The following is a 72089-nucleotide window of genomic DNA, read 5'->3' as shown; positions in this document are numbered from 1 at the left end:
AAACTATTGTCTTCCTCATATTCTTCACTTTGTCAAAAAGGAAACATTTGTCTTGGCATGTTTTCCCTATTTCAATTAAAGAGCAAAAGGATAATAAAAGGACAGAGTTAATTCTTCAAACGTTTAGTTTGGGTCTTACAACCTTTTAAAGTCTTCTATATTCATTACCAAAGTAATTAAAACTATACACGCTTATTTAGTTAAAATAATTATACTTGTCAAAACAAAGCTAGAAAATTAACACAAAGCTTGAAAATATCTCTCCCTTTGATGACAAAAAAAATGTGATAGCAAAACCTCTGCCCAAGCCTGCACCATCTGTGGGCTGTTTAGGATTTGGTTCGAGCTCTAACACCATCTGTATGCAGGTCAAAGTGAGCAGTTGCAGTCCTCACCTCAGGACGGGGGAGATCTGGAGCGTGGTCCAGGCGGACAGCTGAGCTGACGTACTCGATGCGGTGTCGGGCAGTGGGCGTGAAGACGTCCTCGGCCCTCGCTATGTCCTCCAAACTCGGGTCGAAAATCCTCAGGTGAAGGTCGGGCCTCGGGTCCGATACAAGATGCCGCTCGAGTTCCTGTAGTGGGAACACCAGCTTCGTGAGCTGCCTCTTCGGCAGCCGTAGTACTTCAGAGAAGACCGGGGACGTGCTGTAAGTTCGGTTCACGCGCCCCATCACAGCCCCAATTTCTGAGGGCTTAGCCACTCCAAGCCGTAACCCCCATGCTGCCATTTTGTTCTCCTAAAAGCCCCCGCGCCGCCACCTAGTACCCGGGCGCTGCGCGTGCGTAAACCCGCTCCGCTGTGCCTGCTGGGTATTGTAGTCTCTATTGGCCTCGCTGGTTTCTAGCCTAAGCTGTTATCCTAAGGTGCTGGAGGCAGGTGTTACCTAGGCCTGCTGGGTTCCTGTAACACCTGAGGACTGTGCCTTTAACTTGTACGTCGTTCTGGGGAGGATATTTAACGGTTTCCAGAGGCGAAAAGAAATACCTGGTCGTGTGGCCCTTCAGGTTCAAGGGAAGGCGTTGTGAATTTTTTGTGGTTCCGGTGTGTTTTATCTTCAGTTTCTGTTTGTCTTATGGATCGATGTTTGTCGTAAGCAAACATCATTAGGAAAAACACTTTTGTAAAAAGTAAAGGACTGGTGAGAAATGTGGTTGAAACAGCTCCTCGTTTTCAGGGGAGGAACCGTTCCTTTTTCAGCCCTCTCTATGATTCCAGGAAATGCCATTAAACTTTTAATATTTCTTAGAAATTAAAAAAAGTTTTGCACTGGCGTTACGGAATTGTTTCATAGAAGTTCCGTAATAACATCTTATTTCAAAAGTTTCTTCTCAAAGCAATTCAAACTGATATTGGTGGAATGGGAGATACCCGCATTATATTATGAAATGAATAACTGGAGAATACTCCTTGTGTGAGACCTTAAGTCTTCTAAAATGTCAGCAGCAAACAGCGGAGTAATGTTAACTCATGGATTCTTAAGTGATTCCCTAGGTTTTTTAGTAACTAATTAGTACAATTATTGAATGATATGATACAAAATGAGCAGGACCAAGGACTTTGAACTAGACCTACTGTTGGCCAGCTTAATTTTTATTGATCTTTTGAGGCTCCCTTCCATCCCCCAGCCTCACTTCCTAGTAGTAAAACACTTTATTGTATACACCCCAAAATTTTGGATAGTATATTCCTGTGTATATATTCTAACACGAAATACTGTTTGATAGTCTAATTTTTTTTCTTTTGATATTTGGAAATCTTTATCAATACAGAGTGACTACATGATTGTTTTTGATGGAGGCATATTATTACATTTATCTTCCCATTCTCCTACTGGTCAGCATTTAGATTCTTTTTTTTTTTTTAACTTTTTATTTTTAAATAATTTCAAACTTACAGGATAGTTGAAAAAATAATACAAAACATACACAGAAAACTTCAACATCCATCCATGCAGATATTCAGATCCACCCAACTTTTAAATTTTGCCACACTTGCCATATCATTCTATGTGTATCTGTCTATTTTTTAAACATTTGAGAATAGGTTGTATATATTACACTCCATAAATGCTTAATATTTCCATTTCCATGCCTAGGAACAAGGATATTCCTTATGTAATCACCTCAAGTACAGTTCTCAGCTTCAAGAAATTTAACATTGATATGAAGCCTATAGTCTATATTCCTATTTTTTCTTATGTCCCATTATTAGATTCTATGCAGAATCATGTATTGCATTTAATTATCACTGTCTCTTTCTTTTTTTTTTTTAAATTGTGGAAATATATACAAGATCAACTTTCCCATCTCAGGCACTCCCACTCATACCATTCAGTGGGATTAATCACATTCACCATGTTGCTCTACCCTCACCACCATATATTATCAGAATTTTCCCATCACTCCAAACAGAAACCCTACACGCATTATGCAATAATTCCCTGTGATGGTTTGGAGCTGTGTACCCAGAAAAACATGTTGTTAAATGTAATCTGTTCGTGTGGGTGTGAATTCTTGTAAATAGGACCTTTTGATGAGGTTAGTTCAGTTAAGATGTGATCCAGCTGAATCAGGATGTATCTTAATCCTATTACTGAAAGCTTTATAGGAAACCTTACAGAGAGAGAAAACCAGAGGGAGCAGCCAGAAAAGAAGCTGAATGTTGATAGAACCTCAAAGAAAAGGAAGAAGCCAGGAGAGACTGCCATGTGACAGAAAAGCCAAGGACCAAGGATCACCAGCAGCCACTCCAGAATGCCATAGACTTCTGAAGAAAAGCATCATCTTGATGACGCCTTGATTTTGTACTGACCTCAAAGCTGTGAGTCAATAAAGTCCCATTGTTTAAGCCAACCTGTTGCATGGTATTTGCTTTGGCATCCAGGAAACTAAAACACTCCCCATTTCCTTCCCCCTCTGTAACCTGTACTCTGCTTTCTGTTTCTATAATATTGCATATTCTAGCTATTTCAAATAAGTGGAATCATGCAATATCCTTTTGTATCTGACTTGTTTCACACAACATGGTGTTTTCAAGGTTTGTCCATATAGTAGCGTATAACCAAATTTCATTCCTTGTTAAGGTTGAATAATATTCTATTTTATGTATGTCTTTTTATCTCTTCATCTGCTGATGGACATTTGGGTTGCTTCCAACTTTTGGCTATTGTGAATAATGCTGCTATGAACACTTGTGTAAAAATAAGTGACCTTGTCCCTGCTTTCCATTCTTTGGAGTACATACCTAGAAGTGGGATTGCCAGCTCATGTGGTAGTTCTATATTTAACTTTTTGAGGAACTACCAAACAGTTTTCCACAGTGGCTGTACCATTTTCATTCCTACCAACGATGTACTAAGATTCCTATTTCTCTGCATCCTTGTCAGCACTTGCTATTTTCTGTTTTTTTTTTTTTTAATGGTCGTTCTATTGGTTGTGAGATGGTATCTTATCATTGTTGTTTTTATTTGTATTTTCCTAATGGCTAATGATGGTAAGCATCTTTTCATGCACATATTGGCTACTTGTATATGTTCTTTAGAGAAATGTCTATTCAAGTCCTTTGCCTGTTTTTAATTTGTTGTTGTTGTTGCTGTTGTTCTTTGGTTGTAGGAGTTCTTTATATGTTCTGGATATTAAACACATCAGATATATGGTATGATGGTTAATTTCATGTGTCAACTTGGCTAGGTTATGGTGTTCGGTTGTTTGGTCAAGCAAGCACTAGCTTGATTGCTACTGTCAGGATATTTCATGAATTTAAATCATCAGTAATTTGATTGCATGTTGTCCCGGCCGGCGGGACGTTCAACGGAAGCTCCGAGTCCTGTGAGGGAGGAATGGTATGGGACAAGAGACACGAGGAATGACAGCAAGACAAGTTTCTGATCAAGCTGCAAAACTTTATTGAAGAGGCAGGGTATATATACCCTAAGGTAGAGGGAGTGGCTAGTACGAACGGGTGGCAGCCTAGGATTGGCTGCTGCTGTTGCTAGGGCGGATGGCAGATGTAAGGCTAGCACAGGATTGGTAGATGCTGTTGCCGGGTAGAAGGCAGGTAGTAAAGCTAGCACCCTAGATGTGAATCTTAGGCGCAAACGGCTATCACTTCCATAGAAGGCTGAGGGCAACTTAAACTGTTGTTACATTAGCCCCAGCTATTATGTTGCATATCTCCGGCATCGCTGAGGGTGGATTTCATACATGCTACCTTAATCGTCCCCAACATCTCCTCCCTTTGTTTTTCAAAAGGATGGAGGAAGAATGCTGATCGAGCACTCTTTTGGCATTAACCTGCTGGGGGAAATAGAGGCCTCATTCCCCAAGTTGTTTGTGGCTCTGTTTTTCTGGGGAGGGGAGTTTTTGGCAGAGCAAAACCCCTATGCAAATGAGGCATATTTCTCAAGGAGCTCGAAAATGGCCTTTAGTTGCTTTGGCCCTCCTTTGCAGTGCTTTGCCTCGCACCCAGCGGTACCAATCATAGCATACGCTAGAAGCATACTTTCGAGTTATATGCTGCTCCCGTAGGAGGGGGTTTCTTACCCGTAAGGGTGGGTAGCAGTCAGATGATCTGGATCCAAACCCTGGTCAGCGAGGTGAAGCCGGTGATAATGCACTTGAATAGGCTTGCTTAGGGCAGAGTCAATTTGATCCTTAACTAGCTGTATTATTCTTTTTATGGCCCAAGGAGCAAAAGATATTATAAGGATTATGGTTATTAAGGGGCCTAATATAGGGAGGAGGTAAGGGAGGATTCCATTAAGTCCCCAGGAGATACCTCCTTGGGTTTCTCGCTCACGTTTGCGATTTTCTATTCCTTCCCTAAGTTTGGTCATGGAATCCTTAACTATACCAGAATGGTCAGCGTAAAAGCAACATTCCTCGCCCAGCGCAGCACAAAGCCCTCCTTGCTTAAGGAAAAGCAGATCTAAGCCTCTCCTGTTTTGGAGAACAACCTCCGATAGGGACGTAAGGGATTTTTCAAGATGGGTAATGGAGATTTCAATGCGGGCTAAATCTTCGTCTATAGCAGCTCTTAGGTGGGAGAAGCCTTGGTTTTGGAGAACGATAGAGGCAATTCCGGTGCCTAGGCCAGTAATACCTAAAAGAGAAGCAATAGTAACAACCGTAACAAGTTCTCTTTTCTTTCTTAGCATGGCTGGAGACTGCGCAACCAAGTGGTGATAAAGGTCTTCCTCTGTATGAAAGAGGACATGGGGTAACACAGCCACTAAGAGGCACATTTCCCCTGTTTCAGTTAGGGCTTTTGCTGATACGCAAGGAGTAAGCCCCGTAGAAGAGCACAGCCATTTTGCCCCTGTTGGGGGGATATAGAATTTACCAGGCGATGGAGAGGACGACTGTGCACAGACTGTTTTTAAGGAGGCAGAAATATTACCAATACAATGCCCAGAGTGAAGAACGGATTGCATAGTGAGACCGATTTTTCTTGCATTCCAAGGGCATTGGGAAGGATTGTCTTCATTAGAAGTATTAAATGTAACATTAAGAGCTATAGCATCATAATAAGGAGGCTTGGCAGAGAAACACAGCCAACAACTACGAGTAAAATTAGGCTGGGAGGAGTTTAGAGAGAAAAAGGTAGCTTGGAGTAATGGCCAAAGCGGGCTGTCAAATGATATGGACGGGCTTGAGGACGACAATATTGGAATGCTAATAAAAGGGGGAGTAGTGGGGTGAATCTTGGAAAGATTTGTACTGGGCGTGCTCGGGATAGGAGGGGTAGCTGGAGGCGCGAGCACTATATTTGGTCCAATGGCAGAAGGTTTTTGCTGTACTGCTTCCTTCTTTATTAGAATAAGGCTTCCTGGGTCGGTTGATGAAAATAAGTAGATTCTAAAGCCCCATGTCCGACCGTTTAACCAAGAGTTATCAGTGGGGAGTTGTACGGTGAGATTTAATTTTTCACAATTTGAGTCACCAAATGTAGATAAGGTGGTGCGTTTACCGAGTGTGCAGCCAAGGGGGGACCATTTTAAAGTTAGGTAGTGATCAGGGGCGGAAGGTTTCCAATTAGTGGCTAATGTTTCACACCCCCAGTATGCACAATAGTACTGGTTGGGAGTATTGCAATATTGTTTTCTGGGGTTGGAGGCCGGGCACATGTAATATTGGGCTTTGTTAAGGCATGGTGTGCCGTCTGAACATTTAATTAGATCACTGGCATAAACAAGGAAGGAGGGGCGTCCTGCTGTAATTTGGGTTTGTATAACTGTGGAATCTTCCCATCGTGCTAAGGTCCATTTCCAAGGCTGATGGGGGTTGGAGTTGCCGAAGGTGGCATGCACACTTTGCAGGAGAAAATATAAGGCGGCAACTTTAAATGGCAGTAGGCATAAGAAAGCCATACTAATAGAGGCTATAGGTTCTTCCCTGTTAAGGGAGACAAGCTAGCAAAGTAATACACCCTACAATGCACAAATATGCTATAGCAAGCAGGGATCTTTCTAACGGATTCCAATCTTTTGGGGCAACAGTTGCTAATCCGGCTGCAAACAGCAAAGCCAGAAGACCAATTAAGAAAAGCCAATAGTAATTTAAGTGGTAATTCATGTGATTAGTGATGGAATAAACCTGTAAGCAGGACTTCTCTCCACTTCCAGTTGTGCGCGGGCTGGTCGTCTCCGGATGGGTTATAGCAGGAGTTATTGATGCACTGGAAGAGAAAAGAAAGACATTTTTCTCAGGGAGAGGCTTCTACCCTGGAAAGGTTATTATTAAGAGGAGGGGAAGGAAGTGTTTCAGGGGTTTGTTTCGGCAATGAAGAATTAATATGTTTTATCAGCCGTTCTGGAAGCCAGCGAGGACCTTCCCTCTTTTGATCATATATGCAAGCAGAGCCTCGTCCCCAAATAATCACGGGGTCAGGCCCATTCCATTCTGACGTTAAGGGGTCACGCCACATAACAGTGGCTTGTTGCGTTTGCGTTCTGGGATGCCAATGTCTGTCAGCTGCAGATTGTCCTTCATCATCCAGAGTTAGGAAGTTAAGAACAAAAAGAGCGTGATGTAAAAGGTCTCGAGGTCGTTGTTTGGTGAGATTGAGAGTACTTTCGGCTAAACGGCACAGGGCATTTTTTAAGGTGCGATGTGCTCGTTCTACCATTCCTTGCCCCTGGGGGTTATACGGTATTCCCGTGATATGCTTAATTTGTAATTGTTGACAGAAGGTTTGAAAATTTTTTCCAGTATATCCAGGCCCATTGTCTGTTTTAATGATTTTAGGTTGGCCTAAAGTAGCGAAGCAGTGTAGTAAATGAGAAATAACATGCTTCGAAGCTTCTCCTGTTTGCAAGCTAGCTTGAGAAATGGCCAGGTTGCTTACAATTATAGCATGTTGGAGGCTTTGCTTGTGCCGTAAAATTTTTATGCTGCGCTGCAAAATTTTGAAGAGCGGCGCCAATAGCTATTCCAAGGGTTTGAGTGGGCCCGATGCCAGAACAGAGCTTTATGTAATTATTAAGGCTAGTATTACGAAAGGGACGGATTGCTGCTTGGCAGGCAGCGTTAGCATTTTCATAGGCCAGGTGTTTAATAAAATCACTTTCATTTTCGCTAGCCCCAAATAAGCGCTCAGCCATGTTTTGCAGGCGGCTAAGGAAATCAGTATATGGCTCATCAGGCCCCTGTCTTAATTTAGCAAGAGAGGCAGTGGCGGCGCCCTTTTGCGGAAGTTTTTTCCATGCTCTAAGCGCGGCCGTTTGTATTTGTGCTAAGAGACCTGGGGGGAATTGAGCCTGCTTATCACTTTGATGGTAGGGACTTTGACCTAAAAATTTATTTAAGGTCCAAGTTTTAGAAGTGGCCTTACGGGCATTGCGGGTGGCATACTTTTTACAATGCTCCTCATAATCAGATTTCCATAACAGGAAATCACCGCCAGACAAGGCAGCTCTGGCTAGCTGGAACCAATCATTAGGAATAAGTTCCTTTTCACTAAGGCTTTCCAGCAGGGCGAGCGTGAAGGGAGCGGTAGCGCCATAATCACTCACTGCCTTTTTTAATTTCTCTAGATATGTTAGACTAAGATTTTTATATTTAGCAGTTGAGGTGGAACTAGCTTCCTCCTGCTCTCCTTCGCTAGAGTCGGGGGAATCTAATTTATTACTCTCTTCGCTATCGCTACCAGAATCGCCATTTTTGGAACCCGCGACACCATGTTGAGAACCGGCAGCGCCATTTTGGGAGCCGGCGACGCCATTTTGAGAATCTCGAGTCTGACTACGCGTAACCGGAAAAGCATAGGCGCGGCGAGTACAATGGAGGCGCGATGAGCGGGCATTTTCTGGAAGCGAAAGGGCTGCAATGCTTTGAGTTGCCGACCGGAGGTCGGCGAGCAGATCAGTGGTATGCTGCCGCTCCTGTTTAAAAGTTTCTCTAAAATTATCGGCGTGTAGCCGGAGATTTTCTGTGGCTTCTTCTAAAGCATGAAACTGAGATAAGGGCATGACTGGATAAAAATGAGAATATGGTTTGAAAAAATCGGGTGCATAAGGGGGTGGCCGAAACGGAGGGAGGGAGTTATTTTCTAAAGAGGGAGAAATTTTAACCTCCGGTTCCTCCAAAGTGGGAGAAATTTTAGCCTTTGGTTTGATTTCATACTGATCGGGCGACAAACTGACTTGACTGGTTGGGGTATTTGGCCTATCCCTGTTAGAATTTTCGTTTAAAGGATATTCAGGCATGTTAATAATTACTGAGCCGCATGCTGAAGCAGGGCGAGAGTGCTCTCTCAAAGCTTCCTCTCCTAATTTACAGAGGTTTTGAACGTCTGGAGCTGAAGAGTGAACTTTTAGAATTTCATTAATTAAGTTCCAATAAGAAAAGGCAGTAACCGGGACCTTTTCAGGACCAAAGGTTCGAAAATAATCTTTTAAACAATCTCCAACTCTTAGCCAGCACTGGTGATCTATAGTACCTTCTTGAGGGAACCAAGGGCAGATTTGTAACAGGAAATTAAAAAAGCGCGTGAGATCTTTTTTCTTAACTCATGTTCCTCGTGCCTTGAGTGATTGCTTAACTTGACTAACATATAATTCGTGTTGGGAAATTCCTTGTCCCATGATAAGGGTGGGGGGGGCTTACCTTTTGTTGCTTTCTTTTCTTCTTCTTCTTTCCTTTCGCCGGCACTGATCAACTGGTGAACGGATCTGTCTCGCGAGCGCGCTTCCCCGCGGTGATCCCTGGTGTGGTTTTCTTTCTTTCTTTGACTGCTGAACGGATCTGTCTCGCGACCGAGTTTATTCGCGGCGATCCCGGGTGCGGTGAGTGTGAGGTACCTCTCTCCTTGAGTGCGGCGTTCCGTCTCTCACAGAACTTCGAGCCCCACGTTGGGCGCCAGTTTGTCCCGGCCGGCGGGACGTTCAACGGAAGCTCCGAGTCCTGTGAGGGAGGAATGGTATGGGACAAGAGACACGAGGAATGACAGCAAGACAAGTTTCTGATCAAGCTGCAAAACTTTATTGAAGAGGCAGGGTATATATACCCTAAGGTAGAGGGAGTGGCTAGTACGAACGGGTGGCAGCCTAGGATTGGCTGCTGCTGTTGCTAGGGCGGATGGCAGATGTAAGGCTAGCACAGGATTGGTAGATGCTGTTGCCGGGTAGAAGGCAGGTAGTAAAGCTAGCACCCTAGATGTGAATCTTAGGCGCAAACGGCTATCACTTCCATAGAAGGCTGAGGGCAACTTAAACTGTTGTTACATTAGCCCCAGCTATTATGTTGCATATCTCCGGCATCGCTGAGGGTGGATTTCATACATGCTACCTTAATCGTCCCCAACAGCATGTAAGGCTGATTACATCTACAATCAACAAAGACAATTGCCTTTAGCAATGAGAGAAGTCTCATCCAATCAGTTGAAGGCCTTAAAGGGAGAACTGATGATTTCAGCAGTCAGAAGAAAGAATTCTCTACTTCAGCCAGTCAGAATCTCTTAGGGAATTCATCAAAAACGTTCATCAGAGTTCCCAGCTTGTAGTCTGGGAATTTGGACTTGCCTGTCTCCACAGTCACATGAGCCAAACTGTTGTGGACAGCATCTTGGGTCCAGATGGTCTGTCTGTGTGGTGTAGACCCCTACCCAATAGCTATAGATTAGAAATCAGTATATAGGCTCTGGGATAGTCAGGATGTCGGGGCTGAGAATCAGAATAGGGTTTCAGTCCTACTGGGAAAAGGGGTATGGATTAGAAAATCATGCAGATTATACAAACATAACCAGGGTGTGAAATAGGGCTTGAGTTTATCTAAGGGCATTTTAGGCATCTGGGATCTAAGGGCATCCCAGAAAAATATGGAAAATCCACCCTTGGTCTACTTCCATAAGACTGAAGTCAGGAATGTACTTTGCCAAGCTATGTTAGCCTGGAGTGGTTGATGCATGAGGGCTGTCTTCATGGACTGTACTGTTCTGTATTCTTCCCTGTATTATTCTGCAGTGTATATTATGCAACACAAAGATTGATAAGGTACCACTGGTCTAGATTCAGCCATTTATTCATTCTTCAAATATTTAATGGGTGCCTACCATATGCCAGGCACTGTGCTAAATGGTGGAGATATGTGAGCAAGTGAATGAAACAGACAGACATTTCTGTCCTTGTGTTATTGTCTCAGAAAATAGATAAGTAAAATACAGAGTATGTTTTATAATGATAAATGCTTAGAAAAACTAAAGCTGGGTAAAGAGATAGTATGTGTGTGTCTATGTGTGAGTGTGTTGGTGTGTAGGGGGTAAGGGTGTGGCAGTTTTAGAGTAGTTCTCACAGAGATGGTGACATTTGAGCACAGACTTAATGGAGTTGGAGGAATAAGACATTTGATTTTCTGGGGGAAGCATTCCAGTGAAGTGCAAAGGCAGGTGTGTGTATGGCTTGTTTGAAGAATAGTGTGACTGGAATGGAGTAAATAAGGAGAGAATGATAATAAATGAGGTCAGACAAGTGAGATTGGGAGGGAGGAAGAGGATGATCATATAGTGCCTTTTAGGTCAGTATAAGGACTTGCATTGAGACGGAAAGCTTTTGGAGGTTTTTGGCTTATATTTATCATGATCATGGTTTTTGCTGTATTAAGAATATACTGTCAAAGGCAAAGGGCAAAACTGGGTAACCAGTTTGGAGGCTATAGCAATAATCAAGGTGGGAGATAATGGTGCTTTGGATCAGGGTGGTAGCAGTGGATGTGTTAAGAAGTGTCAGATTCAGGATTTATTTTGAAGGTAAAGCCAAGAGGATTATTAACAGATTGGATGAAAGGTGTAAGAGAAAGGTGCCAAGTATTCCTCACAAGATTTTTGACTGGAGCAATTGGAAGAATGAAGCTATATTTTATTGAGATAGGAATGACTTCAATAAAGAAGAGATTATGAGAAAATACAGGAATTCTGTTTTCAACATGTTAAGTTGGAGATGTGTTAAACAGTCAAGGGGGGGAATGCTATATAAACTATTCAAGGAGTTCAGGGAAGAAGTCTGAGATACAAACCATCATCATCAGTCTATGTTGTTCTGGTGGGGCTCTCAATAACAAAACCCTGCTCTTCAGATCACAGGCCATTCATGGTATGTATTATGATAATAATAACCATTTGAGCAATATGCAAACAATCCCACCCAAACTAGTCATCTATGTTAGAGCTGGAAAGGCAGATGGCTGTGCCATGGAGGCTCATGTAATGATGCCGAAACATGAGTCCAACATTCACAATTTCCACACTTTCCTTGCCACGTGGAGAAAGTCTGAAGTGCCTTAGGAAAGAATAAGGCTAACACAAAGAAAAACAGTATTGAGAGGTAGAGGTGGTGCATGGGGTAAGGAGACTTCTGATGATATATTTTTAGTTCCAAATTCTCTGTTCCTCTGCTCTTAGACACAGACTTCAATATGCTGCTTTCCTCGTTTTTCCTAAAGCTAATTTGAATTGGATTTTCTGTTACCTGCAACTTGAAGAGTCCTGATTATACAACATTGTATGCTGCTATGTGATTCATGTGTAAGTCCAAATGAAGAGCCACCAGACTACCATGCAGGGTAATTGTAAAGTCCTATATAAGTTTCAGGCCTAGAGAGAGTAGCCATGCTAAAGCTTTAGGGAAGAGTGACTGTCTGTAGGTTAAGCAGGCCAAAATATCAATATCATCCTTTCTTAATGTACCAGTTAGAATTCAGGAAGCTCAGGAGTCTCCCCTTCACTCAGGATATTTCCTCATGGAATGAGTATTTATGATCTTTGGTTAAGGTCCGTGTTCTGATTACATTATGAGAATTAGCAGGGTTTAGGATGTGTTTATGGAAGTACTGAGACAAAGTACCTTCTGTTTTGACTATCTAGGAGATAGTTCAGCACAAAGGTAACAAGTTTTTATTATTAGATATGACTTGAACAGATATTACATACTTTAAGCACAATATACACATTCCACACAATCAGTTTTTATTGCTAAAATTTATCTGACCTAAATACAGTAGTTATACTCGGTCATGTTCAGCTAATGAGAATAGAAGGAAGATGGGCAGAACAGTGGTGAGGATCTTACCATTGGGCCAGGATCATCTCAATTTTCCTTGAGTGATCTGCCAATAGTGAATGGCTATTGGATCCAGAATGATCCCAACTTCTGTTCAAGTCCCATGGGTGTCAAGTTCAGGGAATCTTTCTAAGACATGAGGAAGGCAAATACTGTAGGCCTAGATATTAGGCAGAAACAAGGCATCAGAGAGTCAGCAAGCACCGCACATGCATGGATTCAACTCTTGTTTTAGGCTAGAAATGGTTTGAATGCCCTGGCAGAAGCAAGGACAGAGATGCAAAGAATAGTTACTTCTAGATGGAGAGAGATGTAGTGAGTTCATTCTCAGTATCTAATTTAAATAGGACCTTTTCCTCATTTTTACTTCTTCCCTTGTAATTAACATTTATTGAATGACTCTTATGCCAGGAATTGATCTGAGTACTAGAGATAAAATATGAGAAAGACCTGGTTACAATCTAACTGGGGCCTCAAATTCTTATATTAGGAAGAAATATTGGGGGAAAGGAAGGAAAAAGAGGTATTATATGAGTGAGCATAACATGGTAGAAACTTCCAGATATAACTTAAATTGTTTGACTTGTAGAATTATTATCTGAATGTATGTTTTCATTTAGAATGCTTTTAATCTTATTTTTCTCAAGTTTTCTGTGCAACAGCTCATTTTAAAAATTTACGTTAGATATCACCTATGACATTGAAACAAATTTATTGCACATACATGCAACATGATGTATGACTTGTCCCACAACTTCTTAATTAGGTATAGATTGTAGTTCTTGAAATTTATTATTATTATTATTTTTACCATCATTCAAGAAGCAACAAAGACAAATTTTCCATGATCCTCTTCTTTGGGTGCTCATCAAATCATTTAGTTATTTTATATCTTATTAATATACCTTTAGAGAATGTAACTTCAGAGAAGTTTTCTTCTTGGTTTAGATTTTGTTAGATTTCTTTTAAGGTTGTGCCTGCTGCACTAAGATGTCTCTAATAAGATCTGGAGATTAAAAATTAGACAGTGCTCATGTGTAGGAGGTGAGTTCTTAGAATGATTTGGGTTCTGGAGGAGGAGGAGTGTAAAGATTCACTTCCTCAAGGTTAATTTTCTCAATAGAGGAAAAAAATTGTTTTTAGTAGTCTTAATTATTCTCATTTATAATTGTGTATTTGACCTCCCTGTTATATTAGTGCCATATTCAACTTGTGTTTTTATATTAATCACAAACTCACATTTTTGTTGGAAAATGCATGGATTTTGCTGTTGTTCTCACTGATTAATTCATTAGCATTGTAATTCTTACTATCTATTAGGACAGGTTATTTTGGTGTGTGCCTCTAATTTATTTATTTCTTCACTGATTTATTGGAAGTGAATGGTATGTTCTCTGGCAACCTGAATAGGTGAGATGACCTTCTGCTGGCAGCTATGCTGAGATATATTCAAATTGTTTGACTCATTCACAGATAATGTCAGCATTCCCCAAGGCCACCCCCAACTTCGGAGATTCTTTAGAAGGACTCACAGGACTCAGCATATAGTCATACTCATAACTCTGATTTGTTACTGTGAATGGATTCAAAGCAAAATCAGCAAAGGGAAAAGGCCCATGTGAAGTGAAGGCCCATGTGAGGAGAGACAGGCACAAGCTTCTAAGAGTCATTTTCCAATAGAGTCCCACAGAACATGCTTAATTCAACCTGCAACAAGTTGTAACAAGGGTGAAATGCTGTCTACCAGTAAAGCTTGCCTAAACTTAGGAGTCCAGTTTTGTTTTTTTTCCCCTCTCCATCAATTTGACAAATATTTATTTATTTATTTATATTTTTACAAACACTTCACCTTCCTACCTCTCTCCACCCCTTTCTTCTCTGGTATTATATCATCTGCTTCCTATCTCTATTAATTTGCTATTTCTAGTCAACTCTTGTAAGTGATATCATACAATTTTTGAACCATGTGTCTTGCTTATTTCACTGAACATAATATTTTCAATATTTCTCCCATGTTGCATAACATTTTTTCTTATGGTTGAATAATACTCCATTGTGTATGTACCACATTATATTTATTCATTCATTTGTTCATAGACACGGGTTGTTTCCAACTTTTAGCTATTGTGACTAATACTGCTATAAACATTGGTGTACAAGTAACTGTTCGCAACCCAGTTTTCACTCTTTTTGGGTATGTACCTAAAAGTGGGATTGCCAGGTCAAATGGTAATTCTCTATTTAACTTTTGAGGAACTACCATTTTGCTTTCCATGGTGGCTGCACCATTTTACATTCGTACCAACAATGTGCTAGAGTTCCAGTTTCTCCACATCCTCTCTAACAGTTTTTATTTTCTGTTTTTTTTTTTTTTTTTTTTTTTTTAATAATAGCCATCCTTCTGGGTGTTAAGTGGTATCTCATGGTGGTTTTAATTTGCATTTTCCTAGTGGCTAATGATGTTGAACATCTTTTCATGTGTTTATAGACCATTTTCTTTGGAGAAATGTCTATCCAAGTTCTTTGCCCATTTTTAAATTGGGTTGTCTTTTTGTTGTTGCATTGTAAAAGATCTTTATATATTCTGGATATTAAACCCTTATCTGATATATAATTTGAAACTACTTTCTCCCATTCTGTAAGTTATCTTAATACTTTCTTGATAATTCCTTTGATGCACAAAAGTTTTAAATTTTGATGAAATCAAATTTATCTATTGTTTCTTTGGTTGCTTGTGCTTTTGGTGCCATGTCTAAGTCAAAGGTTTTGATCGGGAGTTGGTTATAACGGCAAATAGTGCCTACATAATTGATTATGCTCCCTGAAATTCCAGATCCCCAGAGGGAAAGCAGGTATTTAGCATAGACCACATTGTTTGTACAGACAGTTTAGGTATAGTGAGCCACTCTCATCATTTAGGAAAAGTTTTCTATCAGTGTAGGAAATTGTTTACCATGCAAGTTCCAAAATGCCAGTCAAGGACCAGCCTTGCAAACAGGTCTTTCTAAGGATAGTGGGTCTCAAGCCTGTTATGTTAGTAACTCTTTTCTGCACATGGATTAAAAGGTAAAATCTCAACAATGAGAAGTTTCTGATCTATACATATTATGAGATTGTGTACTGTGGGGAAGGCATATTCCAGGTTCTTCTCTAAATACAAATGATTTCTCTGAAGATTTCTGAGAAAAGTGGGAAAAACCAGTTCTAGTCATTTTAGTATATATGGAGAGCATGGCAAAATTAGAACTCTTCATGTTGAAGGGTATTATCATCAAAGCAGTGTATTCAGTTACCTGTAATGAAGTATGGGGCCTCTAGAGAGCAGTGCGATAAACATTTGTGATTGAAGTGGTATGAAGAGCAGCTCCTACATTGACTAGGTGAGTCCCTGAGGTATTTAATTCAAGTTGAGTGTAATTGGGTCCTGGAACATTCCCTCCAGCCTCCTTACATATCCTCCTCCAGAGGCTGGACAATCAATTATAAGATATTTTTTTGTGATTACTCTCTGGAAAGGAGTAATAACTGGGTAGCAGTACTGGATGGGTTAACTGGTAGGCAGATTAAGTTGAAGTATCTGCTGTAAGAATAAAAATAGGATGTAGATTTTTTTAAAACAGCATAAGAAAATCAAATTTATCTAATGGAGGTGTTAGGAAAAGATAAATTAATAAAAAGAGGGTATGGGAAATAGACAAGTGGAAATAAGATGACTAAAATAAGACCTAATATAAGCAACATAATAAATGTAAATAGATTAAACTAAAAAAAATGACAAGACTCTCATATTGGTACAAAACAAAAACAAATAAGACAACAAAAATACGAGGTTCAAATTGGTCAGATAATTCTATATGCTGTCTTTGGGACAAAGTTTAAAATAAAAGTATGTAAACTTTTAACTACTTCTTCCAAAATATTTACTGAAAGAAGTCAGATGGGGTGGGGCCAAGCCAAGAGGCAGTTAAGGGATTAATATTTAGAATATAAGACACTTTAGTATCATCAAGAAATATAGTTAACCAAAATAAAAAAAGAAAAGGCCAGGTAAAACATGTGAATAGTCAGTTCATTGAACGGGAAAACATAATTCTGTAGAAGCAAGAAAAAGATTTGTGGCATAAATATAGAATTACTTATGGATTATATATTAGTTTCATAATTCTTCCTAACATAGATGGCCCACCAAGAGAACATTCAGACATGCACCATAGTAATTAAATTCAGTCGTCTTTGATGTTTTGCCAACATTTGGTCTTAAACAAACCATAGGTTTACTTTTATATTTTTATTGTGTTCCAAAGTTATATTTGATAAGACAGGAGGATAGAACATGTTTTATTTAGTGATTTGTTACCTTGACTTATAAATTTTTTTTTAATCATCATTTTATTGAGATATATTCACATACCACGCAATCATACAAAACAAATTGTACTTTCGATTGTTTACAGTACCATTACATAGTTGTACATTCATCACCTAAATCAATCCCTGACACCTTCATTAGCACACACACAAAAATAACAAGAATAATAATTAGAGTGAAAAAGAGCAATTGAAGTAAAAAAGAACACTGGGTACCTTTGTCTGTTTGTTTCCTTCCCCTACTTTTCTACACATCCATCCATAAACTAGACAAAGTGGAGTTTGGTCCTTATGGCTTTCCCAATCCCATTGTCACCCCTCATAAGCTACATTTTTATACAACTGTCTTCGAGATTCATGGGTTCTGGGTTGTAGTTTGATAGTTTCAGGTATCCACCACCAGCTACCCCAATTCTTTAGAACCTAAAAAGGGTTGTCTAAAGTGTGCGTAAGAGTGCCCACCAGAGTGATCTCTCGGCTCGTTTTGGAATCTCTCTGCCACTGAAGCTTATTTCATTTCCTTTCACATCCCCCTTTTGGTCAAGAAGATGTTCTCCGTCCCACGATGCCGGGTCTACATTCCTCCCCGGGAGTCATATTCCACGTTGCCAGGGAGATTCACTCCCCTGGGTGTCTGATCCCACGTAGTGGGGAGGGCAGTGATTTCACCTTTCAAGTTGGCTTAGCCAGAGAGAGAGGGCCACATCTGAGCAACAAAGAGGCATTCAGGAGGAGACTCTTAGGCACAAATATAGGGAGGCCTAGCCTCTCCTTTGCAGCAACCGTCTTCCCAAGGGTAAAACTTATGGTAGAGGGCTCAACCCATCAAACCACCAGTCCCCTATGTCTGTGGTCATGTTAGCAACCATGGAGGTGGGGTAGGCGAATACCCCTGCATTCTCCACAGGCTCCTCAAGGGGGCACTACATCTTTTTTTTTTTTTCCTTGTTTTTCTATTTTTTTTTTTTAACTTTCCCATCTTTTTTAAATCAACTGTATGAAAAAAAAAAGTTAAAAAGAAAACAAACATACAATAAAAGAACATTTCAAAGAGACCATAACAAGGGGGTAAGAAAAAGACAACTAACCTAAGATAACTGCTTAACTTCCAACATGTTCCTACTTTACCCCAAGAAAGTTACCTAATATAGCAACATTTCTGTGAACTTGTTCCTACTATATCCATCAGAAATTAACAGACCATAGTCATTTCTGGGCATCCCCAGAACGTTAAATAGCTTATCTGTTCTTCTTGGATTATTGTTCCCCCTTCCTTAATTGCTCTCTACTGCTAGTTCCCCTATATTCTACATTATAAACCATTTGTTTTACATTTTTCAAAGTTCACATTAGTGGTAGCATATAATATTTCTCTTTTTGTGTCTGGCTTATTTCGCTCAGCATTATGTCTTCAAGGTTCATCCATGTTGTCATATGTTTCACGAGATCGTTCCTTCTTACTGCCGCGTAGTATTCCATCGTGTGTATATACCACATTTTATTTATCCACTCATCTGTTGAAGGACATTTGGGTTGTTTCCATCTCTTGGCAATTGTGAATAATGCTGTTATGAACATTGGCGTGCAGATATCTGTTCGTGTCACTGCTTTCCGATCTTCCGGGTATATACCGAGAAGTGCAATCGCTGGATCGAATGGTAGCTCTATATCTAGTTTTCTAAGGAACTGCCAGACTGACTTCCAGAGTGGCTGAACCATTATACAGTCCCACCAACAATGAATAAGAGTTCCAATTTCTCCACATCCCCTCCAGCATTTGTAGTTTCCTGTTTGTTTAATGGCAGCCATTCTAACCGGTGTTAGATGGTATCTCATTGTGGTCTTAATTTGCATCTCTCTAATAGCTAGTGAAGCTGAACATTTTTTCATGTGTTTCTTGGCCATTTGTATTTCCTCTTCAGAGAACTGTCTTTTCATATCTTTTGCCCATTTTATAATTGGGCTGTTTGTATTATTGTCATTGAGTTGTAGGATTTCTTTGTATATGCAAGATATCAGTCTTTTGTCAGATACATGGTTTCCAAAAATTTTTTCCCATTGAGTTGGCTGCCTCTTTACCTTTTTGAGAAATTCCTTTGAGGTGCAGAAACTTCTAAGCTTGAGGAGTTCCCATTTATCTATTTTCTCTTTTGTTGCTTGTGCTTTGGGTTTAAAGTCTAGGAAGTGGCCGCCTAATACAAGGTCTTGAAGATGTTTTCCTACATTATCTTCTAGGAGTTTTATGGTACTTTCTTTTATATTGAGATCTTTGGTCCATTTTGAGTTAATTTTTGTGTAGGGGGTGAGGTAGGGGTCCTCTTTCATTCTTTTGGATATGGATATCCAACTCTCCCAGCCCCATTTGTTGAAAAGACCATTATGGCTCAGTTCAGTGACTTTGGGGGCCTTATCAAAGATGAGTCGGCCATAGATCTGAGGGTCTATCTCTGAATTCTCAATTCGATTCCATTGATCTATATGTCTATCTTTGTGCCAGTACCATGCTGTTTTGGCAACTGTGGCTTTATAATAAGCTTCAAAGTCAGGGAGTGTAAGTCCTCCCACTTCGTTTTTCTTTTTTAGAGTGTCTTTAGCAATTCGAGGCATCTTCCCTTTCCAAATAAATTTGATAACTAGCTTTTCCAAGTCTGCAAAGTAGGTTGTTGGAATTTTGATTGGGATTGCATTGAATCTGTAGATGAGTTTGGGTAGAATTGACATCTTAATGACATTTAGCCTTCCTAACCATGAACATGGAATATTTTTCCATCTTTTAAGGTCCCCTTCTATTTCTTTTAGTAGAGTTATGTAGTTTTCTTTGTATAGGTCTTTTACATCTTTGGTTAAGTTTATTCCTAGGTACTTGATTTTTTTAGTTGCTATTGAAAATGGTATCTTTTTCTTGAGTGTCTCTTCAGTTTGTTCATTTATAGCATATAGAAACATTACTGACTTATGTGCATTAATCTTGTATCCCGCTACTTTGCTAAATTTGTTTATTAGCTCTAGTAGGTGTATCGTTGAGTTCTCAGGGTTTTCTAGATATAAGATCATATCATCTGCAAACAATGACAGTTTTACTTCTTCTTTTCCAATTTGGATGCCTTTTATTTCTTTGTCTTGCCGGATTGCCCTGGCTAGCACTTCTAGCACAATGTTGAATAACAGTGGTGACAGAGGGCAGACTTGTCTTGTTCCTGATCTTAGAGGGAAGGCTTTCAGTCTCTCACCATTGAGAACTATGCTGGCTGTGGGTTTTTCATATATGCTCTTTATCATGTTGAGGAAGTTTCCTTCAATTCCTACCTTTTGAAGTGTTTTTATCAAAAAGGGATGTTGGATTTTGTCAAATGCTTTTTCAGCATCTATTGAGATGATCAATTGATTTTTCCCTTTCGAGTTTTTAATGTGTTGTAATACATTGATTGTTTTTCTTATGTTGAACCATCCTTGCATGCCTGGAATGAACCCCACTTGGTCATGGTGTATGATTTTTTTAATGTGTCTTTGGATTCGATTTGCAAGTATTTTGTTGAGGATTTTTGCATCTATATTCATTAGGGAGATTGGCCGGTAGTTTTCCTTTTTTGTAGCATCTTTGCCTGGTTTTGGTATTAGATTGATGTTAGCTTCATAAAATGAGTTAGGTAGTGTTCCATTTTCTTCAATGTTTTGAAAGAGTTTGAGTAAGATTGGTGTCAGTTCTTTCTGGAAAGTTTGGTAGAATTCCCCTGTGAAGCCATCTGGCCCTGGGCATTTATTTGTGGGAAGATTTTTGATGACTGATTGGATCTCTTTGCTTGTGATGGGTTGGTTGAGGTCTTCTATTTCTTCTCTGGTCAGTCTAGGTTGTTCATATGTTTCCAGGAAATTGTCCATTTCTTCTACATTATCCAGTTTGTTGCCATACAGTTGTTCATAATATCCTCTTATAATTTTTTTAATTTCTTCAGGATCTGCAGTTATGTCACCTTTTTCATTCATTATTTTGTTTATATGGGTCTTCTCTCTTTTTGATTTTGTCAGTCTAGCTAGGGGCTTGTCAATCTTGTTGATCTTCTCAAAGAACCAACTTTTGGTGATATTTATCCTCTCTATTGTTTTTTTGTTCTCTATGTCATTTATTTCTGCTTTAATCCTTGTTATTTCTTTTCTTCTACTTGGTTTAGGATTGGTTTGCTGTTCATTTTCTAGCTTCTTCAGTTGATCCATTAGTTCTTTGATTTTGGCTCTTTCTTCCTTTTTAATATATGCGTTTAGTGCTATAAATTTCCCCCTTAGCACTGCTTTTGCTGCATCCCATAGGTTTTGGTATGTTGTGTTCTCATTTTCATTCGTCTCTATATATTTAGCAATTTCTCTTGCTATTTCTTCTTTAACCCACTGATTGTTTAGGAGTGTGTTGTTTAGCCTCCAGGTATTTGTGAATTTTCTAAGTCTCTGATGGTTATTGACTTCTAATTGTATTCCATTGTGGTCAGAGAATGTGCTTTGAATAATTTCAATCTTTTTAAATTTATTGAGGCTTGTTTTATGTCCCAGCATATGATCTATTCTGGAGAAAGTTCCGTGAGCACTAGAAAAGTATGTGTATCCTGGTGATTTGGGATGTAATGTCCTGTATATGTCTGTTAAATCTAATTCATTTATCAGATTGTTTAGATTTTCAATTTCCTTATTGGTCTTCTGTCTGGTTGATCTATCTATAGGAGAGAGTGATGTGTTGAAGTCTCCCACAATTATTGTGGAAACATCAATTGCTTCCTTTAGCTTTGCCAGTGTTTCTCTCATGTATTTTGTGGCACCTTGATTGGGTGCATAGACATTTACAATTGTTATTTCTTCTTGCTGAATTGCCCCTTTGATTAGTATGTAGTGGCCTTCTTTGTCTCTCAAAACATCCCTGCATTTGAAGTCTATTTTATCTGAGATTAATATTGCTACACCTGCTTTCTTTTGGCTGTAGCTTGCATGAAATATTTTTTTCCATCCTTTCACTTTCAGTTTCTTTGTGTCCCTGTGTCTAAGATGAGTCTCTTGTATGCAACATATTGATGGTTCATTTTTTTTATCCATTCTGCGAATCTATATCTTTTAATTGGGGATTTTAATCCATTTACATTCAACGTTAAAACCGTGAAGGCATTTCTTGAATCGGCCATCTTATCCTTTGGTTTATGTTTGCCATATTTTTCCCTCTCTCTATTAATATCCTTTATTGTACCCATACCGAATCTCTTTAGTACTGAACCTTTCTCCAAGTCTCTCTGTCCTGTCTTTGTTTCTCTGTCTGTAGGGCTCCCTTGAGTATCTCCAGTAGGGCAGGTCTCTTGTTAGGAAATTCTCTCAGCATTTGTTTGTCTGTGAAAAATTTAAGCTCTCCCTCAAATTTGAAGGAGAGCTTTGCTGGATAAAGTATTCTTGGCTGGAAATTTTTCTCACTCAGAATTTTAAATGTATCGTGCCACTTCCTTCTCGCCTCCATGGTGGCTGCTGAGTAGTCACTACTTAGTCTTATGCTGTTTCCTTTGTATGTGGTGAATTGCTTTTCTCTTGCTGCTTTCAGAACTTGCTCCTTCTCTTCTGTGTTTGACAGTGTGATCAGTATATGTCTCGGAGTGGGTTTATTTGGATTTATTCTATTTGGAGTTCGCTGAGCATTTATGATTTGTGTATTTATGTTGTTTTGAAGATTTGGGAAGTTTTCCCCAACAATTTCTTTGAATACTCTTCCTAGACCTTTACCCTTTTCTTCCCCTTCTGGGACACCAATGAGTCTTATATTTGGACGTTTCATATTATCTATCATATCCCTGAGGTCCATTTCGATTTTTTCAATTTTTTTCCCCATTCTTTCTTTTATGCTTTCATTTTCCATTCTGTCGTCTTCCAGATCACTGATTCGTTGTTCAACTTCCTCTAGTCTTGTACTATGAGTGTCCAGAATCTTTTTAATTTGGTCAACAGTTTCTTTAATTTCCATAAGATCATCCATTTTTTTATTTAGTCTTGCAATGTCTTCTTTATGCTCTTCTAGAGTCTTCTTGATTTCCTTCATATCCTGTACTATGGTCTCATTGTTCATCTTTAGTTCTTTGAGTAGCTGCTCTAGGTGCTGTGTCTCTTCTGGTCTTTTGATTTGGGTGCTTGGGCTTGGGTTAGCCATATCGTCTGGTTTTTTCATATGCTTTATAATTTTCTGTTGTTTTTGGCCTCGTGGCATTTGCTGAACTTGATAGGGTTCTTTTAGGGTTTGTAGACCTATTGAAGTCCTTTTCTCTAATTTATCAGATCTACAGCTTCGTGGAGTACACTTTCTCTAACTAACCAGCAGGTGGCGTCCACGAGCCACCTGTTCTCCACAAGCCAGTTCTCCCCTGCTTAGCCTTTTTGGTGAGTGGGGGAGTGAGTCTTGTGGGGCCCAATTGGTGTACCAAGCTTGCGTGTGTAGTTCGTGTTGCCTGCCCTGTATGTGGGGTGTGTTTCTGGGCAGTCGGGGAGGGGTGGTGGCCCTAACAATCAAATCTCCCTGATGATCCTAGAGTTTTAAAGCTGCTGCAATAGTCTAATCCTTCAGTTCAGTCCTGCCACAGTTTGTCTCTGCCACTGACCCACAAGTCTTTGGTATTGGCATATGGCTCCTGAGACTTGCAAGTGGGCCCCTCTTCCAGGCTGTGCACCCTGGGTTCTCTGTTGAGGGATGACTGTGCTATGTCACAGGTGAGTGCCGTCCCCCCAGGGCAGTTCTGGGCTGCTGGGCTGTGTATGGGGGCTCCCAGTCTGCTCAAATGATGGCTGAATGGGGCTTTGTTAATTCACACTGCTCCACCTTCCCAGCTCCGGGACAATCAGCTGAGGTTGCAGGGAAGGCTAATGTCCACGCCCAGTTTTGTGGTGTGTGCCTGTTATTTGAAGCACTTCCGTCACACTGGATTGTCTGGGGCAGCTCTGGGCTATGGGGCTGGCGATGGGCAGGAGTGTTTCCTGTCCACAGGATGGTGGCTGTGAGCGGACACCCCCCTTTTCTTGGGAAGTTGTGGTGTTTAGTGAATTTTCTCAGCCACTGGATTATTGCCTTTTGTCTCAGAGCTCTCTTAGTTCTGCTCTTCACTTGACCTGCCCAAATTGCAATTCTTTGAAGCTTTCTGTATTGGGCTTCTTAGAGTAATTGTTTTAGAAAAGGATAAAAGTATTAAAAAAAAAAAAAAAAAAAAAGGGCCCTCCTCAGAGATCTAATGGGTTATTGAAATGCTAATAGACAAAGCAACCAGGGCCATTAAGGAAAGGTCCACAGGGCAGAGAGATCAGCTTTTCTTTGGGATTTGCATATGCGCCTCAAGGCCTGAGCTCCGCCCTTCCCCTTTCTGTGTTCACCAGAACTCCAAAAATCCTCTGCTTTTATTTTGGAGTTTTTCGTGTTATTTTTTTTTTTCTATGCCTGTCTCCTCTCTGCTGGGCTGGCAGCTCTCAGATTCTCTGGTGTCTGGTCTCCGTCTATCTATGGTTGGAGTCTGGATCAGTAGAATGAGTTTCCGAGAAGGGCTACCACTGCAGTTCTCCCTTCTCCTTCCCGGAGCTGGCAGCCCCTCCTTCCATGGGACTGAGCCTGGCAGGGAGGGGCGCGGGTCCCCTGGCTGCAAAAACTTACAGATTTCGCTGATCTCAGCAGTTCGACATTTTCATGAGTGTTGTATGAAGTATGCCCAAAGACAGATTGCTCTGTGGTGTCCAGTCCACGCAGTTCCTGGCTTTTTACCTACTTTCCTGGAGGAGTAACTAAAACTTACAGCTCACCAGTCTGCCATCTTGCCCCGCCTCTTGACTTATAAATTTTAAATATTTTGACATATGATATGTAGGCCTCCATCTATATTCTCTCCTGGGCCCCACAAATATTAGGAGTGGGCCTGATAAGGAAGGAAAAATAATGAAAACTATAGCAGGCCTTTCTATATATTGTGGAAGACTATACAGGTAGAGTAGTGGTTAAGTGAAGCATTCATTTCCTATTGCTGCTGTAACAAATTACCATAAATTTAGTTGCTTACAACAACACAAATTTATTATCTTACAGTTCTGGAGGTCAGAGGTCTGAAATTGCATTCACTGGGCTAATATCAAGGTATTGGCAGGGATGGATTCCTTCTGGAAACTCTAGGCTGAATTCACTTCCTTGCCTTTTCCAGCTTCTAGAGGCCACCTGTATTCTTCATATCACAGCCCTTTTCTTCATCCTCAGCAGTTCAGCATCTTCAAATCCCATTCTTTGACTCTGACAGTCTTGACTCCCTCTTTCCTTTAAAAGGATTCTCTTGTGATTACATTGGGCTCACCCAGATAATGCAGGATAATCTCCCCATCAGCAACCTCATCTGCAGAGTACTTTCTGCCACACTAGACAACATGCTCACAGGTTCCAGGGGTTAAGACTTGGACATCTTAGAGGAGAAGGGGTGTCATTATCTTGTCTACCACAAGTGGATGGTGGGAATGGGAAGGCCAGTGGGGGTTAGGACCCTTTCCCTTTTTACTTTATATCCTTTTGTATTCTTTAAATTATTTTTTGGCAAACAGATATTACTTTTATCACAATAATAACTTTTTTTTGGATATTTTGATCCTGCAGCCTTTATTTGTTTCTTTTTGCAAAAAATAAATTTTATATCATGCATCTCTTTGTCTTGTGGAAGCATCTTTTTCAATACTTTTTAAAGTAACTAAGGCTCTTTGCCCTACCCCCCCCCCCAAAAAAAAAAGATTCTCAGGAAGTCTTTTTGCATGTCACTTCCCTCAAGCTAGTTCCAGTCTGTGTACTGAGTCTTATTCATTAATTACTGGTATCTTGTGAGCAAGGAGTTAAGTCGTTAACTTGCTTCCAAATGGGCTCAAAATAAATATTAAGTTAAATATCTGATGCCATATTCCTGGTAAATTTTATTTCTTTTAGCAGTAGTAATAGTTTATTTTCCTCTTTTTCTGATCCTCTCATATCAACAAACCAAATTTAAGCAATCATAAAACACATTATCTTAAAACAGAGACTTATTTAATACACGTATAGTGGACAAAGACAGAAGTAGCTTACCCTTCACATTGCTTCCCACATCCTTTCTCCCAAAAGTATCTCCCAAGATATTCTCATGGTCTCCCTTTGGATGGATGTGTCTAGTGACAGATGTTATGATAATGATTTCCTTTTGAAGAGTGAGGCTTAGCTGCTTGTGATCTCTCTGCTATTGGCTCTGGCATTCTCATTTTGAAGAATCAGAGTTCAAAGATCAACTTGTAGAGATAGCTTAGCCTTGGTTCTTTCTCCCCAAGGTTGCTACATCACCAGCAGAAACTTACCTCAAAATTGATTTATTCACTCTAAAGACAAATTCATTAGAAGCAGGGCGCTGCTTCTTAGAGGTTTAATTGCTTTGTCATGCTTAGCCAATTAAAATATAGAAACACTAAATTTTGAAAAAAGGATCTTATCTACTTCCTTTTCTCGATGCAAAGCATTCAACATCTAAACATTTTCAAGTTTCATGATCCTTACTTCTTCTTTTCCCAAGGAGAGATAATCATAACAATATTCTTTCAAAAATTCCCCTAGACACAATTTAAAATGATTTAAACAATCTAAAATTATTGGTAGCATTTTAAATAGGTAAAGAGAATTAAAGCATACAGGAAAGAAAGATCTTTGGTAGAAAAATAGCCACAGAAACATAAGTTAGATAGATGTTAAAGCAGCATAAATTATCTGAAGGAAAAAGTCTTAATGTAAAACTTCTGACTTTTAAAATTTTTTAATTTCATGCATGGAACTTCTGAGCTTTAAGTTAACATAATCAGTGCTACAAGTGACAAAAATAAACGAAGATTTAAAAAAAAAGATTAAAGGGAGTTGTGATAAAATGGCTACCCAGAAGTTAAAATGATATAGTGATTTATTTTTAAAAGGTATATTTTTAAATTTGTAACTTTTGTCCACTCCTTTTCTAATCCAACTCAGGGGAGATTGTGTGAAATGTTCAGTTTCAAGAAATTTTTAAAGGAGGAACCCAAAAGACTTACCGATGGATTGAAAGATGAAGAAAAGTAAAGATAAAAAAATGGGACTTCTACATTAGGTAATGGCATACTAGGAAATTTAGACTAATCTTTCCACTGAAGACAGCTAGAAAAGCTAAGCATGCTAGTAATAAAATATTTGCTTGAAGATGCCAGAGCATTAGCAACATAATGGTCAAAATCTAGAAAATAACAAAAAATAGATTGACAAGCCTGGCACATAGAAGAACTTTGGCCCTGGTGATATTTGCTGGTCTAGAAGAGCTGCCTGAAAGGCTAAGCAGTGCTTTTGACAACCTTTTGGGACAGGAAGGGTGGAAGGGAGGTAGTTGAAGTCCAGGACCTGTTAAGAGTATGAGAGTGGGAGTCCTGGCTGAAATCCTTTGAACTGTTGGATCCTAGTCATAAGAAAAATAAAACCACTCCTCACCTAGACTGAACTTAGCTTTGAGTCTAGATTTTGGGTGACCCAGAAAATCTCAATCCCTAAACTTGGATTAAGGTGATCCAAGATTGCTAATGTTTACAGATGCCTGGCAAGAGGATATGGAGATCTCTGGAGGAAGATAAAATCATTGAAGGTCTCAAATTATATTTGATTTCATAAACAAAACACAGTGCCTGACACTTGAAGAGCGCAAGAAACAGCAGAAATAATAGATAATGGAATGTACTCAAGTCGCTCAAAATGCTGGAACTATCAGATACAGATTTTAAACTATTTTTTTCATGTTCAGGAGATAAATGACAAAATAACAAGTTTTGGCATGGTTTTGGTTTGCTAGAGCTGCTGTAACACAGTACCACAAACTGGATGGCTTAGAAGAATAGAAAATGTATTGTCTCAGTTCTGGAGGTTGGAAATCTAAAATCAAGAAGTCGGCAAGGCCATGCTCCATCTAAAACCAGTAGGAGAGAATTCTTCCTTGCCTCTTCTAGCTTTTGGAGTTTGCAGCAATCCTTGCTATTTCTTGATTGTAGATGCATCACTGTCTGTCTCCACATGACCTTCTTTCTTGTCTCCATCTTCACATGGCGTCTCCCATGTCCTTGTCTTTGACTCTCCCCTTCTCAAAAGGACACCAGTCATATTGGATTTGGTCCACCCTGATCTAGTTTGGCATCATCTTAACTAATGACATCTTCAAAGACCTTATTTCCAAATAAGGTTACAGTCACAGGACTGGGGTTAGGATTTAACATGTCTTTTTGGGGGACACAATTCAGTCCATCCAAGGCAGAGAACTGAAACTATAAAAATGACATAGCAGATTTGAAAAAGTAGTCAAATAGATATTCTAGAACAGAAGAAAGTACAATAAACAAAAATTAAATGGCAGAACTGAAATTTGAGCCCAGGAAATTCTACTTTAGGGGCCATAGTCTTAACAGTTACTCTCAAAACCAGAAAAAATATAAAGTTATGACAGTCTTCAAAGCTGAATTTAGTTCATTAGAATTCACCAATCTGAACTACTTATTTATTAGAAATATTACATTATCTTGTAAAAGATAGACAGCTTGTCCAAAATCTGATTTTGGCACCAAATTTTTAAGCCACCGATGTAATAAAAACATGATGTTTCAATAGAGCATTTATCATTCTCCAGAGAAAGGTCCACTGAAATTTGAATAAAATTGCAGGTAGGTATCAGCTTCTATGACAACAATGATCTTCATGTTTCATATTCTTTTACTAAGAAGATATATAGAAATTTACTAAAAAGATATATAGAAATCATTAATTTATTAATTTAATTAATTTAATATCTGAGACATTTAAGATAATCCCATTTTGCTCAGGCTGGAATATTTCTTTTTTTAAATTGTCTGATCCTTCATGACTGTAGTAGAGTTTTTTTGGAGTTTACATGATACCTGTCTCTTATCAGATGTTTTGCCTTGATATTAATTTTTAGTGAAGGTGTATGACTGGACTTTTCACTCTTCTCAATTCATTTCTGCATTCTTATGGACTTCACATTTGTCAACTCATAGATGAAAATGAAATAATTATCTTAAGTAGGAAATATCTTAATGCAGAGATCTTCCACGTTTAAATTTTCAACAAGAGTTGTATCATCTAATTTGGTTTCTTGGGAATTAAAGACAAATGGTTGACTGGAATACTACTGTATTTGAGAAGAGATTAGAGTAAATCATTTTCCAATGTCTGTCCACTTGGCAGACATTGTGAGATTCTGCTTGATCCCCTTCAGAAAAGGAAGTGTTGCTGCAGTTTTTGAGAGTGTTTCAGCAATTCCATTGTCAGCTCCTTCATGGATTGCCTCACCCAAGGTCATACCCCTTCCTTGGGTAATGATGTGACCAATGAAGTCTAGTATTTATATTTAGCAAAATATAAGATGTGGTTACTAATTTTTCTGCTTTGGTTTTGCTCATTTTTTTGATACTGCACTTATATTTAATTTTCAAGCATCTATTTCTAAAATTTTCTTTTTGTGTAATCTGTAAATTATATTGAAAAATAATGAGTCACTCTGATGTGATATATGATATATATATCTTGTAACTTTTTAAGGAGAATTATTTAGATGACATAACATAAACTGTATATTGGAAATGAAAAATTTCATGATAAAATACAATATAATGGTAGGATGTAAAAAATAAATATTTACATTTTGGAGAATTTTTTAAGTTACAGATCAGTATGTTTAACCATTGTGTATAGGAGAAGACCCAGGATTGCAGATGATTCTTCAGAGCTTGGATCAAGGAAGAAAGTAGAAAGGTAAATTGGAAAATAGGGAAGATAAGATATGGCCATGAGAGCAGTCATTTTACGCAGTCATATTTTAAATTAGTGCCTCTGCTGTAAGACCCCTTAGATTCATTTCTCTCCATCACACATGCCATTGTATGATGGGGACAAGTATGGAGAAACATAAAGAGTGAATTGTTATAGATAAAGAGCGGACCACTGATTTACCTAAGCAGTGAAACTGGTTGCCGTGGAATCACAGTTCTTTAACATGAGAGAACACATATATTTCCCAGGAATGTAAACCCATTTAGTACTTTGAGTTCCTTGAAATTCTTCACAGTATTGCTCTTTTACCTCTGTGAAGTTGTCATATTAGTACTTGGTAGCAGTAAACAGGATAGATTGAGGGAAATGTGACTAAGTGCAGACTTGTGTGTGTGTGTGTGTGTGTGTGTGTGTGTGTGTGTGTGAGAGAGAGAGAAAGAGAGAGAGAGAGAGAGAGAGAGAGAGAGAGATAGAGAGAGAGAGAGAGAAATAAGCCTGATGTCTAAGCCAGAGAGGTCACCCCAAAGTTAAAATGGCAACACAAGTAACTAGTGGTCCATTTTCTGCAGGGATACACATCCAGAAATTCAGGGAAGTAGGAAGGGCAGGCAGGTACTAGAGTTCCATGCAGCTGAGACTCAAATCCAGGGAGTCAAAGAGTAGACAATGGTGCTGAGTAACAAAGGATCCAGGCAACACAGAACCAGGAATCAAAGGCCATGGAATCAGGGCAGTAAGTGTTCAAGATCCATGTACAGCTTCTAGGTAATGGGGAGTAGTCCCAAAGGCATGACAGGAAAATCTTCTCAACTGACTTCAGGGTGTGAGTAACTAAGACTGAATCTGACATCAGACACAAAGAAATAAACCTGACTGGAATAACTTTAGTTCAACAAGTATTTTAGGCAAATAAGTCAATTTTTGAATAAATTATGAGTTCGGGGGCTACTTAAATGTGGCTGAAAACAACTCTAATTTTCAGAAACTAAAACTTTTCTTTCTTTGCTACCACATTCATCAAGACAGCCTTGGTTTGTTCATTTGAAATTTCTTGAAAATTTAAATTGCTTGAAATTTCAAATCAGAGCAGTTGAGTAGAAAGAACACAGGGACACACAAACAAGAAACTTGAGTTTTACTCCCAGCTATATCCCCGTGTCACCAGGTTGTTTTGAAACCTTGGGCAGGCCATTTAATCCTTTTGTGTTTTAGATTGGCTTTTTTGTTGTTAGGCATTAAAAAATGATGTAAGAATATGCTTACATATAATAAAAATGAAAAAAAAAATCTGGTTAAAAATTTCATTAAAGAAGCTTGCCCAACATCATCAGGCCAGTCATTGCACAGTGGTGATTCAACCCCAGGCCTTAACCACTAGATACCTTAATATTTGTGTGATAGAAACCAGAATGTGTGATGGAAACCAGATTCCACTGTAAACCTGATTTATTTTCTCACTGGTATTTCCAACACCTAATATATTATTAACAGAAGAGATGTAGTTTTTGCTATAGTCCACCCATAGTTGCATAGCTTATGCTCTCAAATATTCCAAGTCCTTCAGGCCCTGATTTCGCTGTCTTAATCAAATAGACCCATTGGAAGGAAACTTGGGAAGAGGAAGAGTAAAAGTTTTTTTTTTGGTTTTTGTTTTTTTTTTTAAATGTTTGCTAAGAAGGAAGACAGAACTGCTAACTTATAAGAAAAAAATTGCATGTTTAATTTTGTTTCCGTTTGCTGTGTTTTCTTCCCCTTCCTGGTGGATTTTGTCTGGTGTAGAAAATTCTTAGTACATTGATTTTTTTTTTCCTCCCAATCATAATCTGATGCATATTATCTAGCAACATTAAGGTAGAGTTTTTTGGTAAATCTGGAGTCCATATGTGTGGCACCTAAAAGGAGAATGTTTTGCCTAACTCAGCAAAAGTAAAGATGAGTGGCAATAAGTACTGAATACTTATACTGATAGACAAATGATGGCCCTCCAAAATGTCCATTCCTAATTCCTGAAACTTGTGGATATGATACATGAGAAAAAAGGCTTTGCAGATATGAATAAGTTAAGGAATGTCAGATGAGGAGATTATCCTGGACTGTGTGGGTGGGGCCACTGTAATCAAAAATGCCCTTGTAAGAGGGACGCAGGAGGGTCAGAATCAGAGAAGGAGATGTGACAACAGAGCAGAAATTGGCATGATGCCGCCTCCAGAAGCTAGAAAGGGCAAAGTACAGATCCTCCTCCAGAGTCTCCAGAAGGAATGCAGCCCTACCTTGATTTATCCTAGTAATACCCGTTTCAGACTTCATACCTCCAGAACTGTAAGACAATAAGTTTGGTTTGTTCTAAACTACCATATTAGTGTTTGTTACAGAAACAATAGAAACTAATAAACTTAGGATGCTTCTAGAGGTGTGTGGTGACTCCCATTTAGACAGTAATTTCATCCAATAATTTTCTAAAGAAAACATTTTATTCTAAATTTTATTACTAAGACTGTACCTTTTCAACCTGGAGAAAGTTCTCATGACTGGGAAATGAAAAGCATAGGTTAGAAATAGGTAAATATCTTGTTTTACTTTTTAACCCAAGTTTAGGCAAATCTGTTTGTCTTGGGGACGTTCCATGCCTGTCAAGTTATCTCTGTGCAGCAGAAGTGAGAAGAGAACCAATGAGCTGAAAGATAACTCAATCAATCTGCTTCCTCCGTCTTTGCTTCAGAGCTTCGTACAGGAAATCTATTGCTGTGTCAAGTTCCAGAGAAGAATTTCTTCTGTTCCAAGTTACTAATCAGGCTGAAACACAGAGGTTTGAAGGAAGGCGCTAGGAGGAAAGGAGTGCCTCGCTGCTGATGGGCTAAGAGGATTCATTGGCGAGAAGTGGGAGTTGGCCAGAGACAGCCTCACCATGCCCACAGCTTCCACTGTACCTGTGTGGAGGGAGAGCACTGAGTGAACGGCAGGAAAAGAAACACAGAGATGGTCTACGCTTGGAGAGCTTCTGACCTCAGGCTCCTACCAATTTTGACAGTCTTCTTAGTGGCTGGTAAGTTTGAATTCGCTCTGGGAGCCTGACAGGAGAATGACTGGTGAGAAACTTGGTCTCAGCTATTTCTGCTTTTTCTGTCCCCTCTTATGGAGCAGTGCAAGTTCACTGTGATCACAGATATGGGGGAGGCAGGGGTCACTTAGATTTATTTTACTCTATTATCTTGATTTTATCCTTTTACTATTTCCTTATTTATTATACATTGTATCCTATTATAGTTCACCCGTCTGTTTCCTTTGGCTCACTACTCACTTCCTCATCTCCCTGCACCCCCTTTTTGAATGAGGCAGGATAAATGTGGTAAATACCAGTAGCAATCAAAGTTCTGGGTTGTATTTATCTCTTTCCTTGCTTTATTTTACCTAAGAATCCAAACCCATTTAGGGCCACGTTGCTAATTGTATGAATTATGAAAGTTTATTGCCTTTAATCACTTTCCATGACTAGGTGATTTTTTAATATGATATGCTTAAGTTATGATGGTGTGCCTATGATGTCGGTCTGTATCTTTAAGGTGCGTGGGCTGTAAGAGACTCTCTGGGTTAGAGGACATACTCTTCTCCGTCTAGGTTCCTGTGGGAGTTGTATAGAATTTAGGGTTGTTTGGGGGTGGGGGAATCCTGGTTTCACTATAGAAGGTTGGTGGGAGTTGAAATGAGAGGGAGTTTTCAGGTTTCACTTTTAGTAGATGGGAGCAGCTGCAAGGAAACTGTGGAGTTGGTTTTAAATTTTATGATATGATAATTGAAGGAAGACAATGTATTTTTTTCTTCATATGAACGACTGTTTAAAATACTGTCTGTTTTCAAAAAAAATATTATTTCCCCACATTAGTTTTACTGGTGAGCACACCTAAAGTAACCATATTCTACTACTGTACCTTTCCTTCAAGTGCTTTCACATGCTTTTTCTCCTTTGATCAGAATAGCAACCCAGTGAAGTGGGCATGGAAGATAGTTCTTCATTTTACCAAGGTAGAAACTGAGCCTTAGAGAGATAAAATGATTTGTCCAAGGTTATACTACTGGTAAATGCAGACTCACACCCAGTAATAATATGCACTAGTAAGTATTACTAAACATTTTAACAGACAGTTTTCCTCAATATTTAGCCATTATGCTTTTCACTAAAGAGCATGATTATTTGTGCCACTGCTGAAACAACGTTAAGCCATTACTTAGTTATGAGCTTAAAAGAAAAATTTTCTCACTTAAAAAAAATTAAGTGATCTGACTCTTCTAATAGTTGACATCTTGTAGAAAGCTCTTACAGAAATTAAGCAGGGTCCAACTTGGGAGGAGAAGCCAGCTGGAAAAGGAACAGTTATGTCAAATTTCACTATTACTTTTGGGTCAAGGGAAAAAAAAATTAAGATCAAAACATAATCTATACTTCCTGATTTGAAAACTTAATACAAAATTACAAAAATCAGAACAGTGTGGTGTGGCTTAATGATAGACATATAGAACAAAGGAATAGAGAGCCCAGAAATAAACCCTTGTATCTATGGTCAATTGATTTTCAACAAAGCGGTCTAGACCATTTAAAAGGGAAAGAGCAGCCTCTTCATCAAATGGTGCTGGGAAAGCTGGAATATTTACATGCAAAAGAATGGAGTTGGACCCTTACCTTGTGCTATATACAGAATTAACTCAAATGTGTCAAAGACCTAAATGTGAGAGCTAAAACTGTAAGACATAGACTGTAATTTTGAATTTTAAAGATTTGACTTTAAAAACTATTACTGCCCACCACTAGGAGATGCTATGTGTATCAAATCTCTGAAGTCTGTGCTAGTATCATTATAAAGTTTTCAAAATATTTAGGATTGAGATATAAGAAGATGATATGCAGTGACTTGCCATGATAAAGTCACCATGAGGTAATTCAGAATAATAAGAAACAAATCACTTGGACCAATGTTAAGAATGCTGCTTTATTATTAAACTGCCAACTTGAAATAACTCATTTGGTGCAAGATAAATTCACGAAAGATCAAGGGAGGTAATGACTTCAATGTAAAACAGCATCTTTTAAAAAAAATCTGTATTTTATTTACTTATTTACTTACAACTTCAAACAGCATGGTTATTAGACAACAGGTTTGTTATGAAAATACCTGAGGGGAAAATGAGAACAATGTAGACCATCTACCACAGAGTAAACTCCCCCAGTCCTGTGCCTGGTCCCTTTCCGTTGTACTCTTGCCCCCCCACACCCCTTTGTCCTCATTCTGTTACTTCTGCTGTTGTCTAGTATTTTTCTTGTGTGTTCAAATTGTATTCTGCTGTTCTAATTTAAATGATTCTATCCTTTAAGACAGTTACTTAAGAAACTGTTTTTGAAGTTATGGATTACTGAAAAAGGAACCCCTACATTTTTCTTCCTTGGGCTAATTTTACTTTGTTTATTTCTGCCTTCCACTAGGGGGCAGGTCATAACAAGAGGAAGAGACAGGCCTTTTTAAAATATTTTCAGTAGCTCTGCAAAAGATAGAGAAAAAGATTAAGAGCAATTGCAAAAAAGGAAGGGGTTTGTCCTCATTAATTACAGTCCTAGCTTCCTTTTCTAGTTTGTGATAGTTTCTGATTTACATATTATAATAATTTTTAGTTATGTTTTCCACTACACTTCTGTACTTAAGCACCTAATAAATTAATCAAAAGTACCTGTTGAGAGCACTAGTATGTGTGGAGGCTATGTAGGGGCTAGGGGGATAATGTATTAAAATTATTGATAGTCAAAATTAGGGAGATAAAGCTAAGATGAAACAATGAGAGAACATTTAAAATAAGTAAAGCTTATGAACTTAGTAAAAATTCAAAGATGGGGGAAATTACAGTGGATTGGAGTTGTTGAAGGCTTCATGGAAGAGATGGGCTTTGAGCTGGCCCTGGAGTGATAGGTTTGGTTAGATGGAGAAAGGCAGAGAAACTGCTTGGGGTATGGATGTGTAGTACAGATAAAGGTAAAGTGGTTCAGGGAGAGAAAGACTCCTGGGTCGATGGAACAGAGAATATATATTTGTGTGATAGTGGGAAATGAAGCTGGATTTCAAGGGTCGTTGAAAGATAGATAGAGGAAACTGAACCAAAGTACAGGAGTTAATGGAGAGCCATATTTTTGTTTTATGAACTGGAAAATAACATAATAAAACAGTATTTTAGGAGAGTAATTTGACAGTAGCATCCCATTGATTGGCAGTGACTCTTGATAAATGATTTATTTTGTTATTGAAGTTAGGAGTCAAGCGCTTCCATTTTAGGAAATCACATGGTGCTACTGAGAGACATATAGAAGAAGATGTCAAATTCACTAAAGAGAGGTAAGACACCTAGGTGGAAAATTCCTACAGACATTTGGAATTACAGCACACTCCAGGTTTTGTGAATCATTAGTAGAATGATGATCCCACAAGATTTTGGATTTGTGTCCTAGGAGTCATAGTTACCTCCTTCCTTTCTATAACAGAGGCCGCAATCTCAAATAGATGGTCAGGGAGGCAATCTGGGGTATAAATGGAATACTTGACTTTAAAGAGGAAGAGAGAAACTCTTGAAATTGAGGAGTTAGATAATAAATTAGATATAGGGATGCTAATAAGTTGAGGATGGCAATAAGATGGATGAGAACAAATCAGAGAGTTCACAGTAGACTAATGAATATTTCAGTTAATGGTGCTGGTTAAAAAAACAATTCACTTGTCATCTGGTTTTATGTGTATCTGAAAAATTTATCTGCACACAGTGATTAGAATGTACTATCCTTATACTTTTGCCTCCTCCCTCTTGTTATCACTGACACACATAAAGTGCTCCTGACTGGGATTAGGGAGCAGACCTGTGGTTATGAAATAGCTTTGGACCATGTGATGCTAATTGCCCTTAAGTATCAGATCTACAACCATGACTTTTCAATAGTTAATATATATAAAACAAAATTTATATAATAGTCACAATGAGCTCATTTTTTTCCTGAGGAAGAAACAACACTGTACATGCATTAACACTGAGCAAAGAATTTTTTCCTGGCTAGAATCAATATGCCTTATGTGTCCAGAGAGCCTAGAAAACATTCTAAGAACAAAATCCTATATTTAAGGAAATGAGTCCGAAGATTGAAGCAGAAATGGAAGTTTTTAGAAGCAAATCATTTACTTTAAAAATCTCTGCTCATTTGAGTTGTTCATGCTATTGTAGGTTCTCCAGGAAGCAGACGCAGAGTTAGAGTAAGTGGTATAGAATATTTATTAGGGAGGTTTTGGAAAAAATAACCTGGAAGGAAGGGGAAGGGTGCAGAGGAAGAAGTCCACCTGTGTTAGGAGCAGAGGCTGCCTTGGGATTTTGGGCAAGTTATCGCTGCAGGTGCTAGGAGCTGAAGACAGTCATCTGTTACTGTATCAGAAAATCATGTGAAGGAGATTTTGGGTGGCACATACAATGTCCATTAAAAATGCTCTTTTCTGTGCTCTGCATTCCTTCCTGAAGTTCCAAGTTTCTGTCTGTTATTATTTCTCTTCAGTCTAAATTTTTTTTATAAAACTTTTTTAGTAGTGTAGGTGAGCTGCTGCACAATTCTCGAAGTTTGCTCTTATCTGAAAAAGTCATTTTCATTCTTGTAGCATATTTGGGTGGAATATAGTATTCTGGGTTAACTTTCTTTTTTTTCTGTCAACACTCAAAAAATGTTTATTCACTATTTCTGATAAGAAGTCAGTGGGCACTCAAATGGTTGTTCCCTTGGAAATAATCTCATTTTTTTTCTGTCTGGCTGCTTTCAAGATTTCCTTTTTGTTGTTAGTTTACAGCACATATAATGTGCCTATATATGGCTATTTTCATATTTACCCTTCTTCAGGATTTCTGAGTTTCTTGAATCTGTAAAATTATGTTTTCCACCAAATTTGGGAAATTTTGTTTATTTGAACTCTCTCCTCAACTCCCAGAACTCCAATATACATATGTTAGAACTTTTGCTAATTCATCACGCATCCCTGAATCACTTTTAATGTTTTCTTTCCAATCTTTTTTCTGTCTGTTATTCTGATTGAATAATTTCTATTTATCTATATCCAGGTTTATTGACTATTTCTGCTTTCATCTCCATTCACTCAGAGAATATTTTATTTTAGATATTATATATTTTTAGTTCTAGAATTTCCATTTAATTTATTAATATTTGATATCTCTTTCTCTGCTGAGATTTTTCTGCCTTTTTGTACATTATTAGCATATTTTCTGTTACATCGTTGAGCACAGTTTTAATATCTGCTTTAAGATCCTTGTCTGATAATTCCAATATCTGGGTCACTTGAGATTGGTCTCTCTTGATTGTCTTTTCCCCTAAGAATTTGTCACACTTTCCTGGTTCTTTGTATGTTGAGTAATTTTTCTTTCATTGTGAATGTTACAGTGCAGAGATTCTGGATTCTGTTATATTGCTCCATGTGGTGAATTTTTTTTTTAGGATGAATTTAACTTGGTTGAACTCAAACTGCAAACTCTGTCTCTTGGAAAGCACTTCAAATCTCAATTCATTTGCTTTTAGCTAGTCTGCTTTTAGTGTGTCCTGTAATGTATGGTTCAGCGTCAGTCAGAGATGTGAGCAGAGTTTATACACAGAATTTGGAATGTTCCCTTTCTGACTCGTACTTTCTAGCAGCAAAGGCTGCCCTGAACTCTGTCCTTTGGTTCTTCAGACCAGAAAAACTAGTTTTCTGTCAGAGTTTTATCTACCTAGCATTGTGCCAACTAAAGCCTTCCCTGAGAGTAAAAGCTGTTAAAATGGGTAAATAGGGGAACTCTCTCTGAGCCATTTTCTTCTTCTAACTATTGACACCCCTTAAGGATCTTTTTGCTTTGTCCATCCTCCAGGGCCTTCAGGGTTGTTTAATATTTTATCCAGAATTTATAATTGTTATCTGTGGGAGAATTGATCTGGCAGGAACTTACTTGACTATACCAGAGAAGAACTCGCCTCAAGTCCATGTCATTTTAATATCATTGTGTTTTTTACCACTGATATTGACTTGGACATGGAAATTAAATTATGATATTATTAAATGTCTATTTTCTTTCTAAATTTTAACTATGCATTGAAGGTTTTGTTTTGATGCTTTTTTCTCAATAAAATATCACTCTTCCCACCTCAATTTTTAGATACTAATATATCTCTATGTTGAATCTAAAAGTTTGTCGTGGCATATAATTCTAACCACTAGCTGTGTTATCTTTAATAAATTGCTTATTATGTTTAGCCAGTAATTTCCTAACTTGAAACATGAAGGGACTGTATGTCACTATTTATAAGTATAGAGTTTTCAGACAGTAAAGACTTTAGAGACCTTTAAGTCAGACCCCTTCTTTTTATAGATGAGCAAATAAGGTCAAGGAGTGTTAAAAGAATAAAGATATTACCCAACTTATTAGTGGCTGAACTGAGTTTGAATACCTCTACAAACAGAAATTAGGAGAAAATAGATATGGTAAGTATGTGTGTGTGAGTGAAAATAGATTTTTAGATATGTTGCATTAGAAATGACAGCAAGAATTAAATGGAAAGAAATAGCAGTTAAAGGTTTGAGATTCTTGTTTAGGAAAAATGAGTCAAAGCTAAAGTGTGGGTCAGTTATGTCAGCCAATAAATAAGGGAGTATCTGTCATGTTAGGAACTGTGTTTCACACTGGAGATGCATAGATCCTGCTCTCTTAGAACTTAAAATCTGGTAGCAAGATAGATATTAAGTAAATTATTGCAAATAATTAAATATAAAGTGTGTAAGGAGAAACATAGGAGGACATAGAAGTATGTAGTTGTTAAGTCTAATCTGAGCTCAGGGTCAGGGAAGGCTTCCCAAGGGAAGTGATGTTTATGACAAAGATAAGCAGAAAATATCTAGGCAAGAAGAAATGAGGGACAAACATTCTAGGTTGGTCAAACAGCCTATCTGAAGGACAGCGAGAGCTCAACTGTGACTGGAGTGGTGAAAGCAAGGGAGAAATCAAAGTGTAGAGGCCCAGTTGAAGTTCTGGTGTTGGGAGAGAATGACAAGGGAACGCACCAAGAGAAAGAAGAGGAGGTGAGACTTGGGGAATTCTTACATCAAGGTGCCTAAGGAGAGAGGCAGACTTCCAGGGAAGATAGGGGAGGAGACTGAGAAGAAGGGAAGGAGACAGAGATGGAAAAGCGTAGGGTATAGTGATGGAGGCTAAGGAAGAGGTTTTAGGAGAGAGAAGTGGTTAATAGTATTAAATGTGAAGTACCCCAGCAGCACAAGCACTGAAAAAATGCCCCAAGTTTGCATTGAAGTTTGAGTAGAAGTGTGGGTGTTACAAGATTGCTGGTATTAAGAAAAGAGAGGTTGGGGAGACAATTTGAGGCTGTGGTCAGAAACCAATCATTCTAGAAGTTTGGCAGCAAAGAAAAGAGAAAGGATCATAGCTAGGGGAAGCCTGGGTATGTTTAGTGTGTTGTGAAAATTCAGTGATTCAATAACAGTTTTTTTTTTTCCTTATTGGTTTGTGTGTGTGTGTAGCTTTATGTTGTTTAGTGATTTCTTTTTCCTTGCAGTTTTGTTACTTTACCATGGAATGCTACTTTTCCCCAATGTTTTATCCATTACAGATATGAGAATATCTGATATACCATTCATTGTTTGGTATTGTCAGTTTTGCCAATAAATGTCCAAGTGGTAAATATTGGTAGATTCTAAATAATTAAATCTAGTTATTTTTATTCTCCCAAAAGTCATTCTGTCTCTCCTTAATTCACTTCCTCCTGGATGTCCCCCAAACATTGTTCTAAACCAGTAATTTTAAACTCGTTTACTGGCAGAGTCATCTGTAGGGCCTAAACTATTAAAGATGCTGTAGTTCCATCTGAAGCCTAATCAATTAGAATTTCCAGGGTGTGGAGTCTGGGCATCTGGACTTCCACAAATCTTCACAAGTGATTCTGATGGATAGCCAGGGATAACAACACTGTCCTAGGTTGTTCTTAGTTTTTTTTTTGTCACCCAAAATATCCCTTGCTATCCCTCTCATTCAGCAGATGGCTGGTCACCTTCTGATTTACAGCTCACACGATGTGGACTTCTTTCACTTTTCCCTGAAAGTGCTGTTCCTGAGGGCCTGGACTTCACCTCATTCATCCCAGATCTCAGCACAGCTTGTTACCCTTGAGTGGGTACTCAAAAAATGTTTGTTAAGCTGAACTTCCTCAAAGCGTCTGCTGCGTTGGTAACCTCTCTTGCCATTTTTGTTCCTTCCTTAGAGAACAAGCACCAGTCTTCAAAATCAAACCTTCACTTTGCTTTTTGTCTCACCTCCTCCCAGCCCTTCTGGGATCCTGCTTTGCTGGGGATCCTCCTTCATTCTTGTAACTTCTAGCTGTCCCTCTTTCTGTCTACAAATTCTGTGTGCACCTATATTCTTAAACAGTCATGTCCCTCAAGTTCGACATGAAAAGATAAAGCCAATGTTTCATTTCTCCCATTCTGTCAAGTTCAAAATTCTTGAAAGAGTGGTCTACATCTGTTGACTTGATCATCTCTACCTGGCCCCTTCGATCTAGTTTCTGGTCCTATGTCTGTGCTAAAATTACTCTTACAGCTCTTAAAGATCACTAAGGAAAGCCTTTGGGTCTTTATTTGAGGACTTGCCTGCATGCTTTGACCTTGATTATTTCTGTCCTGAAATCTCCCCTTCTCTTGGCTTTAGGGCACTACATTTACCTTCTACTTTTCTGCTCCTTCTTCATTGTTTCTGCTAACTCCACTTTCTGTAACAGATTCCAAATTACAAATGTTTACAAGACTCTGGTTTGGCTTCTTTTCTAATTACCACATCAGAGATGACAGTTTGGCAAACTATGGGCTGGATTGGGATTGCAGACACTTTTAGTTGGCTCATGTGATTTTAAAAAAACTTTGTATTAGTTGTAATACTTTAAAATTGGGAGATTTTGCCTAAAATCTCTAATCTGGCATTAGAGTTGCTATGAGGATTAAATTAAATGATGTAGAGAAAGCACTTTCCATTGTGTCTGAATTTTATAAACATTCAAAAGGTCATGACCTAATTATGGTTTTGCTGTTTTCAAAGCTTGTTTGTATATTATTTCATGATTTGTTTCTCCTACAAAAAGAATTTTTGCTTGTTTCTAGTGTTTTGAATTAGAAACAATTCTGCAATTAATACCCTAGTACATATATCTTTGAATATGTGAATATGCATATCTAGTCACTATATATCTAGCCATTGAACTTGTTGGCTTTTGTGATCACTGATACACATTTGTGCAAAATCTCCCTTGAGTAAGGGAACAAGTCTGTTTTCACAAACTATTTTGTACTGTTTGATGGTGACTGCCTCAAAAAAAGAGAAGAAAAATAGGCCCAGCAATATAGCTTTTATTAGCACTATGTCCTAACCAACTGATACTGACTTTGTGATTATTATGCATTGAATATTATGCAAATTTATTACATACCATAATTCTTTTTACTTTCTATGTTTTATTCATTCATTAAATTCATTATTGAATTTTTGTGTTTTGGAACTTGTTATTTTTCCTAAACTCTTCTCACTTTTTCTTTTTTATAAACCATCTGGGTGTTTTATTTTTGTCTCTGTGCTGTATCTGAAGTGTAAAATTATAGTCATTAGCTGTGTCACCTTCAGTAACTTAATCTTTTGTTAGTCTGTCTTTATCTTTCACTCATTTTTCAATTGTTTTTCCATCTCTTTTTTATTGGTTGATATATTTTCTGTATATTTTTGGAGGAAATTAGCTTTTGTTTATCATAAACTTGCAGAGAGCCTCCAGGATTTTGCTTAGCTGTTGACATGGACACAGTTTTTAATTTTTATTTATTTATTTATTTTTGGTCATACAGAAATTTTAGATCTTTAATAGTTAAATTTCTCAATATTTTCCTTTATGGTATTTAAGTCTTACAAAGGGGTTAGAAAGATTTTTTTCACTTAGGCAACCAGATGTCCTGGTTTGCCTGCAACTTTCCTGGTTTCAACACTGACCTTCTTGTGTGCTAGAAAAGTACTCGGTCCCAGACAAACTGGCATGTTATTCACCCTTTCTCCTATTTAAGATTAAAGAAAAAAATTGGCCAGGTTTTCTTCCAGTACCTTTATTTTTTAATGTTTGAATCTTTGGTCCATTTTATTTTGGAGTGAGATATGAGATTTGAACAAATGGGAATATGTTTTTGTTTCTTTTTTTTTTCAAATGGTTAACCATTTCTTCCAATACAGTCTATTAATCATAAAAATAACCATTCTTTCCCTTATCAGTGTGAATAGACACTTTTATCAGATACTAAGTTCCCATTTGTGTAAATGAAGCAACTGAAGTTCAAACGAGTATTCTGTGCAAGATTATAAGAGAAATGAGTGGAAGAGATAAGATATTAGCCAATGTTCTTTACTCTAATTTGTTCTTTTTTTCTATCTTAGTTGCTGCTAAAACTTTGATTTTCTATCCTGTATTTTATTTACTGAACACCTAATTAGGTGCTGTCTGCTACTAAATTTATGTCTTTAAAAATGTAAATCAGTTTCATAAATTGAAGTGTAAGAACATGAAACATGCTGCCTGCTAGGATGAATTGTTCAGCTTATTTTGTAAAAAAATGTAAGTACTAATTTGTATTTGTTTTTTATTATTTTAATTTACTTTTATGTAACATATATAATACATATTGCAGATTGTATGATATATATACATTTGAAAGAATAATTATACAGTGACTACTTGTTTAAGTTACAAGACAGGTTATTGCTCTTTTCTCCCCAGTTGCACCCCTTAAGCTGTACTCTAAGGGTGCCTTTACCTTTTGGGATAATTATTCCTTTTGGGGGATGATCAGTCCCAGTTGCTAGTTACATTTTACCATCTATACCTGAATTTAATTTGGCCTCTTTTTTTGCATTGTATATAAATGGAATCATATTGTGTGTAATTTTTTATAACTTTTTCTTTAGTCAGTATTATGTATAAGATATAACTGAGTTGACGTTTGTAGTTTAGTTCACTATTATGGGTACTTTTTATCCTAAAATTTAATAAAATGTTTGGCCAATTTTGGAAAAATTCTGGTGCGGAATAACAAACATGATTTAAAATAAGAAATCTCATATTTGTTATTTTAGTTTCTTTCTTTTTTTGAAAGCAAGGATTTATGACAATTGAAATATTAAGCTATAAGATATATGAAGGAAAAATTTTTAATTTTAAAACCATATTGCATTCAATATCACTAAAATGGCAAACATTTATTTTTCCTTTTTTTTTCCCTCCTCCAGTAGCAAAATACTTTTGCCTCAGGAAGAAAAAAAATCCTAAAATCATTTTTTCAGAGTAGTATAATAGCAGAAGTTGAGATTGTTTCTCTTTTTAGCCCTGGCTTTTCTTCAGATCCTAGCACTCCCTATGATTCCTCCAGCCCATGTCCTCTGTGCATATTACTTTTATTTAGAATGTGCTTTTCCCCTGCTTTGACCATTAACTGCTTTTCATCCATTGGCATAACAAATTACCCCCAAACTTAGCGACTTTAAAACAAGTATTTATTATGTCACAATGATCCAAGAGTGAGCGTGAGAGAGCATGCCCAGAGAGAAGCCACAGTCTTCAAGTAGCTCACTATCTGTAGTGACATCCCAGCACTGCAGTTGCATTCTATCCCTTAGAAGTAAGTCAGAAAGCCCAACCCACACTCAAGGGTGGGGGTGACGAAGGCATGAATACAGGAGAGGAGGCGGGATTCCTTGGGACTATTCTAGATGCAATCTCAGCTCCTACTCCCGAGAAAGTTACAAAATTCATGAACTTTCTGACTGTCTGTCATGGACTTTCAAGAGTCAGATTACACCAAGAAAACCACGCATGAAAGGCAGAAATGTAATTAAACCATTCTGATGACAGTTCATCTTGTTTACAGGACTTCTAGAAAAGGATACAATTGAATTTCATAACGGTTTACTTTACTCTTTTTAAACTCCCCAAACAAGAAATATTCCTTTTTTATGTCTAACCTATATCCACAATATATATTTTTATAAAATGCAATACATTCAGTAACTAAATGTTAAGGTTGAGATTTTAGTTCTTCTTGAGCCAAGAGATTCACGGTAAAAAGTTTCTGTACTGTATTGACTTTACCATATTGCTGATCAGATAAAGGTTATGTGCTTAGTGTAGCTAAATAAAGGTTGCTTTGGCGAGGTAATTTGAGTTACCAGTTCTTTGTGTGGTTAAGAGCTCAGTCACAAATTGCATTTGTTTTAAATGAAACCTTTTATCTTTAGGAGAAATGCACTGCTTAATTCCAGCGACTTAAAACCTCAATTTATAATGTGGTTTGAAAACTTTCATGAGTTATTCCTTACTTGTTAAGCAAATAAGAACGATAGTCGATGTTTTGCAGAGGGGAAACATAGAGCATATAGATTCATTTAGCTATCTAAATATTTTCAGGAGAGAAATAACAGTAAGAAGTAAAACTCATATTTTCCAGCCATTGCTCTATATTTGCTCAGGTCTATATTTGTTATAACTTGCAGAGTTTTGAATTTTGAACACTTGAAACACCAAATGAAGAGTGAAATAATTCTAGTATTTGCTTTTCCTTATGCAAAATATGTGAATATTTTTGCAGATTTTAAATAACATATTGTTTTCTTTCTATTTTTTTATAAGTAGTAAATTCATAAATATTAAATGCCAATTAAGATGATGAATTGTAAAACTCATAGTAAGCAATAAGCATGACTTCCAGTTAGTTCAGCATTAGCCTAGAGGCTAATTAGTCCTGTAGAGAAATGTAAATAGAACTGTCAAAATAAAACTATTCCAAGTATTCTTTTTTGTGGCTATGTGATGGTCTTATCAGAGCATAGCCAAAATTTTCAGTCTACAGTTTTGCTCCAAATTAGGGGTTCTTTTAGTTTAAAATTTATTTTATCATCTATTTTATTGCTTTGTTTATTTTTTTCTCAAAAGACCTGCAAAATGAATAAAAGGGCAGTGAGTCATTAATTTTTTGTTTCTCATGCCCATCCACTAGAAATAATGAATAAATCTTAGTAACTATATTAACTAGTTAAGTATGGCATAATATATGCCCTGTTTACTGAATCAGGGGTATTTACTGAGAGTGGTGAAATATCAGACATGCCAATCTGTAAGTTTTTTAGTCAGTGTAGCACACAGAGCAGAGCATTTTGCAACAGATAAAAACTGTTTAACATCACAAGAAAGCCATGTGTGGTTTCTGACAGCCTTTTTTTTCACTGAAGGAAGGCTTTATGGAACATGGGTTTGCACAGTCATGCCTACTCGGTGTCTGTTTTGTGGGTGGTATATGCTTGTTCAGGCAAATGGCAATGAGCATTTGGGAGAGGAAACTTGTGCTGCTTGTTGTGACTAAGAGGTTTCAATAGTAGTAAAATCATAGAACAATATTAGTCTGCTGATGACTTTGGCTTAGAAGGAAGCAGGTTTTTATTTTTCAACATATTTTGGTGTCATCGATTTTTGTTTTGTACTTTCTTTTGTATTTATTTGTGTGTATGCATGTTCTAATGTGTGTTCAAACCTGATATTTCTTATACTATTTTTAATAACCCTTTGCACTTCATTGAGGGATAATTTATGTACAATGAACTACCATTTAAAATGTAAAATTCAATGAGTTTTGACAGTTGTATAGACCTGTGAATCACCACCACAAACAAGATACAAAACATTCCCATCCCCCTCAAAATATTCTTCATGTATCTATCTTTTCAGTCTATTCTTGCCTTCGTCTCTGCCTTCTGGCAACCACTGAACTGCTTTTCGCCCAATAGAGCAGTTAGCCTTTTACATAAATGTTATCATGTAGTATGTGCTTTGTGAGTCAGCCTTGTTTCCCTTGATGGAATGAATTTTGAGATTCATCAATGTTGTTGTGTATTCCTTTCCAATGATGATGAGAACCCATTGTAAGGATAATTTATCCATTTACTTGTTAATGGACATTTGGGATGTTTCCAGGTTATGGCTATCATGAATAAAGCTGCTATGAACATAGTCTTTTTGTGAATATGTTTTTATTTCTCTTAGGTGTATACTTAGGAGTGGAATGACCAGGTTTTATGATAAGTACATGTTTGACTTTTGAAAACACTGCCGTATGCTTCTCCAGTGTAGTTATACTATTTAAATTCCCACTAGCAATGTGTAAGAATTCCAGTTGTTTCACATCCTTGCCAATACTTGGTATTCTCAGTCTTTGTAATTTTAGCCATTGTTAGGGGATGTGTAACCATTATCTCTTGGGTTTTTAACTTCAATTTCCTTGACGATTACTAATATTGAACATCTTTTCATGTACTTATTGACCATTTGTATATTTTTTGTGTGTGAATTGTCTGTTCAAATAATTTGTCCAATTTTTATTTTATAAAAATGATCTAATTTTAACAGTTCTTTATATATTCTATATAATCAGGTACATATATTGCAAATATTTTTTCTTATTCTATGGTTTGCCTTTTCTTTTTTTAAGTGGTTTTTTTTTTTTTCTTGGTCAGTTCACAAATGAGAATGTTTTTCTCATTTTATCCTAATAAAGATGTTTCTTTCAAGAATCCAACTACAAATACAGAAAGACAAGGAAAGAGAGGAGTCTCGGGGATCCAGTGTTTGCTCACAGTTGAGTTACTGAGAACGTCACCAAATGGGAAAACCAAACATACTGGACCATCAGCAAAGAGGGAGGGAAAGGAGTGGAACTGGCATGGAGACAGGAGGGAGACAGGACTTGGTGTTGACCCCTTGCTGCTTCTGCTTTCCCCACTATTTCTCCACACTTCTTTGCAGGGAGGGGAGGCACTCTACCTGAAGATGTGGAAATGGGAGACCGTGTAGGAAAATGGGTTGGCCCTGGGAGGCTGTGCAGTTTGACCTTCCATGCCAACCTTGGGCTTTTTTTTTTTTTTTTTTTTTTGTGAAATGTGAGATTTTTATTTAAAAATATGATTGAGTAAAATAATAACATAGATCAAGTTTTGTCTGAAACAATTCAGTAGCCAAATTCAAGAGGCCAGTATTTATGGCTGTGTTGATCAGAAATAACCTGTAAATTTCTCTCAACCTATTATCTATCCCTTTTCCTATTTCCTATGATGTCTAGACCAACTATTATAATTCCCTACTGGGCCTCACCCTAGCAGTTCACAAGGAATTCCAGCCTAGCAGAAACTGCTGTGCAAGACAGGGCAATGGAGGCCAGAATTCCTTTAAGAGGCCTTCCTATGCTTAGGTCACATCATGAACTTACCAGATTAAAAATGATATCTTAAAGAGCAAAAGTTTTAAATTCTGATAATGTTCAATTCATCAAATTTTTCTTTTATTGTTTGTATTTTATGTGTGGCCTAAAAAATCTTTGTATACACAAAGATTGTATATGCCAATGTCACAGACATTCTCTCTCCTATGTTTTCTTCTAGAAATATTAGAAATAATATTATATATACTATTGGCTTTTACATTGAGGCCAATAATACAATTTAAGATAATTCTTTGTGTATGGTATGAGGTAAGAGTTGGGGTCACATTTTTTTTTTTTTTTGCATGTGGATATCCAGTTGTTCCATTATCATTGTGGAAAAGACCTTCCTTTCCCCGTTAAATTGCCTTAGCGCCTTTGTTGAAACTCAATCGACCATATGGATGTGGATCTATTTCTGGATGCTCTCCTATTCCTCTTGATTTATATGTTTATACCTTAGCCAATACTAGACTCTTGATTTCTGTAGCTCAGAGTAAAGCTTGGAATTAGGTAGCAGAAATCCTCCAATTTTATCTTTTTAAAAAAAAATTGCTTTGGTTATCCTGGTGGATTATATTTCCATATAAATTTTAGGACCAGCTTCTCAATTTCCACAGCAATGACTGCTACATTTTGATTGAGATTATGTTGACTCGATAAACCAATCTGAGGAGACTTGACATCTTAACAATATTGAATCTTTCCATCCAAGAACATGGTATTTCTCTCCATTTCTGTAGGATTTCTTTCATTTATCTCAGCAATGTTTTGTACTTTTCATTGAACAAGTCTTGTACATCTTTTGTTAAATTTATTCATATTTTGTGTGTTTTTTTGCACCATTGTGAATGGAATTGATTTTTAAAATTTTCCAATTGTTTGTTGCCAGTATATAAAAATATGTTTATATGATTAGAATTTTATCCTATGACCTTGCAAAATTCAGTTAGTTCTAGTAGTTGTTTTATAGGTTCCTGAGAATCATGTTGTCTACAAATAGAGATAGTTTTACATCTGATTTTCCCCTTGCTTTATTAGCTAGGATCTCTAATAAAATTTTGAATAGACAGTCTTACTTTGTTCCTGATCTGATGATGAAATATTTCATAATTAAGTATGATGTTAGTTGTAGAATTTTTGTAGATAGAGTTTAACAATCTGGGGAAGTTTCCTTCTATTCTTATAGATTTTTTTTTTTTAATTATGAACAGATATTGAATTTTATCAAATTCTCTTTCTACATTTACTGAAATGATATGTTTTTCATCTTTATTATGTTACTATGGCAAATTTTACTGAATGATTTTTGAATGTTAAACCAACCTGCATGCCTGGGGTAAACCTTATGTAACATGTTTTAAATATTGCTAAATTATATTTGCTAATACTTTATTAAAATTTTTGCGCCTTATTTGTATGAAGATGAAGATTGTTCGTCTGGCATTTATGTTATTTGCAATGTGTTTGTCTTTTTTTTTTTTTTTTCTGGATATGGGCTTTTTATTTTGAAATACTTTCAAACTTACACGAAACCCTATACAGGAAACTCATATATATCTCTATCTCCGCAGGTACCCAGCTCCACCAATTTTAACATTTTGCTACATTTGTTGAATCATTCTATCTATCTATCTATCTGTCTATTATCTATACATTTGAGTGTAGATTGTATACATCATACTCCTTGAACACTTGATACTGCCATGTACGTTTCCTAAGAACAAGGATATTCACTTATGTAACCACCTTAAATGCGGTTATCAAGTTCAAGCCATTTAACATTGATATGAATTGATAGTATATACTCCAATTTTTTCATACGTCCCAATAATGTCCCTTTGATTCTTTTCCTATCCCTTGCTAGTTCCCATCCAGGATCATGTATTGCATTTAATTGCCATTGTCTCTTTAGTTGCTCTTTCTTTTTAAAAATTATGGGAACATATACACAACATAAACTTTCCCATCTCAGCCATTCCCTGGCATGCCATTCAATGGGATTAATCACAATTCACAATATTGCAGTACCCTCACCACCTTTCATCACTAAAATGTTCCCATCTTCCCAAATAGAAACCCTATAGCCAAAGTGCATTAATTCCCCATTCCCTCTGCCTCCACTCCCAGCAACCCATACTCTAATTTCTCTACTTATGAGCTTGCATATTCTCCAGTATTTTCTTTGTAGTTACCATGGGACTTAAACTTAACATCCCAAATATACTTAGTAATTATACCTCTCATTTACTTAGATACCAACTTAACTTCGATGGTATACACAAACTAGATCCCTCCAACACCCACCTTTATGTAGGTATTGTCACAAATTCCATGTTTTTATATTATAAGTCCAAAACCACTTATTTCTCATTACATTTTATGGATTTGCCTTTTAGAACCAGAAGGACATAAAAAATAGAGCCACAAACCAAAAAGATAATTGCACCGCATTTATATTTACCCATGTTGTTACCCTCATGAGAGATCTTTATTTTTTCATGTGGCTTTGTCTATTTTCCTATCCTCTCAACCTGCAGAACTCTCTTTAGCATCTCTTGTAAGGCCAGCTAGTGGTGATGAACTCCCTCAGCTTTTGTTTATCTGGGGACATCTTAATCTCTCCGTAATTTTTGAAAGACAGTTTTGCCAGATATAGAATTCTTAGCAGTTTCTTTTCTTTTTTTTCTTTTTTTTTTGCTTTTCAGCTCTTCCCACTGCCTTCTTGTCTCCATGGTTTCTGAAGAGGAATTAGCACCTAATCTTACTGAGGCTCCCTTTAATGTGACATGTTGCTTCTCTCTTTTGGCTTTTTGATTACAACATATTGATGTGAGTCTATTTGGGTTTATACTGTTTAAAGTTCACTGAGTGTCTAGGATGTGTGTATTCATGTCTTTTGTTAAATTTGGGAAGTTTTCAGTCATCATTTCTTTGAATATTCTCTCTGCCCCTTTTTCTCTTTCTTCTCCTTCTAGGGTTCCCACAGTTCATATATTGGTACATTTGATGGTGTCCTACAAGTTCCTCAGGCTCTGTTTACTTTTCTTCATTCTTTTCTCTTTCAGCTCCTCAGACTGAATGATTCCAATTGTCTTGTCTTCAAGTTCACTGATTCTTTCTTCTGCCAGCTCCAATCTGCTGTGGAACCCCTCTAGGAATTTTAATTGCTATTCCCATTGTCTTCAGTTCTGTTTGCTTCCTTTTTGTAATTTCCATCTCTCTATTGATATTCTGTTTGTATTCATCTGTCTTTTTCCTAAAGTCCTTTAGTTCTCTGTCCATGTTTTCCTTCAGCTCTTTGAGCATATTTAAGACCATTTTTTTTTTAAAGTCCTTGTCTGATATGTCCCAGGTCTGGTCCTTCTCAATTTGGTTTCTGATGCTTTAAGCTTCTTCTTTGCCTGGGCCATTATTTCCTGCTTTTTTTTTTTTTTTTTTTTTTGTATGCTTTGTAACTTTTTGTTGAAACCTGTACATTTTGATATTTTAGTGTCCTTAAACTTGTATACAGCTTGTGTTATGATAAAGCTTTCCTTGACTGCTAGGAGCGAACAACAACAATACAAAAAGGCAAAAAAGAAAACAGCTTTCTCAGTCTTTGCAGATTGACCTGTGCATGTGCTCTCCTTCAGAGCTTATCCATACAATGAGTTTAGAGAAGAGCTCTAGGCCAAAGTGTAGGGGCCTCCCTGATCCTTTCTGCACAATACATCCTTTCCTAGACATGTATGTAGGGCCCTAGGAATTACCCCATTTACTTGGTTCCAAACGTCTTCTCTTCCCTAGGAAACAGTTTCCTCTGGTCCTGGGCACTGCACTGTTTGTCCTATAGCCAGCAATCCCTTGCCCCAGGCAGCACAACTTGACTGCTCTCCCACAGCATTCTGTAGGAGAGTTCTTTGAGCTGCCTTCTAGATACAGGGCAAGTTCTAGAACGGAGAGCCCCTGGGCCACCACCAGACCAAACTGGGCCAGACACACTTGCTCCGAGTATGTGCATGAGAGCTACGCTGCCCCCTCCAGAACCAGGACCAGGGATCCACACAGGAAGTGCAGGCCAGCTCTGTGCTGAGTGGGGAGGGGGGAGGGGGAGAAGGAAGTCAGGGTGCCATAAGTTCCTACTGATTTTAAATAGCCTTTTTCTTGATTCAGTGTTCATCCTGTTACTTCAGTCCTTTATCTGTTTTCTGGAGCTTGGAGAAAGATGTTTCTGCCAGTTCTTGCTGTTTTTCAAAGCTTCCGGGGTGAGATGTGGGAGATGAAGCCTTGCAATCATTTCTGAATCCTTCCTCTTTCTTGGTCTTTTCTTCATGGGCATGGTTGGTATCTGGCACACAGATGGCCAAAGTGAGGGCCAATGGCTGTCACCAAGCAGCACTAGCTCTCTGTTGGGAGCCTGAGTCCAGGAATGCAGGGTCTTACTGGAATGCCTTTATGACCGGCTGCAGTTACTGAAGCTCCAGACCCCTAGTGGCCGGCTTGGAGGTGGCGGCTGCAGCGTAGCAAGCCTTCCCTGGTCTCCCCTTCCCGCACCCCGCCCTGGGGGTGGCGGGCGAGTGGCCGTGAGGCGCCCAGGACCCGCCAGACCTGTGGGGCCCGGGGCCCTGTTTGTCTGGGGAGCTTGTCACCCCAAGGCAGCCGGCTCTTCCGGGGTGGCGACAGCTGTGGGCGACGGGAGGCCCGGGCGCCTGCAAACTCATAAATACCGCCGCGGCGCTAGCCGCGGGAGACGCGCCTGCGGGACTGCTGGCGCCCAGGGGTTGAGCCGGTCCCGGAGGGCGCCCAGTGTCCCAGCTCCTTGCAGGCTCCTGCCCGGCACGTCCGCGGGGAGCTATTTGTCTGTTTTTTTGTGTCAGGTTAATTCTGTCCTCATAAAATGAATTGGGAAGTGTTCTCCTTGTCTTCTCTCTGAAAGGGGTTTGTGTAGAATTGGCATTACTTCTTCCTGAAATGTTTGGTTAAATTTGGCAGTATGTTCACTTTGGTAGAAAAGCTTTTTATCAACATTCAACTTATTTAATAGATATAAAGCTTTGTGGGTTATCTCTTTATTTTTAAATGAGTTTTGAAAACTGTCTTTCAAAAATTTGTCCATTTCATTTAAGTTATTGAATTGTATTAGCATGAACTTGATAATTATATTCTCATATTATTCCTTTCATGAGTATAGGAATTATATTAATGTCTCCTCTTTCATTCCTGATATTAGAGATTTGTGTTCTTTTTTTTTTTTTGATCAATTTATGAGTTTATAAATGATGATCTTTTTAAAGAACCAGCTTTCGATTTTGTTAGTTTTTTGTGTGTTTTTTTGATATCTATTTTGTTTTCTGCTTTTATCTTTATTATTTTCTTCCTTCTTTTTAATGTTTAGCTTTATAGGTAGATTTTGGATGTTTCTTCTTTGTAATTAGCATTTAAAGCTATTACTTTCCCTCTAAGCATTGATTAAGCTGCATATCACAAATTTTGATATGTTGCATTGCCAGTATCATACCGTTCAAAATATTTTCCAATTTCCTCATGAATTTTTTTTCTTTGACCAAAGGGTAACTTAGAAAGGAGTTAATTTCCAAATATTTGGAGTTTTCATAGATATCTTATTGATTTGATTACCAATTTAATTCTGTTTTGGTTGCAGAGTATCCTGTGTATGATTTCATTCTTTTAAGACTTGCATTATTGGCCAAATTATGGCCTGATTTTGTGAATATACTAGGTCCACTTGTAAAGAAAGGGTGTTCTGCAGATATTGGGTAAAGTGTTCTATAAAGTAACAATTAGGTCAAAGTGGTTGATAGTTATTTATTGCTATATCATGAATTACCCCCAAATTAGCAGCTTAAAACAGCAACTGTTTATTATCTCACATGGTTTCTAAGGGTAAGAATCTGAGCGTGGTTTAGCTGGGTGATTTGGGTTCAGTGTATTTTACGCAGTAGCAGTCAAGATGACATTTGGGGCTACTGTCATCAGAGGACTTGACCAGGGCTGGGGATCTGCTTCCAAGTAGGCTCAGTCATGGCTGTCCACTGGCAGCCTCAGTTCCTCACTGACTAGTGGCAGGAGGCTTTGGTTCTTTGCCACATGGGCCTCTCCACAGGGCTGCGGCAGAGTCCTCGTTACATGACAGCTTGTGTTCTCTAGGCTGCTAGATATAAAATTCTGCATTGATGGTTTTTCTCATTCAGCACTTAAATTATTGTTCCAGTATCTTCTGTCCTCCATAATTTGTGCTTGTCCCTTTTATTGTGATGCTAGCAACCACTGATGCGCAATGCTTAGATCTCTTGATTTATTAGTTGTTGCAGCATGGTGGTATTCTAGTTATCTTTTCTTTTTCATATATGTTCTAGAGTAGTTCTATAAAGAAAATCTTTCTCTCCTTTACTATTTGGTTTGCCTGAGATACACTTTGTATAGTAAAAGCAGGAAAATGTTTAAAATTTTCCTTTATTTACCAGTTTTTTGAAGAGTTGTTTTCTCAGCACCCTCTGAAGTTGATCAGTAGGGTTTCTTTCTTTTTTTAAAAAACAAACAAACAAACTATTATTATAAACTCTTGGATTTAAACACAGTTGATGTGTTTTAATCATATTTGTTATCCTTACTGATGCCTGAACTGATCAATCTTTGGCCAGTTAGTTCTTGACATTTTTGCTATGACTCTAGTCATAGCTCCTGTGCCTAAGGCTATTATGGAACTTTCTAGGCTTATCTTGCACATTTCCTGTCCAAGAGCTAGTATTAGTGATTTATTTCAAGAGATCTTGGTTCCTTTTCATTAAAAACTATGTTTAGAAACCACCATTTTCTGCTAGGTTTTCTCATAGCTACTGGGTTAGTCATTGTTTCTAGGCCTTCTCAGTGGATAGAGCTGGGAAATATGTATTCTATTATAAAACATAAAATACATCATGAGTTGTTTGATTCAAATTCGGATCTCAGGCTTTTTACTTAAACTTATTTGTTTATTTCCGTATCTCCTTTCTCCTACACTGAAAAATTAAATGATACTTGCATAATAAGTCACTTGATTTATCCCACAAAACATATACAACAGTTTGAGAATAAAAGTACCAAACACTGCCACCAATAATATGATTATTATAGACAGTTTAAGATTTTTTTGCAATTATTTTTGGTATTAAATTATATTTCACTTGAGACATACAGTGAAATTACTGTGTTTTAAAGTCACTTGGAATAGATTCTCTTATGTGGTTATTCAGCCAATACTACACACAGTTAGGTTCATTTATTTCATTTTGCTTTACATTCTTAGGGTTTAAAAATAATTTAAAAATAATTTGATTGTTTCATCAGTATTTAAAATGTTTACAGGTTTCCAGAGTCAAATTTATAAAATGAGGTATATTCAGAGACATCTTACTTCTATTCTTATCCCTATTTTATCCTGCTGTTTAAGAAATTATAAGCTTAGAAATAAAATATACTCACACACACACACACACACACACTCGCCTCCTATGCTTAGTCAAATGGTGATATGCTATATATACTTTCATCTACCTTTTGTCTCGTACTTAACAATGTATCCTGGGTATAAATCCATAATAGTTTATAGAGCTACCTCTTATTCTTTTTAAGAGTTTTGTAGTACTTGATTATGTAGATTTACCATAGTTTGGTAATCAGTTCCTGTCAATGGCTAATCAGGTTATTTCCAAAAGTTTTCCTATTAAAAATAATGTTTCAGTGAATAACCTTGTGCATGTGTTCTTTTCGTATTGTTGCTAGAGTATCTTTGGGATGGATTTCTAGAAATGAAATTGCTGGATCAAAAGAAAACTGCATATGTACTTTTGTTATATTTTGCCAAATTTCCCTTTACCAACGTTGTACCATTTTTACATTCCCACCATCATTGTAGGGATTGGCCTGTCTCTCCACAGCCTCACCCAAGGAGCATGTTGTCAAACTTTTGGATTTTGCCAGTCTGTTAGGCATTGCAGCATAGTTTTATTTTGGATTTTTAAATAGTTTTTTATTAGAGAAGTTGTTTACAGAACTTTTTGTTTACAGAAAAATCATGCAGCAAATATAGTTACCATATAATAGCCTCCCTCCCCCACATTGCATGCATGCACACACATACACACACAGAATTTTCCCCAGTTTTAACACTTTACATTATTGTGGTATCTTTGTTACAATTGATAAAAGAATAATACTGTTATACTATTAACAGTAGTACATAGTTAGTTTGCAATTTATTTGAATTCCTCTTCTGTGTGAATGATGTTGAGCATCTTTCTGTATGACTGAGACATTTGTACCTTCTCTGTAAACTGTCTATCCACATCTTTAGACCATTTTACTATAGGGTTGTGTTGATATTTATTTTTAACCCATCTTGCCTCAGCCACATACCAGGGAGCAGGGAAAGCTGCTATTCTAAGCATTGAGGTTGCAGAATGAAAAACATGGCTGAAAATCCCTGTCCTCACGGAGGTTATATTCTAGTGAGGAACTAATGGAATTGGCCCATGAACTCTGATGTCATCTGAGATCCTCCTTCCTCACAACTGTAAGGCAAATCCAGAATTCATAATGCATATCTCCATATGTCAATATAATCATCATTCTATAGATTTGCTGCATGATCTGCTCTTTCAAATCTTTATCTCTCAGTGTTCCCCTAAAAATATGGCTTGAACTCACTTCACCAGCTCTCTCCTCAGCTTAGGTTAATTTGGGTAGTGCATTTGTCCCAGCATATTGCTTCATATCCAACCTTGGCTCCTAGTCACTGCAGTAAGGCCTGTTGCACAAATGCGTAATTGGACTACTGGAGCAGCTTACTAGCTTGATGGCCATGGACAAATTGCCTAACCACTGTGAGTCAATTTTAATCTCTAAAATTGAGGATAATAATATCCATGCATTATGGAGAGATTGAAATAAATAACATATGCAAATTGTATATATCTAAATATAAAATATATTCCCAGTATAAGTATAAATCATTATTTTTAAAGAATGTTTTGTTAAAGAAAATGGTAATTGAGAGGGGTACTAGATTCAAAATTTCTGCAGAAAAACACTGTGCATTAAATTTTATGCTAAAATGTCCTTCTTTGCTGGACAAATATACCTAATACAGTAATATTAGGAGTGCTTCTTTTTCTTGTCCTAGGAGCTTTGTGCCTCCCACAGTTAGAGCCTGCCAATGTTGTCTCAAAGCTAATCACATACCAGTTTTTCACACTTTATGGCAATATTGAACTATTTGTAGTTCCTTGAAAGTTCCATGTGGTTTAATGCTTTCTAAATGGCTTGCTTTCTTAAGCAACCCCCCATTTCCTTCCATCTTCCTGGAAAACTATCTTTTAAGATCCAGCTCAAATATCATCTATTCTGACAATTCTGGACCTTGTGCACTGAAAGATTTAAATTATAATTGGTTACATAGATGCTTCCTCTCCTGGACCTTAAACTCCATGAGAGGAGAGGGTATTGTTTATTATAATGTGTGTCTGTGCCTGGCAGAGTACTTTGCCAATAAGTGGTGCTCAAAAAATTTAATTAGCATTTCCCACTTAGAGCTTGCCTTTCAAAATGTGAACTTAATACAGAGTTGTCTGTATGCTCTGCTTTCAATTAATGCTTAGTGTTCCAGTTTGCTAAAGCTGCTGGAAAGCAAAATACCAGAAATGGATGGGCTTATACAATGGAGGTTTATTAATTCACAAATTTACAGTTCTAAGACCATGAAAATGTCTGAATTAAGGCATCAAGAGGTAGATATCTTCTCTGAGGAAAGGCCAATGACATCTGGGTTTCCTCTGTCACATGGGAAGGCACATGGTGATATCTGCTAGTCTTTCCTTTCCCGGGTTCTGGTTTCAAAATGTCTTTCTGCAGAATGTCTCTGGGCTTCTGTCTTAGCTTCTCTCTCTCAGCTCTTGTGCATCCTTGCTTGTTTCTCCCAGGGCATTTCTCTAAGCTTCTGGGGGTCCTCTCTTAGCTTCTCCGGGGCAAGCTCTGGATATCATATCTTAGCTTAGCATCTCCAAACGTCTGGGTCTCTGTAGGCTCTGAGCTCTCTTAGCTTCTCTGCTTGTTTCTCCCTTCATGAGCTCTCTTAAGGACTCCAGTAAACTAATTAAGACCCACCTTGAATGGACAGGGTCATATCTCCACGGAAATAATCTAATCAAAATGTCCTACTCACAGTGAATTTGCACTCACAAGATTGGATTAAAAGAACATGGCTTTTGTAGGGTACATAATAGATTCTAACCAGCGCACTTAGTAAAATCTATTTTTGTTCCATAAAAGCATCCAATTGGCACATCATTACTAAACTTCTTCTACCTACTCACTTGTGCCTGAAAAGTCTGTAATAGATGGTAAAACCCTTTCTTTCACTTTTGGAGATAGGTTAAATACATATAAACCTGGGAGAAGAAATACTTTGACTTTAAGATAAAGGCAGGAGGGTAGGGGCACTGTGGGTCTAAAGTAGAGTATTCCAAAACAGGTGGGAAAAGCAGGTCAGGTCACAAGTTTATACTGGGGAACATTTTGCTGAGACTTTTGCTTGGCTGTTGTAATTTGTGTTTTCATTGGCCACTGCAGTTCAAAATTGGCCTGGGGAATGTGAAAGAAAGATGGTTTTTACTAGGAGTCATACCTACTGATGCATGCTCTACTCTCATCCCCCTTACTGCTTTTCAGAATGCCTAAGTTCAGGAATGGAAGGTCCTGTTCCATCAAGCAACTCATTAATGCAGGAAAAGGTCAAGGAGAACTACACTTTTGGTAACACTAATCTTTTAACAATAATTCTAATGGGGGAGTGTGTTATACTCAGATAGTTTCTACATTTTAAGATCTTGAATTGTGTTGTATAAATTTGTAGACTGTATTGTCTAAATAATATTGTTTATGCTTAAGGATCTTGGTAAATTTTTCATTCAATTTTTGAAACACAGGTTATTACTTCAGATAAATTTTTTAAAAGCAAGTCTTAGGAGCTATAAGTAATTTATTTTCTGCACCCCCCACCAAACCCTACTGTCTCACAAATTTTTGTTTGTCTGTATAGTTAATTTTTTCTTTAAATTTTAAAATGCTATTTTGGTTATATACCTTACACTGAGTACTTCAAGGAAAAGTAATTACAATAAGTTCAAAATACGTACTTGGACTCAATAAATATGCTTTCTAATTACCCTCGAGTATTTAACATATGGGAATGGAATTAGAAGCTAGGTCAACTACAGAATAAAATATACAAAATAAGTATGTAAGCAATAAATCAGGGCCATATGTGAATGCAGTAGATCGAATGGTGGTCCCCTCCGAAGATGTCTACTTAAAATCTGTGTATATGATGTTATTTGGAAAATGAATCCTTACAAATGTAAGATAGTTAAGGATCTCAAAATGAGATCTTTATGGATTAGAGTTGGCCCTAAATTCAATGATAAGTGTTTTTAGAAGAGAAGGGAAGAGAAGAGAAGAGAAGAGAAGAGAAGAGAAGAGAAGAGAAGAGAAGAGAAGAGAAGAGAAGAGAAGGGGAAAACACCCTGGGAAGAAGGCACTGTGAAGATGGAGGCAGCGGTTGGGGTGATGTGTCTACAAGCCAAGGAATACCAAGGATTGCCCACTAACAGTAGAAGCTAGAAGCGGCTAGGAAGGATTCCCCTCTACAGGTTTCAGAGGGGGCAAGACCCTGCTGACACCTTGATTTCAGACTTCTAGCCTCCAGAATTATGAGACAATAAATTTCCTTTTGTTTTAAGCCACCCAGTTTGTACTACTTTGTTATGGCAGCCATAGGAAACTAGTACAACGAGTAAATAAGTTAGTTGCTAGTGTAAGTATGTTTTAAAAAAACAAAATTGACGTTTATTGCAGTCACACACACACACACACACACACACACACACACACACACACACGGTCAAAGAGTTAAATTAGACTTCTGATGCTAACAATGTAAAACTATAAATCTTACTAAACTTGAAAATTCAGTTTCATACAAAGAAATTAAAGAAACCACAGAACATTGGTCAAATGCTTTAAATGCTTGTCGAACTACTTTAGTGTAAAGCTTCAAGCAAGACTGAGCAAGAAGGGCATTTCTATTTTCAATGATAATATGATGTGAAATAGGCATTCTTTTGCAACTAGTTGCCAATCAAGATAATAAAATGAAAGGGCTCATATATTAGCAATTAACTAAGTTTAAAAAGCCATAGCCAATATTAAAAAATGTATTTAGAGTAATATTAGTGAGAAGAAGCATTATTTTTGTAATTCTGAAAATGATAATTTTTGAACATTTAAGAATATATTCCAACTGGTGAGCTTTCTCTTTGGTATGAGAAGTTGCAGGGATGACTTACTGATTTACCTTCTTAATCTCTGGAAGCAGATGGATTTTGCTTGATTGTAGGAGAATCTGGTGTCTGGTTTGACAGGCAGATTTCTCCATGGGCATCTACTCACTGGGAAACTTTCATTAAGCAGAAAGTCTCTTCCACATTTCTCTCCACTGGGAAATCATTGATGCTGAAAATGCTTGATAACTTCATTCCAATCAATTATGAAGAAACTGCTTAATGCAAGACCAGGGTCTTCTAACAGAGTCCTACATTATTGGGTTATTGACTTAAAATGTGTTAAGAATTCATGTGGTCTGAATCACCAGTCTTCCCTGACATACTTATCCAGGAAACAATAGGTTAGGGCCTGAAAATCATTTTCTTTACCACTAAAAGTAAGAAATTCTGTAGGATATATAAAGTAAAATCCAAAGGATAGAAGAAAAATCTCTAAATATCCCTTTCAGGTTATCAAGGCTGAATACTTCGAATGTTCTGTTGGCAGCAGCTCTACATTTAAAAGAGGAGCCCTATAGGTGCCAGCTGCAACATGTGAAGAATTAGTGCTGGAGGAGAGTTCTATCTAAGTGGAATATATATATATTTGAGCACTTTCTTCCAGAAGCAGCAGGGTTCAGGGCTGCATAGGCAGAAATGCCCACAAATGAAAGTGCTTGTGTGCTGGAGTAACCTTTGTCCATCAAGGCTGTGGTCTTTTCTGCACCAGACACCTTCCCTGGCTGGGAATCGGGCAGGGTCATTGTTGTTTTCTTATCAGAATCTCATTGGTGCCCTCACTACATGCCACACTTCACTTAAAGTGGGGAAAGGAGGAAGGAAGGAAGGAAGGGAGGGAGGAAGAGCTACTACTTAAATAGGAAATTTATTTCATTTGAGGGACAAATTGGAGGTGTCAGTGAAGGTTTTTTTTTTTTTTTTAAGAAGAAAATAGAATAACCAATGGAAGTTTAATGTTTCTCTTGTTAAGTGAGGTAAATGAAGGAAATTAGAACAAAAGAACATTAAACTTTAAATCAAAAATCAGCACCTATGGCCTGGGGCACAATTTGGCCAGCTTCAAGTTTTTGTAAAAAATGTTTTATTCAGAGCCTCGCTCATTTGCTTACACATATTCTGTGGTTATTTTCGTGCTGCATCATCAGTGTTGAGTACTTGCAACAGAGACTGTATGGACCACAAAGCCCAACATGTTTCATCTCTGGCCCTTTATGGAAAAAGTTTGCTGACCCCTGCTTTGTCTCTCCCAGTGCTCCTATCCCACCTTAATTACACATGTTATTCACAATAAAACACAACAATATCACCAAAAATAATACCCCACATCCTAAGTATTTTCACGTTACAAACACCCCCGTCTAGGTTGGTGATGAATTCGACAATGGAAGAATCTGACAGACTTTTGGACCTTGGGAAGCCGGGTGTGCTGGATGGGAGAGGGCTGGAAGGGCTGGGGATTGTTCTGAACTGTGGTAGAGCTTTAGCCGTCTAAGACAGAGCTTGATCTCAGTAAGCCCTCTGAGGTCAGCTCTGACTTCTCATCTGCCTCTGGGGTGATTCTTGAACCCAGTCTTGAGCCGAAGGCAATTGGTAGAATCTCATTCTTTGCTTTCTTTTCAGCACAAGCCAACACCATCTAGCTGCCTAGAAAAGTCAAATGATTTCGGCAGCCTTGTTTGCTGTTAATTTCCAAGAACTTCATTGAATTTCCTTAATAGTTTTTAATGTGGGTGCAAAATGAATGGGGAGTAAGAAATATATTTTATAAGCAGGAGGCTTATACAATATAATTATGAATAAATTATAATAGAATGCTTATCTATTGGTAGTTTCATAAATCCAGAGGAAGGTGTTTTTTAGCATCCTAAATCATAAGAATTAGCTCTTTTTTTAAAAAAAGAATTAATTTCATAATGGCCATTTTTTTTTCTTTTTTTTTTTTTTTTGGTAAACCAAGTTTGAAGTAGATTAAGTGTATTTTTATCACAAGAAACTATAGAACATAAGGGAAGAAGTGCAAGTGGGTCTCAGAAACTGTGGAATGGACGTTTGAACTAGGTGTGGACACTCATCTCTGTTCCTCTCTCTACTCTGTTTCATTCTGCCTTTTCTTCTCACAAAATGGGGGAAGAAAAGGAATAATGGGCTCCTCTCAGTTCCAGTTCCAAAATTCTTGAGAAAGCCTCCTGTTTGTCCAGCTGGGTGAAGTTCCCATCAGTGGACCAAATGATTTTAATCAGTGGGTGTTGTCTGGAGCCAAGAGTGTAATGGTCCCAGCTTATGTGAGGTGACTACCCTGCTCAAACCATTATGCCTGGGAAAAGGATGGAAGCAGGGTTACCCTGTACAAAATAGTTGACAAAACAAGGGGTATAATAAATAGGAAATCACTGATTAATCATTAACAAATGTAATTTTCAAAGTGTCAGCATGTTTTTTCCACTAACGATGGCATAACGGCTAATTTCTGTTTTCCAAGTGTTTTATGTAATTATAGTTTACTGATTTTCTGTCATGTAGAGTAAGTCTTTGTGGAGAAAGAGTGGTTTCTGCTTCATTTGAGTATGTAAAATTGGTTTCATTTACTCTTCTTTAAATATTTTCTAGATTCAGCAGTTAGTTCATTTGTGGATGGAAAGCAGATGCTGAACAGTTCAACGCCTCCCACAGAAGGTAATTGAGTGGTCATCACTGAGGGAATGGAGTTTTGAACTTTCTGAGAACCATTAACTGGTGGCCTGAGAGCCAGTCCTTATGGCCAGTTGGAGAATATGGGAAGAATACAGTCGTCTGAGTGCTGTGGCGTGAGGGACCCTGAATGACCCAGCCTCTGTCTGTTCCCCAGGCCAGCCACGTTCTTGCTTGCCTCCAAGTCTTTTAACCTCCAAGTTTCAGGTTCCCTCTGCAAGGAGATGTCTTGCCACTTGGACTGGTAGAAAGAGCCTGGGTGTTACTGCCTCCTAGCGCTGCCTTGAAATCCTATCTCTTCCTTTATCTAGTTATATGATCTTTATTTAGCAGGGAAGTGTGAGGTCTTGAATATCACAAAAGAGGCAGATGACACCAAAACAGGAGAGGAAAGATTAAATGCAGAGTTGAGCAAAAACAATTTTCATTTATACAAAATTTGTCCCCCAACCTCCAGAGCTGGTTTTGCTCATGTTAAAGTGATGCAATCATTAGCATTCCCCTCTGTTACAGATGACTGTAACAGATAGTTAGTTGAACTAATCGCTTCTCAGTATACCCTTATCAATCATAGGCCACATTATGACCAGTTATGGGAAAGTGTGATCTGTGTTGGAAGGTACCTGCAGGTTGCAGGGCTTAACTTTTACTTTAAAAGATGGACAAAATAGGTCAATTTCTATATTTAATCCTGACAATTAAATTGAATGTATGGAAACAAAATGACCAAAATTTACAACTGAACTCTCTGGAAGTTTATGTGTAACTGAGTAAAACAGAAGGGAAACTCATCCAAAGGCCATGTTTGGTATAGCAAATATGCAATAAACTACTTTTTACATAACACCTTCAAAGGAAAACAGTTCCTGTTTTTCCTTGTTTTGTAGTTATATACTATCTACTTTTTCACTAGTAATAAATATTTCTAATCCTCTCTTACCACTAGGTATCATTTTTATGGGGTGACTCAAGTGATGAAATATAGACTTTTGAAAGATCAGTTCATTTCACTGACTTTGTGATGCTCCAATCAAAAAAAATAAACTTAAGAAAATTTCCAACTTTCTCAACTTAAATGCTTAGTTAATTTTAATGAAAATACTCTATTCTTTGCACATTTATATTTGTCTGAAAGGCCATCCTTAGAAATAGGCATTTGGTTCATATGTTCTTATGTGATGTTTTCTCTCTCCTCAAAACTTAGATGGAAACAACATCATTAATTATTCCATTTAATTCCTGGAGAATATGAGTTGTATGATAAATCTAATAGTCTCTATGACCAAAAATGTATTTAGGACATTTATTTAGAATCTTATTTAGAACATTAAAGTTTAGTTAGAACATAGTCTTTGTCTTTTAAGTTAGAATTTTGTGTTCTCACTTTGTTCTATAGAAGTGAAAATTCCTGAATTAATTTCACAAGACCTTTTCTTTAATTGGTCACATATATAATAGATATTGTTTTTCTAATACTACATAATACAGGAGAAAATTGGTTAATCTCTGGACTGGGTTTAATACATAATATACATTTTGTGTATGTTTAATTTCTCATCCAAGTCAAACATTTCTGGAGTAAAACCACCAGTGAAGCAGTGCTCTAGTGCAGTTTCATGTAATATGCTGTGGATAATTTTAACACAGAGTCTTTCGTCAATCTTATTTTTTCTTTTCCCTCCTCTTTTTAAACATTATTCTCCGTGTATGTGTGTCCAGGCAACTCTTCCCTGTCTGCACTGGTGAATACCAAGGTTGTGCTCCCTTGTCCTCCTATTGCATATACAACTCTGGTACTAATAACATGGAAAATAATGGTCAGAGACAAGGCTCCCTGCTCCAGAGCTTACAGAAAAGATCAAAACCTGACCACAGAAAGCAACTGTACAGATGAGAGAGCAACCTGGGCCTCCAGACCTGACCAGAATCCTGAACTTCAGATTGATCCAGTGGCCACCACTCATGATGGCTATTACGTGTGTCAGGCAGTAACATCTGATGGAAATTTCCAACATGTCTATCATCTCCAGGTGCTGGGTAAGAAGCACATATATTGAGTCATTTCAAATGACCAGATTTGGAACTGAATGAATGTTTCTCCATGCTTTCTTGTGCTAAGACTGCAGTATTTTTCCTTGCATCTCTGCAGTGCCCCCTGAGGTGACCCTGTTTCTAAGTGAGAATAGAACCGTGGTGTGCAAGGCAAATGCAGGGAAGCCGGCCGCACAGATCTCCTGGACGCCTGAGGGGGTCTGTGTCCTTAAGGAAGAATATCAGGGCGATGGCACAGTGACTGTCCTGAGTGCATGCCACTGGGAGGGCAGCAATGTGTCCACCGTGACCTGCTCGGTCTCCCATGCAACTGGCAACAAGCACCTGACCTTAGAACTGCTTCCAGGTTAGTCATTCTTGCAGTTTTGTGTTTGATTTTCCCATTCTTTCAGAGAGTTATGTTTAGAAGGAGAAACCATCGTGCAGAGAAATTTAACTAGTTTTCATTCAAGTATGTTCTCTACAAGCCCCCTATTTATTTCTCTCCCCTCTCCAAAATAAAGAGATATGTCTAGAATAATATTACAGAACTTTGCTCTAAAAGACCATACGTTAGAACCGGGTTTATTCTGTTAATATTCACTTCAATACTATTAGTAAATTGGCTTTTTGGAAGTATACTATCTGTGGCTGGGGCATGTCAACTAGTCAGCTTCAGTAGGGTGAAAAGGTGGCAAATGCATTTTTTTTTTTAAATTGGGGATTCCTTATGTAACCGACGGTCTCTTCTCTGAGGTTGTAGAAAATAACTCTCCAGTCCTTGCCTGAGAGGGATAAGCCTGACTATCTGTTCTGGGAGGAGGGAGGGACAGGTGTGTGTGTGTGTGTGTCTCACTGTTCAGAACTCAGACTTGCCTTTAATACCTCTTTTCAGTCTGGTACTTCACTTCTACCCTCCTTCATATCTGGGTTCTTGACTCTGAGGTCTCCAGCTCATCTCCTCTAGGCTAAACTTCCTGTTTTCTGCTGGTTGGGGAAGGAAGGTGTAGTTATCTGGTACACAGGGTGGGGTAGGAGTCTCGGCAAGCTCTACAGAGACTTTCAAACAAGCTTCCAACCATAGCCCCATGCTTCTTACACCACAAAACCCTTCCCCACTATATGGTGTTTTCTACTCTAGGGGATTCGTGAAGTTCTGTGGACACTAAGGTTTTCTCTGTTACACTCTGTAAATCATTTGCCATTCTTCTGCTCATTTTTCACCTAAAATCATGTTGAAATCCCTCATTTGCTTTTGTCTTCATCACTGTTCTCTTTGTCCTTGCAGGTCTACATTTTAAAAATTTTTTCTGTCCATTTAGTAAGTTTTGGGAAGGGGGAAGAGAAAAACTTATGTGTTTAAGCCACAATTTTTCAATATCCATTGTTAAAACAGATAATTGTTACCCCACCTCCATGGTTGCTAACATGACCACAGACATAGGGGACTGGTGGTTTGATGGGTTGAGCCCTCTACCATAAGTTTTACCCTTGGGAAGACGGTTGCTGCAAAGGAGAGGCTAGGCCTCCCTATATTTGTGCCTAAGAGTCTCCTCCTGAATGCCTCTTTGTTGCTCAGATGTGGCTCTCTCTCTCTGGCTAAGCCAACTTGAAAGGTGAAATCACTGCCCTCCCCCCTACGTGGGATCAGACACCCAGGGGAGTGAATCTCCCTGGCAACGTGGAATATGACTCCCGCGGAGGAATGTAGACCCGGCATTGTGGGACGGAGAACATCTTCTTGACCAAAAGGGGGATGTGAAAGGAAATGAAATAAGCTTCAGTGGCAGAGAGATTCCAAAACGAGCCGAGAGATCACTCTGGTGGGCACTCTTACGCACACTTTAGACAACCCTTTTTAGGTTCTAAAGAATTGGGGTAGCTGGTGGTGGATACCTGAAACTATCAAACTACAACCCAGAACCCATGAATCTCGAAGACAGTTGTATAAAAATGTAGCTTATGAGGGGTGACAATGGGATTGGGAATGCCATAAGGACCAAACTCCACTTTGCCTAGTTTATGGATGGATGTGTAGAAAAGTAGGGGAAGGAAACAAACAGACAAAGGTACCCAGTGTTCTTTTTTACTTCAATTGCTCTTTTTCACTCTAATTATTATTCTTGTTATTTTTGTGTGTGTGCTAATGAAGGTGTCAGGGATTGATTTAGGTGATGAATGTACAACTATGTAATGGTACTGTAAACAATCGAAAGTACAATTTGTTTTGTATGACTGCGTGGTATGTGAATATATCTCAATAAAATGATGATAAAAAAAATAAAAACAGATAATTGTAAGAATTGTTTTTTAAAAAAAGAGTTTAGCGGTGTGTACTGAGAAAAAGTAATTGTGGCCCAGTTATGTATGAAATCAGCCCATCAGCATTACAATGTGATGTAATATTTATAGAATATTAGAATTGAAACTGTCTGGTCAAAACTCTTACCCTGTGCAGGAACTACCCTGATGTCATCCTTGCTAATTAGCTCTTCATCCTCTGTTATTACACTTCCAATGAAAGAGAGCTTATTAGCTTAAGAGTGGGTTTCAAACAATGTTGTTGGTTTTTAACTGTAAAACTAATCTTTTTCTTTTCAAATAAAATACTTAGAAATTCATTATTTAAAAACATAAAAAAACAAAGCTAATACAGGAAGATGGAGGGCCTGGACGCAAGCTTGCTCAGTCCCCATTTTATCTCTTTCTGCTGACCCTGAGCCACACTGACTGAATACAAAGAATATGGTAGTAAAAAACACTGCCTGTCAAAGCTGGTGATTCCTTTGTTGACTAGTCCTCTTGTCAGACTGAGCCTTACACTGTTACCAGCCATCACTAGACCTTCGAAAGTTTCTGCCATGCATTTATTTTAGCTTCTGCCATGCCATGGCAGAAAGGTGACCTCAGAATTTGGGTGATTTTTTCAAATACCTTTTGTTACAATACCCTGTTAATTTCTGAAAGTTGGAGGGGAAAAACACTCTACCTTAACTGTAATAGAGAATGTAAATTTCATGTCTCTTCTTTAAAAACTGATGAATCCATCTTTAGGACTGACTAAATCCTGACATAAGATGTTTTGATGGTAACTCTGGAGTCTGAATTGATAAAACAATTTTATTATAAAAATTTCTAGAACTATTAACAGGACAGAAGTGTTTACAACAAAATAAAAAAAGTGAATTTCATATACTGTGATATAATCCTTGTAACATATATTTTGTGTCTGTTTTTACAGGTGCCAACACATCAGCAAACCTAAATATTCTATTTATCATACTTCCTCTTACTACCTTATTCATCACAGGATCCATTTATTTTTTGAAAATCAATGGCTTCAGGTATTGACTAATGAATGCATTTTCTTTGTAAGCTTTATTGGTACCAGAAATAAGTCAGAAATGTGGAATTGATTGGGTAAAATTAGGTGTTAATTTATCATTCTTCCGTTATCAAGAACATCCTGAAGGAGTTAGACCTGGATTACTTTGAATGAAGGGAGGGATTTTGCAAGGTTACTGAGCCATTAGAAGCATGCAATCATGGTGAATTAGGTCAGATAAGGCAGAATCTTGGGAGAAATGGTAACTACTAATCTTCTATTTGGGAAAAGAATTACAACAAATCCTTTCATGTGCCAAAGAGATGTCCCGTATATTCTACTACATCAAGCTCCTGTTGTATAATTTCACTCCTTTTTCTAAAATCCAGAATTATCTTATTTGGGTCATATATGTGTTAACTACAAGCAGCATTCCTCACTCATTTCTGGGAGTTCATTTCTGATTTATTATGGCTTTTGCCAGAATGAACCAAAATTGTCAAAAGTGTATTTTTCCATTTTCAATCTAAATCATGATATTTCCTGCATTCATTCCAGTTTATTTTTATTTTTGTAGAAAATGTAAATTGAAAAAACAGGAAACTGCTTCAGTTATTGAGGTAAGATAATATAAGAATATTTGCAAACTTTTAAGCCAAATATTGCAAATCTAGAGACATAATTTGTAATTTGCATTAATATTAATGTTTTAGGTGAAAAGTAAAATTCCTGGTTTTGCAATGTTTAACAGTCAGTTGTACTTATTTTGTTTGTTATCTACCAATACTATTTATATACCACCCTAAAATTCACATTTTCATTTCATGATCTGCAGTCTACAAAACACACAATGCTTGCCTCATTTGGACTGTAATCTTCAGAGAAACCAAGTTTGTATTTCTTCCCCCATGGAACCGTCTCTAATTCTTGACTTCCCTTTTTCAATGGCAATACCATCACCATTTCCCTCTTACCCAAGCTTAAAATCTATCTCGCTCCTTAATCGCTTATAACCAGGAGTTACTAAGTCTTACTGATCCTTGTTTCAGTTTGTTAAAGCTGCCAGAATGCAATATATCAGAAATGGGTTGGCTTTTACAATGGAGATTTATTGGCTTACAAATTTAAAGTTCTAAGGCTGTGAAAATTTCCAGATTAAGGTATCAACAGACGATAACTTCTCTGAAGAAAGGCTGTTGGCATCTGGGATGCTTCTGACACATGGGAAGGCACATGGCTGGTGTCTGCTGGTCCTTCTCTCCCAGGTTTTGCTGTTTCAGCTTCTGGCTTCAGTGGCTTCCCCTCTCAACAACTCCAGGGGCTTTTTCTCTTCAAACTTCTCTAGGTGTTTCTCTCTGAGCTCTCTGGGCTTTTTATCCTCTCATAAACAACTCCAGTTAAAAGATTAAGACCCACCTTGAATGGGATGGGTTACATTTCAATTGAAATAACTTAACCAAAAGGTCCCACCTATAACAGGTCTGCATCCACAGGAATGAATTAAAAGAACTTGGCCTTTTCTGGAGTACATAACAGCTTCAAACCACCACCCTCTCCTTTGAAATACTTCTCATATCACCTCATTCTTCTCCATTCCTACTTTCACACAACCTTTATCTTCTCACACAGACTTCAGTAATCAATCAATATTTCTTAAATAAAATATTAGAACAAAGTCTTGCTTTAATTGTTCATTTAAGCCCAGATATTGCTAATAGTGCTTATAAAGATTATTAGAACCCATGGGAGTACTAATAGTTCTTATACAGATATAAGCACTATTGGTGGATACCAAAACTATGGACACCTGCTAGAAAAACATGGGTAATTTCTGTAATAGTTTGTGACTTTTTAAAATTGGTTTTGACTTTGAGTTCTTCCTTAGGATGAAATGCAGCCCTATGCTAGCTACACAGAGAAGAACAATCCACTCTATGATACCACAAACAAGGTGAAGACAACTCAGGTGCTACAAAATGAAGCTGCTGGAATGGGTCTCCATACCTGCTAGGTTATTGGAATCTAGCACCAGGACAAATGAATCATTATATATCACAATTAATGCCTTGACTTTCTTAGAATTCTAGAATGGAAGACTTTTTGAAATTAGAATTTTTCAAAGGTTCTAGAAGACAAAGACACTCTATTGTATTTGCATTCATATCCTATAGAAATGGAATTTTAGAGTCTTGGTTGCCACCAGCTTGTTCTCTGAAGAACTGATATTATTATTACAAAGAAAGTACATGCTCATGATAAAATATTCAAATTGTACAGTACAGTAAACAATGGAAATCGAATTTCCTCAAGAAATAACTCTACAGAAGGAACAATAAAGTTTCTTCTGTATCCTTCCAGAAAATTTCCATGTACATATGACATGTTTATATACCTATAGGTATAGGTGTGCATTTATATGTCTGTTTTCATATACATACACATATCCTTGTCAAGACACAGATGAGAGTATACCATATACACTGTTCGTACTTATACAAGGTTAATAATATATGTCTTGAAAATCTTTCCATATCAACTCAAGCAGAGCTACCTCATTCTTTTTAATGGCTACATAAAATTTTATTGTATGGCTATGTCGTAATTTAATTAACCATATCCCTAGAGATGGACATTTAGATTGCTTTAAATTTTGTTTGTTTTGCTATTATAAACAATGCCACATAGAATGTTTCTTATGGTTATATTTCTTTGTTATTTGTTTGAGTATATCTGTAGGAGTGTTTCTTTGAATGGGATTGCCAGATCAAGGGGTTTGTGCATTTTTATTGTTGATAGATATGTCAGATTCTATTAGTTTATGTTCTGTTCAGTAGTGTTTAAATGTGCCTTTACCTCCAATGAACAACGATTTTATTAAATTGTTATTTTAATTTCAGTAAGATTGCCACTTCCCCCTTATTAATCACCCAATTAGCTAATACAGTGTAAGACTATAATAAGAAATATACTATTTAATAAAAACTGGATTTATATTTTTCTGTCTTGTTTGACAGATAGAGAGAGAAAGAGAGAGCCAAAGACATCTGTGAAGATGTTAGCTTCTTCGGAACTCATTATGTCTCTATAGACGTATTGATACCTAACGCCTAACAGTTTTGCAGATGTGGTAATTTGGAATTGTGTATTTTTATGGTGTACATTATATTGTATATATATCACACAGCAAGTGTTTATTGACTGTGTGCTAAGGGGATTGCCATGGAGATGACATGTCCCTCCCTTCCATTATTCTGTGGAATAAAATACGTGGAATGTGTATATAAATAATTTTTTTTGTATTATGAAAAATAAGTTGTGGTTCTGTTTGTGCCATGGCAGGAAAAACATACTTTTTTTTCTTCATGATAGAAATTAAAACAAAATTCATTCATTCTCCCATTGTGCCATAATATTCAGATATTTACAGCTATTTTGTCTTATTATTATGCTTTCCTTCCACCCACATTTTACTTATTTCAGGCTTTATCCTTAAAGGGATTTTTAGTCTATTGGGATGTAAAACTAATA

The 72089-nt window shown here is 37.6% G+C and overlaps 2 protein-coding genes across 7 annotated transcripts in view; one reads left to right on the top strand and one right to left on the bottom strand.

The window, feature by feature from the left end:
* GTPBP8 (GTP binding protein 8 (putative)) overlaps nt 1-769 on the bottom strand; it is a 9677-nt gene extending 8908 nt beyond the window's left edge. The window contains exon 1 of the mRNA XM_037835558.1: nt 396-769. Within this exon, the coding sequence (XP_037691486.1) occupies nt 396-731 (336 nt within the window). The 5' untranslated portion in view covers nt 732-769. The remainder of the gene's footprint in view (nt 1-395) is intronic.
* Nucleotides 770-32371: 31602 nt separating this feature from the next.
* LOC119533446 (cell surface glycoprotein CD200 receptor 1-like) lies at nt 32372-71838 on the top strand. 6 transcript variants are annotated; one of them, XM_037835505.1, is made up of 9 exons: nt 32372-32800; nt 58845-58928; nt 63125-63190; nt 64925-65242; nt 65355-65603; nt 68478-68580; nt 69139-69181; nt 70447-70527; nt 71576-71838. In XM_037835505.1, the coding sequence occupies exons 1-9, from the start codon at nt 32734-32736 to the stop codon at nt 71609-71611; spliced, it is 1047 nt and encodes a 348-aa protein (XP_037691433.1). In that variant the 5' UTR covers nt 32372-32733; the 3' UTR covers nt 71612-71838. The 6 variants fall into 6 exon arrangements, with proteins under 6 accessions (XP_037691433.1, XP_037691446.1, XP_037691440.1 ...); XM_037835512.1 differs by having other exon boundaries at nt 32373-32800; nt 70447-70512; XM_037835487.1 differs by having other exon boundaries at nt 32373-32800; nt 71580-71838.
* Nucleotides 71839-72089: the final 251 nt, after the last annotated feature.

This window comes from Choloepus didactylus, chromosome 1 (assembly GCF_015220235.1).
Source record: "Choloepus didactylus isolate mChoDid1 chromosome 1, mChoDid1.pri, whole genome shotgun sequence".
NCBI lineage: Eukaryota > Metazoa > Chordata > Mammalia > Pilosa > Megalonychidae > Choloepus > Choloepus didactylus.
Note: the sequence above shows the minus strand (reverse complement) of the source record. Positions and strands in the feature narration are given on the sequence as shown.

Excerpts from the sequence above, each read along its gene's own strand:
- LOC119533446 (XM_037835487.1), top strand. The coding sequence starts at position 32,734 with ATGGTCTACGCTTGGAGAGCTTCTGACCTCAGGCTCCTACCAATTTTG. Across the intron at positions 58,929-63,124 it reads CAAGGAGAACTACACTTTTG|ATTCAGCAGTTAGTTCATTT; the intron begins GTAACACTAATC and ends AATATTTTCTAG. Across the intron at positions 70,528-71,579 it reads ACAAGGTGAAGACAACTCAG|AGAGAGAAAGAGAGAGCCAA; the intron begins GTGCTACAAAAT and ends TTTGACAGATAG.